The 55,075-nt window shown below is 43.8% G+C and overlaps 1 protein-coding gene across 2 annotated transcripts; it reads right to left on the bottom strand.

Moving 5' to 3' along the window:
• Positions 1–5,745: 5,745 nt before the first annotated feature.
• Positions 5,746–32,454, bottom strand: CRK (CRK proto-oncogene, adaptor protein). Of its 2 annotated transcripts, none has more exons than XM_077480539.1 (3): positions 32,054–32,451; positions 21,572–22,104; positions 5,746–8,353 (listed from the first exon to the last, which is right to left on the bottom strand). In XM_077480539.1, the coding sequence occupies exons 1-3, from the start codon at positions 32,265–32,267 to the stop codon at positions 8,216–8,218; spliced, it is 885 nt and encodes a 294-aa protein (XP_077336665.1). In that variant the 5' UTR covers positions 32,268–32,451; the 3' UTR covers positions 5,746–8,215. The 2 variants fall into 2 exon arrangements, with proteins under 2 accessions (XP_077336665.1, XP_077336666.1); XM_077480540.1 differs by having other exon boundaries at positions 8,217–8,353; positions 21,742–22,104; positions 32,054–32,454.
• Between the last annotated feature and the right edge of the window lie 22,621 nt (positions 32,455–55,075).

Genomic DNA, 55,075 nt, shown 5'->3' with positions numbered 1-55,075 from the left:
GCACAGACAGAATGCAGTCTGGGTAACTAGGCATGTTATATGCTCTTGCAATTCTAGTGCTTGTGCACTTAGCTTTAGAAAAATTCTACATACGAGAATAAACCTTCAGGCATAGTGCTATGCCCAAAGAGCATCCAAGTACTTACTGAGCATCTCAGCCCAAATTGACACCTTACTAGTTTCTGGTTTTTCATGATATCAACACCAACAATAAAACCTATATGTTTGACTTAAATGCTATATTTGACGTTTTACAACTTTGGACTTGATGAACAGTGAACAATTTCTTTCAACACAGGTGGAACTTGCTTATGTGTATACAAATAGTGACTTTAAGTCAGTACTGGCATAGGTATAGACACCAAGCTTTCTCAGGCACAGAGCGCCGTCTCATAGGGAAGGAAAGGGTGTTCTTACTCAAGCCATATTACAGAGGTCATGGTAAAACTGAAAGACCACATTTGGCAAGTAAACCCAGCGCCTAGAGTCGATTCAATTCGCATTGTGCGCTATACAAGTATTTAATTCATTCATTTCATTCAACTATTTAAAAAGTCTAAAGCAAAAAACTCCAAACAACTTTCAGCACCAGATTGGCAGTGCTGAATACACATCTTAATAGAAGTGCCTCGTAGCTTTGACAAGCAGGAATTCTGTAAGCACAAGAGTCTACTGAGCTGACCTCCACATGCATTAAATGTGTGAAAGTATTTAAGACTAGTGTTTATAGCCAAGATAAAAAATGCCCACTTGTACTTAAAATGATTCTAAATTTAGTGTTTTTATGTCACACCCATCTGCTCTGTGCAAGTTTTGCACAAAGTAGCCCCGATCCTACCCGTGTCCCCCACTGGTGCGCCTCGCTCCTCAATCCTACAGAGTGCCCCCCATAGCAAGCCCCTTGCTACGGGGGCACTTCTGTGGGCTCTGCGGTCTGCCACTATTTACAGAAAGCAGGACTCGGCTCCGCCCCTGGCAGTGACAGACAGTAACAGGAGCCAATGAGTGGGAATAGAGCAGACAGAGCCTCTGCTCTCCAGCACATTGCCATATCAAGAACAAGCTCAAATATAGCAGTTAAGGGGGGCTGGATTGCATGCAAGACATGGAATGCACTCAGGTAAAAAAATAAAAAATAAAAACCGTTCCTTTAGAACCACTTGAACTCCAAGCAAATAGCTACAAACACAGCTGGTCTCACATGTGAACCGTTTTATCAGCCATAAGAATATAAAATCCTGTTCGGTCAGCCTTGTAATCTTGGTAACAAATCTAAACAGAGCCCAGTGGGTGACCTTGCATTCCTTCACCGGTTAAGTACTACAGCTTGGTTTTAGACTCCACCTCCAATCTTCTGATTGAAAAATGGAGAAGCACCACACTGATGGGGGACACGCTGTTCTCTCCTTCAGGCAGCAAACTTCCACAGTAAAATTACCAGTAGAGTGCAATGTAGTACAACCTAACTGGTTTCCTTCTTTTTACAAATGCTACTTGCCTTGACTTTGGATAGGACCCTCTTGCTACAACACACAAGTCACTAACTCAGAATAAGAGAAAATTAGGTCTTCTCTCATTACTTTGTCTTTCCCGAGAAGCATAATTGTTCCAGGTCAGTATCAAGTATTGAAAGACAGTGGGTCTACAAAAAGTCAGGCGCCCAGTTTTATTAGAAGGGGGATCAGTAATATGAAATCTTTCAAGTGCTACTAAATGCATTCAAAGATTTCCTGATTACTCCTACTGGATCACCGCTGATGACATTACAAAAGGTAAAAATTTTGAAAAAAAATAAAATATATATGCTTTGCCCCAGTTTGAAAATGTAGTCACCCAAGTACATACCCTAGATAATATAAAAATGTGGGGATTACGACTACCCCTTGAAGCTATCCCTCTATGCTAGAAGAACAGATACTAAAAACATTGGTTTGCACAGGCTAAAAACCTGCCACACAGGAAATTAGAAACAAATGCTTTTTTTTTTTTTTTTAACGCAAACTGCCTGTTTTTGCCCTTTGAGAACTTACTGGGGTTGCAAACGCGTGTTTTTTCACCTTAATGCATAATGCACCTTAATAGGGAAAACCCAACTGTAGCATAAAAGCCCAGCCCCCCCTTACGTAACTGAACCTGATCATTCCAGCGTCAAGAACATGCCCAGCAGCTTCAGCCAGTGTCTCAGGTCCTCATTGGACAGATTGATAGCAGCAGGGGCCATTGGCTTCCACTGCTGTCAATCAAAGCTAGTGACATGGGAGCCAGTGGGCGGGTCCGAGCCCTGCTCTCGGTGTCAAAGGATGCAGCAGGACTCAGGAGCACTCGATGCAGAGAGGAGCCAGGAGCTCCTCTGGGGGACCCCAGAAGAGGTTTGAGGCCACTGTGCAAAACCCTTACAGGAGGCAAGGATACTTTTTTTTTTTTATAACAACCTTTACAACCTCTTTAATAAAAAGACCTCAATCCACCTTTTGAAAGGTGGCATTATTAGCAGTAGACCAAAGTGGAAACTGGGTGATTTCTGCTTAAATCACTACCTAAAAAACACAATTTTGCCATCAATTTTACCCCACAAAATAGCAGTTGCCGTGCATTACAAATTATGTGCAGATGTGTAGGGGGGGCACACACTATCCAGACTGAGGATTGCCTTGTCTCACTTTTTTGTCCAAAGGTAAATTTAAAATTACAACATCTGAATTGTCCAGAATACAGTGACTGGTTTAGGGCTTATCTCTACAGATTTTAATCTTATGCTATTGAGCAGTTTAACCACTTGTTTGCAATAACCTCATTAGCAGCACACTGATTTCAGTGTATTGTGAATTAGGCAGCTGTTGTATAGCCTGGAACTAGGCTTGCTATATATACACATTTGTCAATTTTTAGCTGTCCCCGTCAGAAGACTATGCTAGCCACTAGCGATAATCGCATTTAAAATCTGGCAGGCTGGTTTTACCAAATTTGATCGATCAACTTTGTACATTTGGCATGTCCACACAGTTCGAATATCAGCTGGTTCAGCAGGAACTAGCCGAGATTCAAAACCATCTAAGCAATCTACCACCCTTGGAGAGAAAAAAACAAAAAACAAAAAACAAACACCTTATGGCAATTTTGTCACCAGGTTCGATGGGAACAATTTTGATCTTTCGGTTCTTCAAAACCATTATTTTAGGTCTTGACAAAAAATAAATAAAACATAGATGCCTTTATTAAATTGCCACATGTATGGCCAGTTTTAAGTATGTTGCAAAACTTCTAGCGAAAAGAACAGATGTAAACTGTCAATGGCACTTTGAGACAAGAAAAAAAAAATGATGGTATTAAGTACATATTAAACCATCACAATACAGACAGCACATTGCAAGTTGAATATTGCTACATTTTTCTGAATGGGGAATAAAAAAGCAAAAAAAGGAAAAGCCATTAAACAAATCTAAAAATATTGCTAGAGTATATAGTGCTGTAGGACAACCTAGGCAGTATTTTGGCAACATAAGTTCTAAAAATGATGGGTTCATAAGATTCAACTTAAATCTGAACATGTACAATAGTATCACCAACTTTGTTTTACAATATACAAAATACTACAAGGACATTGCATGATCAGTAATAAAAACATTCAGTTTTGCAGGTGATTTAAAAAAATAAAAAAATAAAAAATAAAATAAAATAAATGGGGGGGGGGGGGGGGGGAAGGTGCTTCAAACTAATAACTGGAAGAGCCTATCGTTCTGTAACAACCACATACATAAAAAGTCACACAAGACTTTGGTTTATACATTTGTGGCTGACCAGAGCACCAATTTACTTTGAATCTATTTACATTAGTGTTCTAGAAAAATTAGCGTTTGTTGCAGCTCACTAGGTTCACTTAATTTGGTCTGGAATCTTTTCCAGGTTATCAACAGTCAGTGTCAAAAGGCATAAAAAAATTTGTATATTAAACCAATGCGTCTCAACTCGTGTAACTGATGGCCACCAACCAGAATTTACAGCAGAAATCAAAAAGGGAAAGAAACATGAATGGCAGTGTTAAAAAAAAACAAAAAACAAACAAAAAACAAACAAAAAACAAACAAACACACACAATGCTTTACACCATGGCTTTAGCTTGACAGCCCGTTCACACCTGAACGTTTTGTAGCCCTACGCCTGAAGCTACAAAACGCTGGAGGGGAAAAAATCCATTATTCTCAATGGAGATGGTTCACATCTCCACTCCATGTCGCCTGAAGCCCTACGCCTGAAGCTCAAACAAGTTCCGGACCCTTTTTTGTCGCGCGAATTGGGCTGATTTGGGCGTTTTCATTCCCATAGAAAGTAATGGAAACGCTCGATTCGAGCGTTTAGCGCGACAACGAGCGTTTCTACGGGCGTTTTGACGCTGTATCTGCTCAAGAAAAAATAAGCAGATGAAAAATATTTTTCCTATTGGCTGAAAAAAAAACGCCGAAGTTAAAAAACGCTCGTTGCCGCGCGTTGTAGTGTGATAAAACGCTCGTTGTCGCGCGTTGTAGTGTAACAAAACGCTCGTTGTCGCACGTTGTAGTATGACAAAACGCTCGTTGTCGCGCATTGTAGTGTGACAAAACGCTCGTTGTCGCGCGACAAAACGCCGGTAAAAACGTTCAAACAAGCTACGCTCAGGTGTGAATGCAGCCTTAACCAGAGAAACTAGCTTGACAAAGTGCAATCACAACGTGTCACCAATAGTTAGGTATGGTCTGCAGTATACGTATACAAGCAAATTCAACCTACTGAGCATGAAGCCTTTTGTTGGAGATACCAGAATATAACAATACAATGACAAATCATGAAATTATGGCACATTCACATGGGCATCTGCATCCCTGAGCAGCTAAATCATGAAAGTTATGGAAAATCTTTCACAATTTCTCTCAGTACTCTTTCAGACATTATAGAAGATGCGACAGGAAAAAAAAAAAAAAAAAAAAAAGTATGCCATCATTTTTGGGCTCTTTAAGGCCTGTGTTGATGGATGTTCCTGTCAAAATAGGGTATCTTCCTACAAGTCAACAGTAAGGCAAAAACAGCTTGAACTAAGGTAATGTACATTAGGAGGCCACCCGCACTAAACTATGAGCGGGAAAAAAAAATAAAAAATAATTCAAAGTCAGCAAATGCAGCTTCCATATTTCTTTACCAAAGGGTTGCCTTGAAACTCTTCCTGTCACTCTACAATTCCTTCTCATATGCATAGTTCATGACCATTTAGGAAGCCTTTTTCTTTCATAATATAGTAAATCTCTAAAACCAAAAAAGGCACAGGCTGGGAAAAATCTGCAGTAAATTGCAAAAAACTGGGAGCCCACTTAAAAAGGTTGTGTTTGTGAACAAGCACTAACATGAAATCTTGGTTTAATTCTAAAAGTGGGTCCGGGCACTTGAGATCAGGGGTGGGAACAATAACGTAGTGTTTAGTGGCTAGCCAAGCCAATCTGGGGGGGGGGGGGGGGGGGGGGGGAGAAATCGCAAAAAAACGGTGCCAGGTCATCTGAGAAACAAGACAACACGCGGGAACTAAACCTAGTGTTAAACATTATTTTGCACATTTATACATACACAAGTCACAAAAAAGACTTATGTATGATAAAAGTACATTTGACAAAGTCCACCTAAATATTTATTAAAACGTGAACGGGGGGTTGGGGGGAGAAAAGAAAAAAAGGGTTGTAGTAGTAGCAGTAGCGCTATATAAAAAGGCACACAAGCCACAGATTTAACACCCCCATTAACTTGCCTTTATTAATCCTTCAATAAAAATAAACACACAAATTTGCATTAATACAAAAACATTAACAAATATAGTGTGCCGTTATTCATGCCCATGAAACTACTACCTCAAAATAAACCTTCTAAAGACCATCTAGTGGAAAGCTCAATGTCTTACTAGTTGTAGGGTTCACTTATGAGAAAGTTATTTCATAAGTATTAAAAATCTGTTTGGTTTTTAGAAGTACACATTGGGGATATTTATGAAGTAGTAAATTCACTTTCACCAAACATTCACTGGTTTATAAATCAACCACTGTCATTTAAAAACACATACACCAATATTCACTACCTGTAGTGAATGTTTGGTTACCGATGTAGTTCCATTTAAAAAAAAAAAAAAAAAAACATAGGATGTTATTGTACTCATTTGATAAACACATTCACCCATACTCTCAAATAGCAATTTGAAAGTGATACGTTACCTGACATAAGTACTAAACAATCACAAAAGGGATTAAAAAAGGAACGAGCTTGTGGGATGTGCAATTTGAAATAATAATAAAAAAAATTATATATATTATACACAATTTAAACAACTTTTTAATCATTTGGAAGTGGAAGCTGCTGCAGACATGGCCCTAAATGATGCTTTCTACCTTTGTGTTACTCCCCTTTTTGTCAGGCTGCTATAGGTGTTGCAGTTCACATCTGGCACCATGTTCAATGTTAATCTCTTTCTGTAATACTGTGCCATGGTGGCTGAAAAATAGGAGGAAGCATAGCCTTTTTTTCCCCCAAAGCACGTGTCAACATAAAATTTGTCACAAAAAGCTAGTACTTGCATGACTAAGTTCTACAATGATGACCACGGTATACATGATGCTCTAACTCATGCTCATTTTTTTATTTGACCTGTTCAGCATTGAGGCACAGCCAATGAATGGACAGAATATAAACTTGTCCGGAAATAATAATGGGGTTGATGTAATAACAGTACCACCATAGGGGTATTCTTATTTTGGGATGGCAATGTAACCATGAGAATGAAATAGGTGGAGAAAAGAGGCATGACCAATACAATGATTGGACCGAGTTATTGGTTGGTACTTTTTTTTTTCTTTGACAAAAGGAAGGTGGTTCAAAATGAGAAGGCGGTAAACTGACAAGATCAGCCTTCTAAACTCAAGGGACATCCTTTTCAGTGACACTGTCAGTCCTTGCCATTGCTTAGTGTAATGCTGTTTATCAATAGCCGTCTTTCTCACGGAATACTGCATGACAGCGCAGATCACTAGAGACACCCTATTTGCTCAGTACTCTTTTCACGGTACTGTAGAAACTCGTACTTTGATTACCGGAGATCACTCATGTTTTGCTTCTTTGATGAAAAGCTGAAGACACCAATTCTCACTTGCAGCACTGCTCTCCAAAACCCTTGGAAATGGAAGTGGACAGATGTAGTGAGTGATGGAAGGAGAGTAGAGCAGCAAGGAATAACAGGGAAAGTAGGAAGGAGGATAGTAATGCAAACAAGAGCCCAAATAAAGGGCGTGTAGTAGCAGTTACAAGACTATCCAGTTAGAGTGCTGCTAAAAGACTGTAGGAAGTGTGGAGAAAAGGAGACAGCAAAAAAAAAAAAAAAAAAGGTCAAGACCCCATGGAAGAAAATAAACTAAACAGATAGAGAGAGAACTCATGAGGAGGAATCAGAATGCAAAAGCACCATGCCAAGGTTAGCGGAGTGTAGCCTCCAGGGACCATAAAGGGATGTGCCAGGAAGAAGAGAGAGAAGCGGCCAGGTGCAGAAGAGCAGGGCTGGGTAGAAGACATGAATGATTTCACTGGAACAAACTGCAGCACAGCATATAGATAAGTTGAGGCAAAAACTGAAATCCCATTGTCTTGAAAATTTAAAAAGCCTTGCAGGTTTATATTAAGGATTAAAGAAATAATACTGGAAATAGCAAAGCAGCTCTTTGATTTTCATTTACAGCTGACTTAAACACAAAATGCATAATTTAGCCAAATAAATTGGCGTACAGTGTTTACAAAAGGAAACGTTAAAAGTCAGTTTTAGAAAATGGTGATGTCCAATGTCAGATCTTGAGACTTCTGCTGGTCTGGAAAACTATACAAAATGAGAAAGAACAAAAGCCCTGTAAAAAAATGTCTCTTGTTCAAATAAAATGCCTTGCTATAAGCAACCGTGCAGTTCACTGCATTTGCATGTGGTATTGCCATGCTTTGATGTTTCATTATTGCCTACTTTCAAAAAACAAAATGCGAGCTTGTACCCTGACTCTGCCAAAACTCATAGGAACTGCTTGATCACAAGCAAGGGGATTTTGGGGCATTTGCTACTTTTTTTAAGCTACACATCTCGAAACCTGTGGAAGGCAATCTAAATGGCAGATGGAGAAAGAGGGAAACAGAGCAAGATTGTTCGCATTTTGGGAATTGGTCCAAGTCACACTCAGCTGAAGTCTTCATCGGGGTTCTGTTGATCCAGCAGACGTACATGTGTAAATGGAAAGTGACCATATTTTCCGTTACACTCGCCTTCCCACTGACCACTCACGTTAATTTTTGTTACTTTCACTAGTTCACCAACCTGTGGAAGAAAAATGGGAGAAAATGAGGCCACAAAAAAAAAAAAAAAAAAAAAAAAAAAAACATATGCAGCTGCTCTGTAGACCAAGGAAACATTAACATTTTCAAAGAACATACTTTGTACAATGGGCTAACAATTCATGGAAAAGTGGAGATGAGGACCACCATACCAGCCAGTTATTAACAGTCTCATTTTCTAACCTAACCGGTTATGATCTATTAAGTGATGTGCCTAAACCACATTTAAAACAACTTGCTCACCCTTGATCTATTAAAAATACACCACTGAAAGCAATCATAGGTTCAGAAGGGACAAACAAATTATTAAAAGCGGTTGTCCAGTCTCCTGTGTAAAAGTGAAAAGTCAACAGCTACAAAAACTTAAATCGGGATTACAGAAGAAAAAGTTATTTGTGCTTTCTTTATGCACACAGGAAGAGACAAGGCCAGTGCATTTCTTGCAAAACTAAACAGGTATTTTCTGTACTTGATGAAAAGTTTTAGCTGGAAAAGTGAAAACAAAAAACACAGCCAGCATATCTAAAGACATGTAAACTGCAATACATTCAGGTTTTGTGGTTGGTTTAGATACTCTTTAAAGCTGTTGTGCATCAGACCAAAGATCATGCTCTTTCCGTTTTTGTAATGGCCTGATCAAAGCCGGTGGGTGGAAGTCTTATAAAAAGAACTTGATATTAGGTGAACAATGTAACATTTTGAACTCTGGACTAAGGCTGGGCTCGCACTATTGCAAATTAGATGCGGGAATCCAGCATCTAAATCGCAATAGTAAGATTGTGATCGGCTCTCTATGGAGCCGGTGAATATATCTCTGATATATATCTGTGCAAATTTGCACAGGAGCCCTGTCTCTTAGTCTGTTTCAGGTCCGAATTCAGCCAAAAATTGGGGCTGAAATCAGACCTGAAACTATGAACCAGAATGCACAGGACCCCTTGCTGGGAGCCGCATCAGTATTAGGTGTGAACCAAACCTAAAGATCTGTAAAGGTCTTGTTTTCTCTGGTCCATCCAAGTTTTATCCTGTTGCCACTAAAACATACTGGCTGTTTTGGTCTGGTGCTCCTTTCTGTATTTCTAAGGTTTGAACCCATATTCTTATCAGTATCCCTCCCTGGAGATTAGCTGTTAATCACCTCAGCCCAAGGAGGATTTACTCCCTTAAAATTAAAATTTTTTGAGATACAGTACTGCGTTGTGCAATTGTGCGATGTGGTACCAAAACAAAAATGGATATCCCTTTTCCCACAAATAGAGCTTTCTTTTGGCGGTATTTGATCACCTCTGTGGTTTCTTATTTTTTTGCACTATAAACAAAAAGACCATCAATTTTGAAAAAAATAAAATAAAATTACTTTCTGCTACAATAAAAAAAAAAAAAAAAAAAAAAAGAGTATTCAGTTTTTACGCCAATATGCATTCTACACATTTTTGGTAAATTCCCAATAAGCGTAGATTTATTGGTTTGCGCAAAAGTTATAGCATCTACAAAACAGGATAGATTTAATGCAAATTTATCAAAACATTTTTTTACTAGTAATGGCAGTGATCAGTGGTTTTTAGCAGGACTGTTAATTTGCAGTAGTCTGACCGGAGACAACTGACATTTGACACTTTTTTGGGAACCAGTGACATTACAGTGAGCAGTGCTATAAATATGCACAGACATTTTACTGACACTGGCAGGGAAGGGGTTGTGTTCCCCATTTGTATTTTCTAAATGTATGGGGGACTGTGTGACTAGGGAACACAAAGAACCGTCTTCCTTAGCAGGAAGACAGACCTCGGTAACATCCCCTGACAGAACAGAGATCTACCATGTTCACTTTGGCAGATCCCCGTTCTGTCTCTGCAGGGAACAATCACGGACAGCAGGCAGAGTCCACCAGACCCGCTCATTGCTTCCCCTGCTGGTCAATTGGATTGGATTTGCAGTCAAGCCACCTTGCCGCAGTACATCTGCGACAGGTGGTCGGAAAGTGGTTAAATGACCATTTTTGTGCATTTAATCTTCCTGTAATTCTGGATACAAGATACTTAACTGACCCAAGGCTGCTGATGGGTGCCAAAATCTTGGATGTGACATCAATAGCCCCAGAGCTGCCATTCAAAACACTGTAGTATTCCCCTGCTAAAATTCACATTCCCTCCCACCACAGCCTCTCATTTTATCTGATGACAGGGCAGAGGCACTGATCATAGGTGCCAGAGAGCACTGATCTCGTTAACTGTTGTGAAGGGCGTTTTCTTCACCAGGAAAAGAAATCTTCGGTCATCCACCACAGTTGTCTTCCATGGTCTTCGGGTCTTTTGGCGTTGCTGAGCTCAACTGTGCATTCTTTAAGGATGTTCCAAACAGTTGATTTGGCCACAGCTAATGTTTTTGCCATCACTCTGCTGGGTTTGTTTTTTAGCCTAATAATGGCTTGCTTCACTGATAGTGACAGCTCTTTTGATCTCATATTCCAAATCTCATACTCCAAATGCAAATAGCACACTTGAAATGAACTCTAGACCTTTTATCTGCTCCTTGTAAATGGGATAATGAGGGAATAACACCTGCCCACGGAACAGCTGAGCAGCCAATTGTCCCATAAGTGGGAGGCACATATACAAACTGTTGTAATTCCTACACCGTTCACCTGATTTGGATGTAAATACCCTAAAATTAAAGCTGAAAGTCTGCAGTTAAAGCACATCTTGTTCATTTCATTTTAAATTCATTGTGGTGGTGTATAGAGCCATAAAGATTAGAATTGTATTGATGTCTCAATATTTATGGGCCCGACTGTATATTTAATAACTTCATGACATCTGGAAACACTGCTGGGTCCTCTTCAGCTATCCCAAGAAGCAGCGGTGAGGCACAGTAACATTACCCATACCGTCTGGAAGCAAGGTATTTATCTTTTTTACTATAGCCAATACATTTTGTAAACTTTTCTTTGCCGAAAATTGTTTGGACACAGGCAAGGAAGGAAAAGTGGTGGGGGTGGGTTGTGGCAGGAAAGCAAGCCTTCAAATTTTTCATAAGTCTATTTAACCTGGCTGGCATATGTATTAATTGTGCGCAAAAGTTTGCTTATCCCGACAGAAAACATGAAATTTTGGCATGGACGAAAATATGACCGATGATGCCAAAGAACTGTCATTTAAGGATAGTGATCATATGAAACCATTATCAGTTGTTTGGATCCTTTTTAAAATCACAATGACAAATCAACCAAAATGCCCTGATCAAAAGTTCACATACCTTTGAATGTTTGACCATGGTACAGACAGACAGGTTAACATGGCAAAAAATAAAAGATAAAAAAAAATTCCCACAAGTGTGGCTTTAAAAATTGCAATTAGTGTCTGTATGTAAAAATATTCAATGGGTTTGTTTGCTCTCACACGTATGCACCGAGCAGGCTAGATACTGAGCCATGGGGAGCAGAAAAGAACGGTTACAAGCCCTGCGTAACAAGGTAATGGAACTTTAGAAAGATGGATAGGGATATAAAAAATATATATCCAGAGCCTTGATAATCAGTCAACCACTTATTAAGAAGTGGAAAATTAAGGGATGTCTTGATCCCAAGCCAAGGTCAGGGAGATCAAGAAAAATTGCTGCCAAAACTGCCAGAAGAGTTGTTCAGGATACAAAGAAAAACCCACAGGTAACCTCAGGAGAAATGCAAACTTCTCTGGAAAAAGACTGTGTGGTTGTTTAAGGAGCACAATAGGATGACATTTTTAGCTGCATGGTCAAGCTGCCAGAAAGAAAGCTTTAGTCTGGCAATGCCACAAAAAAGCTTGGTGAGGCGTGCCAAGGTGTTGTGGGGTATACTGTAACCAGGCTTTGTGACATTGGAGCAATAAGCACCGACTCCTGATTGGTGGGTGTCTTGCCAGTTGATCACAGTATAAAGCTAGACCACCTTTAAGGGTTTCTTTGCTCAAGCAGGCACTTATTTTGTACTTCAGCAATTGCAAAGCATAAATTCACAGAAAACTACATTACCAAATCAGATTGCCGGTAATTTTTCTCCCCATTCAGCCTTTTCATCTTACCCTGTCTACCTCTTAATCCCCATACTCTAACATACGCTCCCTACCCCTCCCCCAGTTGTGTCCCCTCCCTCCTGAAAGTCTTTGCTTTTTATCCATTTACTCGCGGGCGCACACACCCCCCCTCACTTATGTCCAACCCTGCTAATTCTAAACCCACATACTAATACAATCTCTCAAGAAACACTGGTGCATGAATTTTCATATCACTCACACTCCATATTTCCTCCTACCCTTCTGCCAACTTCTGGAGATATATCCAAAAACCCTGGGCCTTGATTTAACTGTGGCCATGACACCCATAACCCCACACCCTCTGGCAGCACCTGCAATGAAAAATGTATCTCCTAATTACTCCCCTGCCCAAAACTATCCAGTGCAGCAAAAAAAAAAAAAAAAAAAAAAAAAAAAGGAAAAAGGAGGTGGCTGCTTTTACAGGTATTTGAGCTTTTATCTCTGCCTAAAAGCGTGAAGAAGCCTGCGCACATTTATTGAGTTTTTGGGCATAATTTTTCTTCAAACCCTCCCCCCTTAGCTCATTTTTCTTTTGTGCGTTTGAGCTTCTGCGTGTGTTCTTTGGGCACTTAGGCCTTTCCCTCTGCACTTGAAAGTATTCAAAATGTCAAAATCAGTGTTATTGAAAACGTTTTTTTTTTAAACTGGAGCTTATAGGATGGCAGTAATCCGGAATGTGATGGCATGATATCACTTCCAGGTTACTAGATCTGAGACCCGAACAAAGCCTGGCTGGTCACTCGGGCCTCCCGGTAGGATGGGATACCCGGGCAGAGTGATGTAGTGGTAGGGGACTTGTAATAACAGCCAAGCGGCTGCTGAGCAGCGTTGGTTGTTACAAGAAAGCTGACCGTCCGCTCTAAAGAGCAGTACTGGGGTGATGCCTGCAGCTACATGCATCACTCTGGTACAACACCTCAAAGCAATATCGGTAACAATTGGTACGTTTCTGGCCAATGCTTCAAAAAAATGAATATCGGCTGCACTGAATCGGCCGACACCCATCAGGCTTGCTCCTGTTTGCCATAAACTGCACAAAAGGTTAAGGCTCAAATGCTGTTGTCCCCTCTGAGAAAGTCTCTCCACAGGTTAGATTTCTATATAGATATGCCATAAAACGAATTGTTCAATGCTCACAATATACAGCAATACCAATTCCCTCTGAAGAAATGCTGTCATACATTTCTGTTGTAACAGCTTTAACTCTGCCTCCTCACACTGGTCCAAAAACGTTACCACTGCCTCCCTGGACACGTTCACAGCCCCCTCATTACAGACAGAAGCAGGCCCCAACCCCCACAACCATGACAAACGGACAAGTCTCAAAAAACGTAGCCGGGCTCTTGAGCATCTGTGGCTTAAGACTAAAGCTGGCCATACATTAGACAATTTTCTTGTACTATTTTCTTTTAGATTTACCAAAAACATAATATTAGGTCGAATCTAAACACTTTAAATTCATATGCATTCAGGCAGGTCCTTGACCTACATAGATAAAAGGAAAATCTAAACAAAATTAAATAAGTATATTAGTATTAAATTGTACAACGCAAGGCCAGCCTGAGTCTCCAAAAGATTTTAATATACTGTAAATCTGCCCTCCAAAAATACAATTCCTACCTCAACATCGCAAAGCAGACCTATTTTACCACTCATTAACATGCTTTCATCCCCATCAACTCTTCTCTACTTTGCCCTCCATTGCCTCCACCCACTAACTGCCCAGGAGATTACCAATCACTTCAAAAATGAGATTGATACAATCCCTGATGAGATCTGTGCTCCCTCCGCGTCCACAGGTACACTCATTACGTCACACATTCAACCCAGCTACTATAGACGAGGTTGGTAAACTTTTGTCTAATGCCCACCTAACCACCTGTACCCTCAGAACCTCTGGCTCTAGCCTATACTCTCTAAAACACATATTCAATCTTACCCTCTCTTCTGGCGTTTTCCCCAACTCTCTAAAACGTGCACTAGTCATCCATGTGTGCATCAGCCCCCTAATACTTACCAGAGTTCCATCTAGAGCCAGCAATGTTGCATGAGAGTCTTGGCTGTCTGGGACTCCCCTCATTGGCTGAGACAGCTGCGTGGCTCCACTGGCTCCTGCTGCTGTCAAAGTCAGTGAGCTAAGGAGAGAAAGGGGGCAGGGCCTGCCCTGGCTCCGTGTCTGAATGGACACAGGGAGCTGCAGCTTTGCTCGGGTGCCCCCATACCAAGCTGCTTGCTGTGGGGGCACGCAACAGGATGGAGGGGCCTGGAGCGCCAAAGTGGGACCCAAGAAGAGGAGGATCTGGGCTGCTCTGTGCAAAATCACAAAACAAGACTTTAGTATCATTTGAACCTATGTCCCATTTCCTTGTTCCCCTTCAGTCCAAATTTCGCTCTCAACACTTCACAGAAGCAAATCTCCTAAAACTCACAAAATGTATTAAATGGCTAAAACCAATGGTCACTATTCTATGCTCCTACTCCTGGACCTTTCATACAGTTGACCACTCTCTCCACCTCAAAAAACAGTCACTCCTTTGGTCTCTAGGACTACACTCTTTGTGGGTTCTCATTCTATCCATCCCACTGCATTGTCACCTGCAATTCTACCGCCTCTTCATTTTTCGTCAGGGTCCCCAAAAGGTTCTGTTCTTGGACCTCTCCTATTCTCGATCTACACCTTCTCCCTTGGCCAATCTCCCATGGCTTTCAATATATCAGCTGACGAGACTCCCAAATCTCTCTACACCCTTCAAGTTCACTCCACTTCTACTCACACAACAAATTAAATTCAAAATACTAACAAAGCCACCCACAACTTTGTCCCCAGCAACATCACTAACCTTGCTTCAAAATGCCACCCAAATTGTTCTTTTCAAATCTCCTGCTCTCTAGCTCCATCACCCCCTACCATGATTGACACCAACTTCTCCCCCCCCCCCTTCATCTTCTGGAACTCCCAACCCCAATCAGTCTGAATATCTCATGTTCTGCCCACTTGTAGTCGATCTCTGAAAACCCTTCTTTTTATAGACGTCTATTCTACCTCCACCTGACAACTGCACATTTCAACTCATCCCCCATAATTATTACCTTTTGTATCACTTGACCCTTCATTTTAGATTGTAAACTTAAGAGCAGGGCCCTCCGATTCCTGCTGTACTGAATTGTATTTTAACTGTGCTGTCTGCCCCCATGTTGTAATGCTGTATATAAATCCAGTTAAAAACCTGTGTTTGGGGGTTCCAAGTCATTTTCTAAGGAAAAAATGTTGATTTGAACAGGAGGACTGTCAGATTGGCCCAGACAGCAAGGTGTTTGGGCTGGTTCACACAACATGGAGTCTAGTGCATTTTTTTCTGCATTAAAAAAAAATGCATGGTCAGAAGGTTATATGGATTCCAATGGCAAAGCTCACACCATTCCAGTGTGTTCCAGTAAACAAAAGTAGAACATGCTGCATTTTTTCTGCAACAAACTGCACTGAAACACACCAAAAACGAATTTGAGGGAAAAACAAAACAAAACAAAAAAAAACAACCCACTACAACTCAGGAAACTTTGTGAAAAAATGCACTGGAAAGCATTGAAAACATCAGAATGCATAACGCACACACAGAAATGCACCCGCAACTCATCTCAACTGTGTTTCTGTGGTGTGAACTGGCCCTAAGCTACACTTATCTGCATACACTTAACACCAATGCTGTAAAGTACTGGCCATAAAATGCTACTGGTTCATTAAAGACATAAATGGCAATTTTTATCAATGACCCTAAAAATCAGAAGGTTTTGACAAAAAATGTTAATGCCGTCTGTAAAATTAGGCAGAAACAGGGATGTCCAACTGTAAATAGTACAGATATAGACAGAATAATGAGTCAACTTGGAATCTCATGTTCCATCTGTAGCTTTGAGTTTCCAAACCTCATGAATAAAATGACTGAAAATACCCATTGTGCATAAAATATTACAGTCAGGGACTTCCTTCTATTTCTAGCTACTCAAGCTTTATGAAAAGGTCACATACAGGTCTAGAATCCGGTATCTTAGCATACCCAATGGCTCAAACTACCAAGTCACAGGGTCTGAAAACAAAAACCTGAAAATCTGACGCATGGATAGCAAGACGTTATTGTAAAAATATGGAAATGCAGGATAAGTGGGCATCTGTGTGTGCTCTTTATTGCTGTCATCACCTTGATATGCACCCATTGCTAGACTAATTCTGGAGAAAAAAAAAAAAAAAAAAAACACACTTGGTACTTTCGGAAGTAATTGGCGAGTATCGCATTGTCCTTATAGAAAACTGCCTTAATTTTCTGGAATGTTCCTTACAAATGTAAAATGATTGTGGTATACAATTTAGTAAAATTCTGAAAATCTAAACCTGTGCTATATTAAAAAAAAAAAAAAAAAAAAGTATAACAAAAGGCAAGCTTTTTTTAAATTTTTGATAGAGTAGAGAGAGATTAGAACTCCAGTCAGGTTTCTATTGCTGTCTGTGCCCATTAGAGACATTTTTCCTATTTACTGTTATCAAAAGTAAAAGAAAATCCCAAATATTGGGTTGTCACCAGATAGAAAAATTAATAATAAAATAAATAAAAATAAACCAAACAAAACACAAGGGTTGAGACAAATCATTTAACAATTACAGGGGTGTTGCCACTTGTCAGCTTTTACTCATGCATGTAAAACCTTTATCCCAAAAGGGAAAAAGACCAAACATTAAAGTGTTTATTAACCAAAACAAAAAAAACTGCTGCTGTTCATGGTTTAAGGGAACAGGATCTCAGTGCTGTGTAATGTGGCCCCATCTATCGCCTAAAAAAAAAAAAAAACCTTACTGATCTTGCCTGGCTATACCCTACCCCCTGTATGCTGACCACAGTATATCATGGGTGCTGGTCCGTTTAGGTGCCTCCGTCATCCACAGCCCTGCTCTATCCTTCTCTCCCCCTCCCTCCATGTCTGCTCGTGTCAGTACCCACCCCCTCCTGCTGCTCTCATAACTACTATAAAATCCTCCCAGCCCCTCTAACATGTGTCCCTGTGCCATAAAAAATATGCTGATCTGTACCTATATCAGAGCGGCTCCCGGCACTCACGTGACCCTGGCTCCTTCTCCTCTCCTTTCCGGCTAACGTCACTGGGAGTGCTTGGCCCCGCTAGCTGGAGCTGACAGCCAGGCAGAAGAGAGGGCTGGAGGAGTCATGCGAGTGCCGGGAGCTGCTCCGATATAGGTATAGCTCAGCATATTTTTTATATAATACAGGGACACATGGTTATGTTACAGAGGGGATTGGAGGTTTTTATAGTAACAACCACTTTAACTGCTTAAAAAGTGTTAGCTGGACTTCGGCTTTAATTTGTAAGTTAAGTCCATCTAAATCTGCTAGGGCATCCAACAGTACCCTCTCCCCATCACAATGCTGCTTTCCAAAAGGTGGCTCTGTTGCTCCACCATCCAGAGTGGAGAAACCCTGAGGTCTCTTGCACACTGCAGCTTGAAAAAGCTCAGTACAGTTATTTTTACTGAGCTAAAATACAGCCCATTAATTGTAATGTGCCTATGCACACCGGCGGGTAAACAAGCACTTGTGAATTCTTCAGTAAAAAATAAAAATTCTCTCAGTAATTTACGCATCATGCTCATGATATTGCACAAATTACGTTTAAATTCCGCAGCATACATAGAAAAATAAATAAAGCAGTCTGAAAAAGTCAAACAGGAGCATCGTGTGTAAAAGGTCCAAGAAAGGAAGAGTTATGCTGCGTACACACGATCGGATTATCCGGCGGACTTGGTCCGGCGAATCCACCTGTGTGTAGGCTCCGGCAGACTTTTTCTTCCCAAAAGTCCGGCGGACTTGGAAAGAAGTTTTGACTCAAAATTGTCTGCAGGACTCGGCAGTCCGGCGGACAATCCACTTGCTCGTCCTCACCCCCTTTCCTGACCGCCCGGGCTGCGTGCTCAGATAAGGGTCTGCTATGGACTTTGGGGGGACCCCCACACCGTTTGTCGGCGTAGGGCTTCCCTTTAAATCCATACCAGGTAACGGGGCTCGCAAGGTGTCAATCTGGCTGATGGAGGCGCCGACATTGACTTCCTTTGCTAGTCCCGTCTACCTGGAGCCATGTTCAAAACTAACGCACTTTACTCATGTGTGGGCAAGCCCATTCATTTCAAAAGTCCGGCGGACTCCCGCCATAGTCCGGCGAATTGTCCGCCGGAAAAGTCCGGTCGTGTGTGGGCAGGTCCGCTTGTTCGGAAAGTTTGCCGGAGCTCCGCTGCAAAGTCCAGGGGGTTGTCCGCCGAACTAAGTCCACCTGATAGTCCGATCGTGTGTAAGCGGCATTATGGCCACATTATGCAAAAAATGTAAAAACATATGAATGACAGCGTGCAGGGTGCTCTGTTCTCACCGTGCTTGTGCAACAATGGTGGGTGCTCTGTTTTACTGGGACATGGTGTGACCCTGATCTCGGTAAGGAGCCGATGACGCAGCTCTTTACCAATGTGATCGGCTGTTTCCAACAGCAACTGATTTCATGTAAACAAGGAAATAACATTTATCGGCTCTCCTCACCTCACACCGACAATGTGTGAGGAGAGACGATCAGTGGCATCTCCTCACAGGGGAGACCTGTACAGATAACCACGGCACGGATCATCAGTCCAGCCCCAACAGTGCCCAGTGCCACACATCCGTGCCCCCTATGAGTGGTGCATACAAGTGCCAGGCCGCCTCATCTGCGCCCATCAGTGGAGAAAAATTACTTATTTACAAACTTCTCTGACAAACTTGAGCATAAAATGGTGATCATTCCAATATTTTATGTCACACTGTATTTGCGGTCTTTCAAACACAATTTTGGGGAAGAGACCTTCATGAAAAAAAAAAAAATTTATATATATATATATATATATATATATATATATATATATATATATATATATATATATATATATATATATATATATATATATAATTTTTATTGCTGTCACGAGGAACGTAAACATCCCTTGCGACAGCAATAGTCAGCGACAGGAACTCTTTATCTAAAGATCTGGGGTCTATAAGAGCCCAATTCCCTCCTTTGCACTTAAAAGCATTCAAAACTGCAAGTTTGACAGTTTGAATGCTGTCATTTTTTTAATTTGGCACCTTTAAGTCTTCAGTAAACCGGAAGTGATGTCATGACATCACTTCCTGGTTACTAGATCTGAGACCCAATCAAAGCAGATTCCGGCTTTGTTCGGGTCCAATCACAACCGGTGTTCTGGCAGATAGTGTCCTGCCATCATGCGCTGTACGGGGCAGAAGAAGCTTTGGAAAATCTCCGAAGCTGAACAGCGCCTGCGCCGTGGGTGGAGGTGGTAGCCCCACCATCCAAGCGGACATAGGGTTGTGAAAATTAGAGGGCCCCTCGTGGGCGAGCTTCGCTCGACCTCGCTGCGCTCGGCTCTTTTATATTCCTGCTCTATGTCCACTTGGATGGTGGGGCTAGAACCTGGACTTACGGCGCAGGCGCCGTTCATCCTCGGCTATTTTCGGAATCTGTGTTGTTTTGTACTGCGCATGATAGGACACCTGCACATGTCAGCCGACCAGCTGGCTGATGCGCCGGCTGGTCACTCAAGGCCTTCCGGTGAAATAACAGCCGAGCAGCTGCTCTAAACGGCTGAAGGCATCACCCCGGTGCAACCTCTTCAAGCCGAGGTCGCATATTTACATATGGTTGGCATGAAGGGGGTTAGCATTGGTCTCGTGGCCTGAGAAATCTCAGGTCTGTGCAATTACATGATATACAAGTGGTCAAAATTTTACTGCACTTAATGTGGTTGTAAATCCTTACATATACCAAGTGAAGGGACTATGCCCATGTGACACACATTAAACAAATCCTCCCAAATAAGTTGTACCTGTTTAAAATCGACAGTCCTCTTCTCTATAGCCAAACTGCAGAACTTATACAGCTTGCCTGAGCATCCAAAAAGCAGGTGGGTGGGGAGCTGAAGTTGCACACTGTAGATCACAGTGAGGAGAGCTCTTAGACCTGGGGGGAGGGAAAGACATCACTCCCCCTTCACAAAGCAGAGGAACAAAGCTGAGGCCGTTAATCACAGGATGTGTGCTGGAGCTCCCACCAGTCACCTTTTTACCTCTTGCTTGCTAGGAAAACCTGTCAGAAGTGACGCATGCAGACAGAGGAAGGAGGTATAAGAAAGAAATTACACTTAGCCCGATGCTTGTGAACAGCAGTTGCGATAACAGCCGGACACGAGCAGTCACTGGAATGAGAGGCAGAACAGGGACGTGTGTGTGTAAACACACAAATCCCTATTCTGAGAGGCGATGCAGATCGTGAGTTCCTAATAGCTAGGAACAACAATCTGTCTTCTCCTATAGTCAGTCCCCTAGCCCTACAGTTAAAACACAGTCAGGGAACAGTTAACCTCTTGATCGCCGCCTAGTGTTAAATCCTTCCCTGCCAGTGAAATTTACACAGTAGTCCATGCATTTTTATAGCACTGATCGCTGTATAAATGGTCAATCGTCACAAAAATGTGTCAAAAGCATCCGCCATAATGTCGCAGTCACGAGAAAAAAATTAAATATAAAAGTGCCATGAATCTATTCCCTATTTTGCAGACGCTATAACTTTTGTGCAAATCAATCAATATACGCTTATTGCAATTTTTTTTTTTAAACAATATGAAGACTATAAATAGGCCTAAACTGAGAAAAAAAAAAGTGGTGAAATATGAGAATTAGGGGTTAAAAAAAAAAAAAAAAAAAATTATACACAACTATTCTTGTACACAGTACAAGTATTCTCAAGGTATAGGCATCCAATTTACATTTAAACTTGACAGTTCTGTTAAACTAAAAACCAGGATTCTTTTTCAGAAAATCTCTGTGGAAGGCAAAAATAGTAAGAACTGAATATCAATTTCAAATGGCAAAACCAACAACTCTCATAACATGCTTTTCCTCAACGCCCATACTTCAGTCTGCAGAAAAATAATCTATACTACTTTTAATTTAGCCTAAACAATGATTGAAATTGAAAGGAAAATCAATTTGAAAAAACTATTTTCCTTCATGGCTGCCACCATTATATACCTCCAAAGCCAAGGCTGTCTTGTCGTAGGCATTGGGGACTCGCTTCTGGATAACCCTGGCAAAAATGGGCCCATTCTGGAGGTTAGGCAGCGGAGTGTTGACACTGGGCTGAGCATAGGGCCCTGGCTCCGGCCCACCCAGTGGCTGCGGATGCGAATTTTCCTGGTTACCTCCAATCAGAGCAGACCCGGAAGTTGGGGGAGGCTTGTACTTTTCCACATAAGGCACTGGTATCATGCCCCGTCTTCCTTCGTTGTCCTCTGCATTCCACCACTGCTCCTCAGGCTTTTCCCTGATTCTCAAGACGTCTCCTTTCTTAAATGGTAGATCTTCTTCATCATTGCCATTAAAGTCAAAAAGAGCCCGTACATATTCTACTTCTTCCTGCTTCTGGATCACTCCAGACTGCTTAGACTTAGAAACAGGTTCTATTAAAGTGGTAGTGTCCAGATAATGTATCTTATAAAATTCCAGCAGAGCAGGTAATGAGTCAAACTCTTGATCCCCTATCCGAAACCTGGTCTGGCCCATACCTGTATGGAGGAAAAAAAAAAAAAAGTTAGAAAAGCATGAGCAAGCAACCAAACTGTGTGTACTATAAAATATATATTTCCTTACTGTGGTTTAAAGAAAGCTGGCTAGACAGATTCTTGTAGTTTTAAGTAATTACATTTAAAGTACCAAACTTTTAGTACAGTGGTCTTTTAAAGTGTTACCAAACTCACAATAGTAAAAACAGTCTTTATATGCAGTAAAGCACAATTGTTATACTCACTGTGGAGCCTAAAGTGTTAGTCCTTCACATTGCATAAAAATGCTGTTTGATCCTGTCTTCTCTGATACTCCCCTTTTTCCACAGTCAACAATTCATCTCCTGATAGTAGAGTCTTGGGGGCACTCTACACATGCTCAGTTTGGCGTGTATTGCTAAAAATGTTTTACTTTTTTTGGAGGGTGCATGTGATCAGCACAGAGCCGATCAGTACTGTCCAGACAGAGGGTCAGGAGTCAAGCAGCCTCATAGGACAATCAGAGGAGAATGAAAACTCCTCATAAGCTTTATTTTACTAGTGCTCGGCCAGACACTGATGGAAGTCACAAGACTGCTATATAATGCTGATGAGAAAAAAAAGGTATATCAGTTTATATTTTCTAAAATGATTGCATTTCCATGTTCTGTGTACTGTGGGAGACCCAATATAGTTAATGTAGGGTCCTGGGTTTAGTAACACTTTATTGTCCCACACCTGAGTGCAGCCCACCTAGCAAAATACTTGCCACTATCCCCATCCCAGTGGCCTTTATTATGATGCTTGCCATTGCACAGCCTCAGCAACAAAACTACTTTCATCAGGTGTGCTTACTGTGCATGAGCTGCTCCTATGGTGACTTCTAACCATTCAGCAGAGCATGGCTCATACCTAGTAAAAATGGAGCTGCCGTATGCATGAGAATTGAGAGGACAACCTTGCAGGGACATTTCCATTACAAGGGCTTTACAGGAGGTGTGGGTGGTATTTACGCAATAATCGCACAGGTGGTGCCTATGGACACACATGAGCAGGGCATGGGAGCTAAACAGGGTGGATAAAAATCAATGAAAAAAAAAATACTTAAATCAGGATTATTTGTGATCATATTTGTTTTCATAAAATTATTTTGGAGTAAAAAAACTATCTAAAGAATTTTTTTTAAGATGAATAATAATAATAATTTATTCAGCATGAAAATTAGCTTATTTATGTAGCACGAGGCTGTATAGTCTGCAATATTTACATTTTTGGTAAACTCATTTGAGGAATCCAAGCCAAGATAACATGCACTACATTCACACAATTTCACAGTAACCATAAAAAAATCCCAAAGATCAGGAATATTCCTTTATCTCGTTGTTTTGCAAATATAAGTACACTACAAACTATGATTGAACTGGTTCTGATATCACCGTTTTACTAACCCGGCAGCTTATTCTAAATAGCAACCCTTAATTTTGTTTGCAAATTCTAACTACCAGCAAGAATAAGTCCCTACATTTCAAATCCATCATGGCAGCACCTGTTAGTTGGCATCCACTCACCTGCTGCCACCACGTCGCTCACCTTGTTGCGTCACTGCCGCAACCACAGGTGTCCCAATAAAGTGAATGGGACTGTCAGTGAGTAAACCGCAGGTCAGAGAACGAGCCACTGCAGGACAGAAATGACAGTTGCTCTTTAAAAATGATGATTTAAATCAAGTGGATTTAAATCAAGACTTTACTAGCGATTTAAATCAAATCCACCCTGTCTGCCACTTTAACAAAGCAGTCAAAATGGGCCTCAATTGTTCAATATCTGAAACCCTCAAAGGCCTGAGGGCATCTTTTTTTTACCAGTTTAGATGACTACTTAGCATTATAAGTTCAGTCATGAAAACAACCTGCCACTAAATACTCAAAATCTATTATTCACACATGATCATGCAAACATGTACAATTTAGGCCTCATGCACACGAGACGCAGTTAAACGCGCGTTCAGATGCAGTTGGACAGTTTTTTCAACTGCACCTGAACTCATTCAATGTTATCCTATGTGTCCATGCACACAGTCTCGTTTTTTTGCGTTTATATGCAGTTGCGTTTAATCACGTTTTTCCAGAAGCAAAAAAATGCGTTCAGAGACAAAAATTTCTGCGTTTCAGACGCAAAACGGGGCTAAACGCGGCTAAACGCGGCTAAACGCGGCTGAACGCGGCAACCGCGTTTAGCCGCGTTTGCGTTTATATGCGTTTTTAAAGGTGACCTTTTTTTTTACATTAAAAATCTCAAAAATGATTGCAAATGATGAAAAACCATTAGAAAAATATTTTAAACAATTGCAATTGCAAGTGGACAATCCACAACTTGTGGCAAGTGACGTGGCAAGTGGACAATCCACAACTTGTGGCAAGTGACATGGCAGGTGGCAAGTGATGTGGCAAGTGGACAATCCACAACTTGTGGCAAGTGACGTGGCAGGTGAAGTGGCAAGTGACGTGGAAAGTGGACAATAGACAACTTGTGGCAGGTGACGTGGCAAGTGACCTGGCAGGTGACGCGGCAAGTGACTTGGCAGGTGACGTGGCAAGTGGAAAATCAACAACTTGTGGCAGGTGACTGGCATGTGACGTGGCAAGTGGACAATCCATAACTTGTGGCAGGTGACGTGGCAAGTGACGTGGCAAGTGGACAATCCACTTGTGGCAGGTGACGTGGCAGGGGACGTGGCAAGGGACGTGGCAAGTGGACGATCCACAACTTGTGGCAGGTGATGTGGCTGGTGACGTGGCAAGTGGACAATCCACATCTTGTGTCAGGTGACGTGGCAGGTGACGTGGAAAGTGGTGTGGCAAGTGGACAATCCACAACTTGTGGCAGGTGATGTGGCTGGTGACGTGGTAAGTGGACAATCCACAACTTGTGGCAGATGGCATGGCAGGTGACGTGGAAAGTGGACAATCCACATCTTGTGGCAAGTGACGTGGCAAGTGGACAATCCACAACTTGTGGCAGGTTATGTGGCAAGTGATGTGGCAGGTGATGTGGCAGGTGATGTGACAAGTGGACAATCCACATCTTGTGGCAAGTGACGTGGCAGGTGATGTGGCAAGTGGACAATCCACAACTTGTGGCAGGTGACGTGGCAGGTGATGTGGCAAGTGACGTGGCAGCTGACGTGGCAAGTGGACAATCCAAAACTTGTGGCAGGTGACGTGGCAAGTGACGTGGCAGGTGACGTGGCAAGTGATGTGGCAAGTGGACAATCCACAGCTTGTGGCAAGTGACGTGGCAAGTGGACAATCCACAACTTGTGGCAGGTGATGTGGCAGGTGACGTGGCAAGTGAACAATCCACAACTTGTGGCAGGTGACGTGGCAAGTGACGTGACAGGTGAAGTGGCAAGTGACGCGGCAAGTAGACAATCCACAACTTGTGGCAGGTGATGTGGCAAGTGACGTGGCAGGTGATGTGGCAAGTCACGTGGCAAGTGGACAATCCACAACTTGTGGCAGGTGATGTGGCTGGTGACGTGTCAAGTGGACAATCCACAGCTTGTGGCAGGTGGCATGGCAGATGACGTGGAAAGTGGACAATCCACATCTCGTGGCAAGTGACGTGGCAGCTGACGTGGCAAGTGACATGGCAAGTGGACAATCCAAAACTTGTGGCAGGTGACGTGGCAAGTGACGTGGCAGGTGACGTGGCAAGTGACGTGGCAAGTGGACAATCCACAACTTGTGGCAGGTGACGTGGCAGGTGACGTGGCAAGTGAACAATCCACAACTTGTGGCAGGTGATGTGGCAAGTGACGTGGCAGGTGATGTGGCAAGTGACGCGGCAAGTAGACAATCCACAACTTGTGGCAGGTGATGTGGCTGGTGACGTGGCAAGTGGACAATCCACAGCTTGTGGCAGGTGGCATGGCAGATGACGTGGAAAGTGGACAATCCACATCTCGTGGCAGGTGATGTGGCAAGTGACGTGGCAAGTGGACAATCCACAATTTGTGGCAGGTGACGTGGCAGGTGATGTGGCAAGTGGACAATCCCCAACTTGTGGCAAGTGACGTGGCAAGTGGACAATCCACAACTTGTGGCAGGTGCCGTGGCAAGTGACACGGCAAATGCAAGTGTACAACTGCTCTCTATGCTGCTGCTGCTCACTCTGATCAAAATAGCAGAAATAGTTAAAAAAAATGCTTTGAGAGCTTGGGGAGGGTCTACATGATGTTATCTTTATAAACGCGTCTAAACGCAAACGCGTCTAAACGCGTCTAAACGCGTCTAAACGCGACATGCAAACGCGGCAAAACGCGCGTTTCTAAACGCGCGTTTCAGCTTTTTTTTGACAGAGGTTTCATCTGCGTCTCGTGTGCATGAGGCCTTAAAAACAATGCCACCAACATTCTGCATTTCTCCACAACCATGTGAGCATACATAATACAATGTATTGGTATACGGTTTCCAACATTTAAAACTTCTAGGGTCAACACTGCTGAACTGCCAACTTACAAGGAATACAGTCTCAAAAGTCCACAAATTGGCATGACAGAAGACCATGCAACTTTTCCTTCCAAGGAAGTTGTAAGTCTACAAAATACGCATGACAAAACCACAAAATGTCTACAATGATGTTTCCAGGCATGGAAAAAATTGCAACACAAATGCGAGGATTCCTAGTTTTTTTTTTTTTTTTTATTATTTTTGCTTGCCCTCCCTATATTCTAGTGCTGTGCCCAGAATCCTCCCTGGTCCAGTATCGGCAGTTCTCTTGGCAGGACACATCATTCTGTCTATGGAGTTCAGCTAGTCACTGAAACGCTTCCATGGGGGTATGGCAGTAGGCTAGTCACACAGTACTCCAAGACTGAGAAGCCACCTGCATGTACTTGCTCATGACGTGATTACCTGCGAATGACATGCATCCAGTGCCAATCATATGCAAGAAATTGTTTCATGAGTGATTACATGTGAGTGGGCGCGATTAGCTGTGGAAACTGTCAGACTACCGCTGCTTTCAATGGGGCTGCAGCAGAAAAAGCACCGTGGCACTGGAAGGGAGATCACCTCTCTCCCCCCACTCTCGACAATAACCTGGGACACGTCACAGGGCCCAGGATGATTGCCTGGCCAGTCCCGGCGCAGCTTACGCATGCGCAGAGAGTGCCCGGCTGTGACACAATTACAATGCCGGCGCTGCAGAGAGGAGGGCGAGACGAGCAGACCTTCATTTCCCCTCATCGCTGGACCCTGGGACAGTGTCCAATTATTAACCACTTGCTTACAGGGCACTTAAACACCTTCCTGCCCAGACCAATTTTCAGCTTTCGGTGCTCTCACAATTTGAATGACAATTACTCAGTCATGCAACACTGTACCCAAATGAATTTTTTGTCCTTTTTTTCCCACAAATAGAGCTTTCTTTTGGTGGTATTTGATCACCTCTGGGGTTTTTATTTTTTGCGCTATAAATGAAAAAAGACCGAAAATTTTGAAAAAAAACGCATATTTCTTTGTTTCTGTGACAGAATTATGCAAATTATTAATTTTTCTTCATAAATTTTGGTCACAATTTATACTGCTACATGTCTTTGGTAAAAATAACCCAAATTAGTGGATATTATTTGGTCTTTGTGAAAGTTAGAGAGTCTACAAGCTGTGGTGCGAATCGCACAAAATTGATCACATCTGATGTACTGGTGGCCTATCTCGCTTCTTGTGACCCGAACAAGTCAGGAAAGTACAAATACCCCCCAAATGACCCCTTTTTGGAAAGTAGACATTCCAAGGTATTTAGTAAGAGGTATAGTGAGCTTTTTGATGTTGTCATTTTTTTCCCACAATTCTTTGCAAAATTAAGATTTTTCATTTTTTTTTTTTCTCCACAAAATTGTCATTGTAATAGGTTATTTCTCTCACGTGGCATGTGTATACCACAAATGACACCCCCCAAAAAATTTTGCTACTCCTCCTGAGTATTACAATACCACATGTGTGGGACTTTTTCACAGCCTGGCCACATAGAGAGGCCCAACATGCAGGTAGCGCCATCATGTGTTCTAGGAACATAAGTTACACATCTAACTTGTTGACTATTTATTACACTTTTGAAGCACCAGGACAATGACACGTGACACTGATGACAGATGGCACTGATACGTGGCAATGATGACAGGTGGCACTGATGACAGATGGCACTAATATGTGGCACTGATGACAGATGGCACTAATATGTGGCACTGATGACGCGTGGCACTTATACGTGGCACTGATGACACGTGGCACTAATACGTGGCACTGATGACACGTGGCACTGAAACGTGGCACCGATGACAGATGGCACTAATACGTGGCACTAATATGTGCCACCGATGACAGATGGCACTAATACATGGCACCGATGACGCGTGACACTGATGACAGATGGCACTGATAAGTGGCATTGATGACACGTGACACTGACAACAGATGGCACGTGACACTGACAGGTGGCACTGATGACAAATGGCACTGATACGTGGCACTGATGACAGATGGCACTATGTGGCACTGATGACACGTGGCACTGACGGCAGGTGGCACTGACGGCAGGTGGCACTGGGGGCAGGTGGCACTGGGGGCAGGTGGCACTGGGGGCAGGTAGCACTGGGGTGGATGGCACTGGGGGCAGGTAGCACTGGGGTGGATGGCACTGGGGGCAGGTAGCACTGGGGTGGATGGCACTAGGGGCAGGTAGCACTGGGGTGGATGGCACTAGGGGCAGGTAGCACTGGGGTGGATGGCACTGGGGGCAGGTAGCACTGGGGTGGATGGCACTGGGGGCAGGTAACACTGGGGTGGATGGCACTGGGGCAGATAGCACTGCTGGGGGCGGATGGCACTGCTGGGGGCGGATGGCACTGCTGGGGGCGGATGGCACTTTTTATTTCATTTTTTTAATTTTTTTTTTTCCAGAATCAGAACGGCTGCCGCTGCAGCCGTTCATCTCTCCCCTCTCGCACTGTCTGTGCGAGGAAGGAGAGCGGCGCTGCGAGATGATCTCATATGTTTACATATGAGATCATCTCCCATTGGACACGCCGATCACGCTGTAAACGGCCGCTGTGATTGGCCGTTTACAGCGATCTGTGTTTGCCTGTCCCCGGGGGACACGGCGAACACAGAACTTCCACGATGCGCGCCCGCGGCGGCGCGCATTGCGGAAGTAAACATCAGGCCGTCCAGGGACGACCGCCCGAACGAACGCGCCTGCTCTACGGCCGTAATTCGGCTATAGGGCGGGCGCGAGGAGGTTAAAAAAGTCAGCAGCTGCAGTATTTGCAGCTGTTGACATAATTATTTTTTTTTATTTTTTTTTAGCAGAACTCCGCATTAAGTTAGCAGCTACAAATACTGTTGCTGACTTTTAATATTAGGACACTTACCTGTCCACGAATCCAATGGTGTCTTCATCCGAGCGGATTTTTCAATCAGCTCTCGGGTGCTGCCGACATCTCGGCTAAGGGAAACTGGCAGTAAAGCCCTCACAGCCAGTTCCCTACCACACATGTGTAAAGCTTTGTGAATGGCCCGGCTGCATGGGAAGGAGGGGGCCGAACTTCTGGCTGATGTCACCACGGTGAAGTCAGCCAGAAGTTGGAGATAAGTACCTGTCAAAACCAGGTAACCGCCGCTCCTCCTCCTCCAAAAAGGTGCTGAATGTTGCAGTGGAGGGGGAGGTCAACAATCAGAGCTCCCTTTTGGGTGGAGCTCCACTTTTCCTTTCCTCTTAAAATGGTTCATCTGTTCAGTTTAAACATTTTATGTTTTCCATTTCCTATTGCAAATCATTGCATTCTGTTTTTATGTTGATTTTACACAGCATCCAAACTATTCTGGAATGGGGGTTGTACAAAAAAAACACAAAAAAAAAAAAAAAAAACTAACTTGTCACCAGATAACCAATTTCGACAAGAGGCTTCCCATAACACACGTGCATTTAAAGCAGTATTAAACACATATGAAAATGTGTTACATTTCAGCTTACAAATTCTTAATTATGGTGGCTGCTTCCTTTTTTTAGAATTTTTTCCCATTATTTTCATTTGGTGATCCAAGCCAGTAAATTTTATTTTTCAGCCTTTAACAGACCCAAGATGTCCAGACAAAGTAGCAGTTAGAGAATTGAGACAAAACATTAAACACTGAAAGGGGTGCTTAGCCTTTATTGATCAGCCTTTATTCATAAGGTGTCTGTCTCCATTGCTCCTCCATGAAGAGCAGATACACCCCAAAGACAGAAAAATGTTACTGGCCAGATCAGCAGGTGAAAAAAAAAAAAAAAAACTAAAAGAGAAAAACGAATTAAACCAGAATTAACTTGACCACTTCAGCCCTGGATGAATTTACCCCCTTCCTGACCAGGCCATTTTTTCTGACACAGCACTTCGTTGCTTTGACAATTGTGTGGCTGTGCAACGCTATACCCAAACAAAATTTACATCTTTTTTTACCCACAAATAGAGCTTTCTTTTGGTGTTATTTGATCACCTCTGCATTTTATTTTGCTCTATTAAAAAAAAAATAAAAATGATAATTACTCGCAATATTTTTTACTTTTTGCTAGAAGTATCCCAATTTATTTATTTTTTCCTCCGTTTAGGCAGATATGTATTCTACTTTTGTTTACCAAAAATCGCAATAAGCGTATATTGAGTGGTTAGCGCAAAAGTTATAGCGTCTACAAAATAGGGGATAGATTTTAGGCATTTTTAATTATTCACGATCAGCGGCCTATGATATTGCTGCGGACAAATCAGACACTTTGGGACCATTGACAATTAAACAGCAATCAGAGCTAAAAAGAGCCACTGTTTACTGTATAAATGTCACTGGCAGAAAAGGGGTTAAGTGTGTTCCCTAGGTGTGTTCTAACTGGGGGGGGGGGGGGGTATGGGACTGACTGGGAGAGAAGACAGATAGATGTTCCTACTTAGTAGGAGCACACAATCCATTTCTCCTCCCCTGACAAGACAGGAATTTGTGCATTTACACAAACCCTTGTTCTTGCTCTCATGCCCGCAATCGCGGGGGGGCGACACGCATCGCGGCTGCCGGCCATGCATATCAGGCTTGCCGCCATGCAGCTGCATCTTAAAGCAGCCGCAGTGTGATAATGATCTGTTGATCCCTTTGCAGAGAGAAGAAACAGATCATCCCCTCCATACAGAGCCCTGTGTTGATTGCCACTACAGGGCTCTCGGCTGTAATAAGACACAGCCAATCAACAGGTCCCAACCACGAATCATTTGCTAGGACCTGTTGACAAACTGCGCCTACAAGCACAGCTAGTGTCACGTGCCCTAAAATCGTCCTGCACTGAGGGCGGGTGGTCTTGAAGCGGTTAAAGAAGCCCAGGTACAAACAAACATAAAGTAACCCCATCACTACAAGTCAGGCCACTCCATTAACAGTGATAGCAGCTCCAGTTTCCTTTAGGTTCCCCCCCTTCCACACGGTGATTTGGCCAGTAAAACCCCTCCTGGTATTAGGATGCCAACACTCAAAACAGAGAAATTTTTGAACAGCAGCATGGGGTGAGGGGAGTGTTAGATGTACTAGCAGATTTAGATACACTAACCTATTGAACATGAACTCTAGCTAACACTTTATAAGCTGTAAATACTGATCACTGTAAGCAGCCCTGTCAGTGGTACCTGAGTGCTAACTGCTACAGGACAGTTTTATTCTGTTGAAAAACGTAATAATATTAGCCAGATCATTAGTTGGAACAAAAAAAAATGCCACCAGCAAATCTAGAAAGTGGTAAGCTGCAATATAATAAACGGTTGCTTTTGGGTTTAATAGCACTTTAAATCTGGTGCTGGGCCTCTCGTCACTACAGTCCTACCCCCCCCCCCCCCAACAATCATAACCAGGACCTGGATAACCCCAATCCTGACTCCGGTCCCCTCCCCCTCACTCACCGCTCTGCCGGTTGTTGCTGACGCTGTTGATGATGTAATGAGAGACTTTGGAGTTCTCGCTGACGGAAAGCACGTAGTCCCCGGGGATGGTGGTGGAGTCCCGCACCAGAAAGACCCCGTGCCGCTGGCCCTGCAGCAGGTTCACCGCCTCCTGCCGGTTCTGCCTCCCCCAGTACCAGCTCGCTCGGTCCTCGGAGTCGAAGTTGCCGGCCATGGCCCTTTCCTCCCCCCTTAGTCGCCGCTCCCCGGTATCCCTTCAACCCGGCTCTAGGCGCCCACCGACGCCGCCCGTCGTCACTCAAGCAGCACACGGGCCACTTCCAACCGATCCCGACCTCACCAAACCCGAAATGGCGGCACAGGAAAGATCTGACCTCACCTTCCGGAAGTGCGTCATCAGAGCGGCGTCCGCGGCGCGTGTGAAAACGTGCGCCGCCTCCTCTGTAGAGGTCAGGAGTGTCCGGGGCGGGGCAAGAATAGAGACTAATGGCTTCTTCAACACTGAATCCTGGGAAGTAGAAGAACGAATGCAGGCCGCCTGTTGGAATCTTTGGCTTTCTCCAGTGTGCCCGTCTGAATCCAGTCCACCTTATTAGTGCAGGCTTAACTTCTCTGACTGATGGGTTGTTTTATTATGTATTGAACTCTGTGTGCTTTGGCACTACAAAATAGGCAGAAGACAAATAAAATGAATAGAATATAAGTCCAGAATTGAAGGCTGGTGGTGTTGTGATCTGTGAAATCCATGTGATTGGACGCTCCAATCAAAAGCTCTCTCTACAGCCTGTTACAGTGGAACCAAACCCACTAATTCTTTATAGCCAAGGAAGCTGCCATGTTAGCCTCTGTTTGATCTGCAGCTGCCATGGGGCTGGGCATGATCCGTTATGACACCAGCCATTTGATGGCTTGACAGTACGGTTGAAGGCACAATGTGACAGTTATCATTCAGGGCACGAGTTGAGTAAGGCTGAGTTCACAATATTTCGAATTGGATGTGAATTTCTCCACATCCAATTTGCATAACAGGAGATTTTTGACCGACTCTCTATGGAGCCGATTCACATATCCCAGTAGCGGAGCAAATTGCACAGGAGTCCAGTGCGTCTTTTGATCAAAATTCAAGTCTGAGTTGTCCCTGAAATGGAGAACAGGGACACACCATACCCCCTCTGTCAGCTGCATCCGTATGCAATGTTAACCCAGCTTGTTTGGGAAGCTAACGTTTTGTCACAAACGGCAGACAGGCTTTTTACTGCAGAGGAGACTGGCAATGTCTCTTCTATAAAATACTACTTACCTGCTCACAGTGTTCTCCAGCATGTGAACTGAGCCGTACATGCACAGCTCAGCTTACATTGCTGTCAGGATGATTGACTCATGTGCAAGAGTGACGCAATCCCGCTCCAGCCAATGAAGATGGCTAAAGACCACGGCCCAGCAAAAGATGCTGGTGAGGGATGGTGACCATTGACAGAAAAGGTACATTTATCTCCCTTTAGTTCAAGGTTAAAATGAATCATGTTCTATTTTAAAGCATAACTAAAGTAAAAAAAAAACAAAAAAACACTTCCCTTTACTCCAATATTCTGATGCCAGTGAGGTCCTTCACAGACATCTCCCCAACTTCTTCCAGGTGCTGATCTTTGGGCGTCTTGATTGGCCAGTGAGTAATGACATCACATGCATGGAGTCATTCATCCCAACATGCTGTGCCAAAAATGCAAATGGAGCAGCGCATGTGCAGGGATACTGGCATACATGCAGTATGCCAGGATGTAAACAAAGCTGTGCATGTACAGCCCAGTGTGCATTCTAGAGAGGATTGCAAGCAGGCATTTAAAGTGGAAGTAAACCCACTTTTTTAACTTTTACCTACAGGAAAGCCTATAATAAGGCTTACCTGTAGGTAAAAAAAATATCTCCTAAACCTGTACGGTTTAGGAGATATTCCCCTCGGTATGCGCCGCTGACTGCAGCGGCGCATGCGCACAAGGGGGTTCTCTCCGTGAAAATCCGGCAGCGCTCGCCCGGCCGGATTTAAATCTCCCGCGCGCATGCGCGGGAGTGACGATATCGCGGCTCCGGCCACTCACAGCGCCGGAGCCGCGATACCCGGAAGAGACGCCGAGGGAGCATGTCGGCTTCCTCGGCGTGGATCGGGCGAGATGTCGGGGCCTCGTTCTAAGGTAAGTATTTCATAATGAGCTAGTATGCGGTGCATACTAGCTCATTATGCCTTTTGCTTTGCAGGTTTAAAAAAAAAAAAAAAAAAAATGCGGGTTTACTACCGCTTTAAGCAGATTTTATTGCAGAAGAGACATGTAAAAAAAGAAAAAACATGGTAAGAGGTTTTGCTTTTTCTAACCCTTAGAAAGTAGGCTTCCCCGACTCGTTAAACAATTTCAGAGGTAACAAATCCAGGAGTTACAGAACAGCACATCCAGGAGGAGTAAGAACAGGAAAAAAACGTGTATAGGATAGTCTGTGCATTCAAAGAGCTCAGCAGCAAAGCCCCAGGAACGTTAACAGACTCTAGGTGTTTCCTAAAGTATAAATGATCCAGGGCTCCCAAGACTTTTCAAACTGAGGTCATTTATCATTTAAGATGGGCAAGAGTTTCTGGTTGACCATTATCCAGGAGAGTTTGGTCTTAATCATGTCCTTCCATGACTTCACTATCACACGGGCTGCTAGAATCCATGAAGAAATCAGCCTTCTGTCATGTCGTGGAACTTCCAGCATGGATCAGCCAAATAAAGCCTGCTTTTTTTTAAAGAATTGAACCTGTCAGGGAATATACAAAATCGTAGACACTGGTCCAAAAGCTGCAGGCTTGTGGCCATTCCCATCAATTGTAGAGGAACAAGCCTTCCTGGTAAGAACACTGAAACAGTGCGATGAGGCTCCAGGAACAAAAGAAGCCAACCTTGGTAGGACTATGTATCATAGGAAAAACTTTATAGTTAGCTTCCATAAGAGAAATATTAATATATGATTTGGAAGCATATCCCAATTTATGCCAATCCTCAAAATCTGATTCCACATTCAGGTCCTGGTCCCACTTCAGCATGTATTGTTGTTTAGAGGATTGTGACATTAGCACCAAATATTGTATATTGCAGAAATGAAACCAGAATGTTTATCACACGATCTACATAAAGATTCAAAGGTAGTCCGACTGAAAATATCTTTGCGACGTTGCAAAGCTTTTATAAAACCATGTATAATAATATACATTCGTACCCAGGAGATGCTGCTTCTCATGTAAAAACACCTTTTTTTTCAACTTTAGTTCTATTTTAGGTGAAGGAGACTTAGTGACACATACCATAGTCTTTATTTTATAGCCAATTGAGAAAATGGAGTGTGACAAAAAGCAGATAGTGATATCTACCGTGCTCTATAAATACCCACAGAAAGCTGGCTTTACACCAGTAAAATCTTGTTAAAAAATTCTAATTTTCTGAACATTTGTTAATTTTTCTAATGATTAGTGAGGTCAAATGGATGTTTGTTTGTTTTCAACCGCACCGAAGAGAAATTTTGAGGGAGCAGGATGAAAAACTATTCCCGAACAAATTAAATTCTAACTTTGAATGTGGTTTTTCATAGAGAAGATTATTCATGTTATAAATCAGGTAGCAGGTCTGGATTAAATTTGAAGAGCTTTCATGCTAAATTAGTTGTCGCAAAGATGGCAAAAATCATTGGTCAGTGTTCTGATGAATGATTTTTCTTTGAATGTTGAAATGAAAATCTAACTGCGTTTGGCCAGTTTTAGTCTTCTTCATCCTCTAAATGGCAGTCCCCAATTTCCTTGTTATGATTGTATTGATTAGGTTTGATAGCAAAAGAAAAACTTGGCATATTCGAGATATATATATATATATATATATATATATATATACATATATATATACATATATATATATATATACATATACATATATACACATATACATATATACATATACATATACATATATACATATACATAAACACACACACACACACACACACACACACACACCTTGGTATCTAAATCTACCTCCATTCATGCAAAATAAAGCAGGAAAAGAATTACCCTCACACCCTTATGATATGAGATTTGTATATTGTTTTCATTGTGTTTCCTATCAGTGTAGCTTTGGACCTACATTCAAAGGAAACCTGTCACAAATAATGAGGCCACCATTGCTGACCTCCTACTGATAATGGCAGTTGCCTGATGGTTATTACTTCATCTCTCACCCAGTCTGCTTCTTAAACTCACCACTCTAACATGTACTCCCTACTTCTTACAGTTGTATCAACTACCCTCAAACTTTCTCTTCTTCACAACTTATATATCACCCTCACTCCTGTCTTCACCTTATTACTGCACTCATCAACTCCTGCTAATTCTGAACCCACATACTAATAAAATCTCCAGGACACTGGGACATGTCCCTCCATATCTGTCATATTCCCATATTACCTCTCACACTTCTACTTCTCATAACAGCTGTTGATATTTCCCAAAATCCTGGACCACAATCCTTTATTTTTGACCAACACACCCAGGCCCCCCACCCCCCCCCTTCCTCCTCTAACGATGGCCACAAACTACACAATCTGGTTTCTATTCCTCTTCCTAGAACCAGCCTACCCTTTTCCTGTGCCCTCTGGAATGTCTGCTCTGTCTGTAACAAACTCATCTCTGTCCATGACCTTTTTATCACAAACTCCTATAATCTACTTGCAATTACAGAGACCTGGCTTAGAGAATCTGACTTTCCCTCTTCCATGAAATCCTCCTATCCCCTCAAAGAACTTTTCAGGTCCTTCACTCACTCCCCCCCTCCATCCCTCTCCTCATTTTAAACTAACTGTATTCTATTCTCTCCAGTTTCTTTGAGAATTCCTGTTGCCAACTGGACCGGTGTCAAGCTTCCTTGATGACTTCTCTGTCTGGCTACTCTACTTTCTCTCTTCTGAAATTCCCACAATCATTCTTGGAGACTTCAGCATCCCCATTAATCTTAATACCCCTGCTAATTCTAAACTTCTGAGTCTAACCTCCTCTTTTGACCTAAATAAATGGACATATGCTTCAACTCACAGTGATGGCAACTGCCTTGATCTTGTATTCTCCTACCTTTGTACTCCTAGCAACCTCTCCAACATTCCTTTTCTGCTCTCTGATCACTACCTTATCAGCTTCACTCTCTTTGTCCTCCTCCACCTCGCCTTCCAACTATCTAATGCCGCGTACACACGATCAAACAAACAATCTGGTGGAAAAGTCCGCCAGACCATCCGCCCGTGTGTAGGCTCCGGCGGACTTTTTTTTACCCAAACGTCCGGCGGACTAAGATTGGAGTTTTGCACATCAATCTGTCCGCCGGACTCGCATTTCGGCGGACAGTACGGCCGTGTGTGTGCCAGTCCGCCATACTTTGGAAATTAACAGACTTTTCCCGCCCGGAGAAAAGTCCGCTCATTTTGAGCGTGGCTCCAGGTAGCCGGGACCAGCGAAGGAAGCCTATCTATCTTATCGGAATCCATGAGCACCTTTTAATATGGGGGCCCTCCACCCTATGTGAATGAGTATGGGGTACAATGTACCCCTACCCATTCACCTGTGAAAAAAAATGTAAAAAAAAAACACACACAAGGGTTAAAATTGTTTATTGCACAGCTCCAGGGGTCTTCTCGCCGGACTCCTCCGCAATCTTCTGCTAGCTCTTTTACTAGTGGAGGAGCCTGGCTTTCTTCTTCGCCGCCGCCCTCTTCTTCCGACTTCAGGGGTCTTGTCCCCCTCTTCAGTTCTTCTTGCCGGGCCACTGCGCCTTCTTCTAGCTCTTTTACAAGCGGTGGCCCAGTCTTCTGTCCTTCTCTTCTGGAGATGTTGCCTCGTCGCTGTCTCCGGTCACTTTGACAGAACATGCGGCGACTTATATAGGGACATCACCGGATGATGTCCCCGCCCATTATGATGTCACAGTCCCAGAGGGACAGAAGAGGGCGACAAAAGACCGGGCCACCACTTGTAAAAGAGCTAGAAGGCGGCGCGGTGGCCCGGCAAAAAGAACCGAAGAGGGGGACAAGACCCCCAAAGTCGGAAGAAGAGGGCGGCAGTGAAGAAGAAAGCCAGGCTTCTCCGCTAGTAAAAGAGCTAGCAGAAGATAGCAGAGGAGTCCGGCAAGAAAACCCCCGAAGACTGAATAAGACCCCTGGAGCTGTGCAATAAACGATTTTAACCCTTGTGTGTTGTGTTTTTTTTAAACTTTTTTTACACAGGTGAATGGGTAGGGGTACATTGTACCCCATACTCATTCACATAATACGGGGGCCCCCGGATCCCGGCCCCCCCACCCTAAAGGGGGCTCACAGATTCCGATAAGCCCCCCGCCCGCAGACCCCGACAACACTGGCCCTCATCAACATGGGGACAAGGCACCCCCTCATGTTGAGGGCACAAGGCCTAGTACGGCTCGGGGGGGGGGGGGGCTCGCACGTCCCCACCCCCTTTCCTGGCCGGCCGGGTAGGGTGCTCGGATAAGGGTCTGATATGGACCTGGGGGGGGGACCCCCGCGACATGTTTTCGGCATAGGGAATTCCCCTTTAAGTCCATAGGTGACGGGGCCAGCGACGCCTCCGCTGGTTCCGGCTACCTGGAGACGCGTTTAAAATGAGCAGACTTTCCTCCGTGTGTGGGCGAGTCCGTTCATTTCAAAAGTACGACAGATAGTCTGGCGGACTTAATCCGGCGGACTTAATCCGGCGGACTTAATCCGGCGGACCTAGTCCGCCGAAAAAGGGCCGTGTGTGGGCAGGTAGCTCATTCGGAAAGTTCGGCGGTTTGTCCGCCGGACTAAGTCCGCCGGATAGTCTGATACATGTGTACGCGGCATAACAGTTACCAGTAGAAACCTTCACCATCTTAACCATTCTTTCTGCAACAGATAATCCATATGACAAAATATCAGCCCTGTCCTGCCCCAACAGTTCACAGTCATCCACCCTGGACAAATTGGCCCCCCTCACTACACACAGAATCAGGCCCTGACCCCTAAAACCCTGGCAAACAGACAATACCAAAAGCCTCCAAAAACGTAGCCGTGCTCTTGAGCATCAGTGTCGCAAGTCCCAGCAAGACTTCCACCAGTATAAATCTGCCCTCCAAAAATACAATTCTGGTCTCCACACTGCCAAACAGACCTATTTTATCACTCTCATTAACACCCACTCACGCAGAACTCTTTTCTACCTTTAATTCTCTTAGTCCTTCCTTACTTCCACCCACTAACTTACTCACTACCCAGGAGATTGCAAATCACTTCAAAAATAAGATTGATACAATTCGTGAGAAGATCTCCACTGTGCAAATATCTTCCCTCACCTAACACGGTTTGTCCAACTGCACAATCAATACTCATTTAACCCAGCTCCTATAGAGGAAGTCACAAAAAAAATTTCTAACGCTCACCTAACCACTTGCCCCCTGTTCCCGCACAAATTGTATGGCCATTCCCTCTCTCCAGGAATATTCCCCAACTCTCTAAAAAATGCCCTAGTCATCCTCATAGCTAAAAAATGCCTCACTGGACCCCACCAATCTTAACAACCTAACACAAAACTCATCTCCTATTCCTCTTACTGTTAGGGGTCCCACAAGGTTCTGTCTGTGGACTACTTCTATTCTCGATTTACACCTCCTCCCTGGGTCAGCTGATAGATTTGGGAGTCCTTAACGAAGAAATTATATTGAAAGCCATGGAAAGCTATCTCTCTACTCCTTAGCTCACCCTTTAAGTTTCCTCACGTATCATCGACTTACTAACAGACATATCTGACTGGATGTTACACCACTTCCTCAAACTCACTCTATCCAAAACCGAGCTCACAATATTTACTCCCCCACGTTCTTCTTTCCTCGACTTCTCTTGTCAAGATCAATGGCACAACTATCAGTCTGTCCCCACAGGCCAGGGTGCTAAGGGTAACCCTGGACTCCAAACTGTCCTTTCAGACCCACATCCAATCCCTGTCCAAATCATGCCAACTCAACCTCCGCAACATCTGCAGATTATGCTAATGACACTACAAAGCTTGTAATTCACTACCTGGTCACCTATTTTCTCAACTACTGAAACTCCCTCCTTATTGGGATTACCTTTACATAGACTGAAGGGGGGATAGCCTATCATGAATGCTGCTGCCAGATTCATCCACCTTACCAACCGCTCAGTGTCTGCCATCCCTCTCTGCCACCCAATGAATAAAATTAGAAACAGTAACAACAACTTACAAAGCCATCTGCAACTTGGCCCCCAGCTACATCATTAACCTAGTCTCAAAATATCAACCAAACTGCTCTCTTTGGTCTTCCCAAGAGCTCCTACTTTCTAGCTACCTTGACACCTCCTCCCATGCTCATCTTCAGGACTTCTCCCAATCTTTGGAACTCCCTACCCCAATCTGTCCATCTTCTATTCTATCCATCTTTAGACGATCCCTGAAAATCCTTTAACCACTTCAGCCCCAGAAGATTTTGCCCCTTAATGACCAGGCCATTTTTTTGCGATACAACACTGCATTATTTAAACAGACAATTATACGGTTGTGCGACGTTGTACCCAAATAAAAAAAAAAAAAAAAAAAAAGAAAAGATGTCCTGTTCGAATGAAGCTACCATGTTTCGCAACAACCTCATGCAAAGGCAAATTGAAGGATTTGCTTTTGGCCTGACCATCCGTACCAGCTCTTGTATGGAGCTGATCTTTGCTGGAGGCACGAACACCCCTTTCTGGGCTGTATCTATGATCAGGCCTAAGTAATCCAGACTTCTCACTGGTTTTAAGGAAGACTTCTCTAGGTTGAGGATCCAACGAAGACTTTCTAGGTAACTGGTTGTAATGCGTACGCTTTGCCTTAAGTGAGTCACTGACTGGTCTATTAACAATAGATCGTCTAGGTACGCCAACAATGTTATACCCTGTGCCCTCAACCTGACTAGAGGTTGGGCCAGTATTTTTGTGAATAACCGTAGTGCTGTGGCTAGCCCAAAGGCTAAGGCCACAACCTGAAAGTGCCATTTTTCCACTTCAAATCGCAGAAACCCTTGGTGAGCGGGAAATATAGGGACATGCAGATATGCGTCCCTGATCTCAATGGATGCCAGAAGTTCTACGCCTTGTAGGATGGAGACCACTGACCTGATCGACTCCATTCGAAATTAGCGCATTTTTAGGAACCAATTTAGATTTTTTAGAACCAGAATGGGCCTGACATCTCCATTCGGTTTTGGTACCGTAAAGAGGTTTGAATATAAATCTAAACCTTGTTCTTCTGTGGGGATCTGCATGATTACCCCTTGAGTCAATAATCAGTCTAATGCTTGAAATAGGGATTTTCTTTTCCCTGGATCCTTGGGAACGTTTGATCTCAGAAAGTGAGATGGTGGCAACTCCTGAAACTCTAGTTTGTATCCTAGAGACACTGTGGAGAGAGCCCATCTGTCCTGAGTTTCCCTCTGCTGGACTTCTGCAAAATGCAGAAGTCTTCCTCCCACCTTGGTGAGGGGAGACGCCTCTTCATCAAGAGGTCTTAGTATTCTGCTTTGTATTCTTGCGGCTCCAGGTCTTCCTTTGAGCTTGGGCTTGACCCTGCGATTTTCCTCTGGAATCTGACGGTGGAAGCCATTGCCACTGCCTAGAGGCGGATGCGCTTGGTGCAGGAGAGAAAGTCAGTTTAAATGAAAGATGTTTATACTTTCTTTTGACTGGCAAAAGAGTACCATTTCCACTGGAAATTGTCTGGATGTATTTATCCAAATCATCTCCAAATAGTCACTCCCCATGAAATGGGAAACTAGACAGTAGGTTTTTGCAGGGTGATTCAGCAGACCAAACCTTTAGCCAAAGGGTCCTATGCAAGTGTACTAGCACAAGTGCAAGGTGAGATGCCTGGTGAATAGAATCCTATAGCATCTATGGCAAAACATAATGCTTTTGGTAAATCGGCCAACTCACTGGCCTGTTGTGCAGGGAGCTCGTTAAGGGCCTCAGTGAACTGGTCTTTCAGGACTGACAGATGCCTATAGCTGCAATTTCAGGCTGAGCAACAGTACCTACTAAAGAAAAAGAGGATTTTAACAGGAATTCCAACTTTTTATCTGTTGGATCCTTTAGCATTTGTGCATTGTCCACTGGACAAGTTAAACTTTTGTTCACACTGGAAAAATTGCAACATCTACTGCTGGAACTTTCCATTTTTTGTTGAATTTTTCCTCCATAGGATATAGAACTGAGAATCTCTTTGGAGGGAGAAAATGCTTATCCGGATGATCCCATTCGGTATAAATAAGCTTCTCTAGTAATGTGCGGCCTGGAAATGCATGCACTGGTTGTGAAGGTTTCAAGGAACCCAAAGAAGAAACCGGGCTTTCAGCTGACTCCGTTAGGGGTAGCATGAAAGTGGAGCGAATCATGTCCGTAAGGATTTGTACCTCAGATTGTGAAGCTGAAACTTCAACTATTGTTTCCTCCGCAGAGGAGTAATCGGTTTGTTTTTCCCGATCGTTTGAGGGTAATACCTCATCCTGTCCCTACTGTTCCCCTGGTAAGGGGTTTGGAGTGGAAGAGAGGGATCTAGCACACTTCTTATCCCCTTTAATGGAGGATGTGATTAAAGCCACTAATCTTCCTTCTAAGCCCGGCAGGGCAGAGGAAAATGCATCTTCAGTCACGTATACAGGGGCTGAAGTGTGAGAAGCAGTTGCACCATCAATTGCTTCCAATGACTCACCCTGGCTTGCCATGTCATGTATCTCCAGAGAGGATGACAATGTGGAGGCATGTCTGGAGCCCCCAGCGCCTAGGGGTGGTTTTGGTGCCTTAGTAGTAAGCCTTGAAGCCATAGTGCAAAGCACAAAAAGCAAAAGGTACTCTAAGAACTGTTCTATTTATTTGAACAATACTAGGAAAAACAGTGCTAGCATAGAATGATCTAATGCCAAACAATACGTTTTTTCCTGTACTGCAAATGCCTGTGTAAGCCCCTCACGTGCACCAGCGCTTCTGTGTCCTGTGGCAGCCTTGCTTCAGCTGCTCTGATAGACACTGTTTCCCAGAGTATCAGCTTTAAGCTTTTTCAGGTGTGAGCCTGATTGTCTATGCGCCACGCCATTTCTGTGCTTTAGCAAAGAGTCACCTCAGAGGGGAGGAGGGGGAAAGGAGATTTACACAACCTTTTTATCAGCTTTTCAGATTTATGCTGGTTTAAACATAACATGTGTCCCTATCCACTCAGTTTCCCCATTTAGGGGGAGAGGAGACTCCCCCTCCAGCTGCTGAGACACACGCTGTATTAGCACAGATTTAAACAGGGTCTATACACTATTACACTCCCTCTAAAGGAGTTTTTAAGTCATTTTACAATATAATTGAAAGAAAAGTCATTAGGTGGTTCCTATGCTTTCCTCTTACCTTTTCCTCGCTGTAAACGGACAGATCCAAACTTCACCTATCACGGTGGGCAGCGTGGTTAAACCTTGACTGGGGCCCTTTTAATAGGGGTTCCACTCCTTTGGACCATGTATAGCAAACCTCGGGACAGCTTTAGGTAATGTAGCAAGACCAAAAAGAGTCCTGGTTCCTAGGGTCCAGCACTCAAAGAGGCGTTACAGGCAAAACCTTGTTCTTCTATGCGAGGCCTGGGTACCATCCTGGAGCCGCAGCGTCGGGATGGATCCGGTTGTGGAGGCTTTTTCAATCCCACTTGGATCCCTCCTGGAGCTCCACAGAGCACATCTTCACTCATGCCAACACCATTAGACACTGGTGAAAAAAACTGAGGTACTCCTGGAAGGAGGAGGGGCTATATAGAGGAGTCAACTTCCTGTATTGGGTGTGCCAGTGTCAACACACGAAGGTAGCTATAACCCACTAAGTAAATACTTAAGGCTCTGTGTCCTATGATGTACGATAAAGAAAGGAAAATTACACTATTTTATAAAATTTTCAATTTTCTTGGTGCCAACATAGCAGCACATATGTGGTAGTATGCTGCTGTGGATTGGCACCAGGAAAGGAAAGTTACAGTAAGTATGATACATTTTTATAACAAAGTAGCATCAACTACATGCAGTAGGTGGCGCTGTGTTTGGCGGCAGTATGGACAGCTTCCTGTCTGCTGCTGGAACTAAATCAAGTTGACCTGAATGCTTCTCTGCCATTCCAAAGGAATCCTTTTATTTTTATCAGTGAATGCAAGGCATCCTCTGGATTGGCTGAGTTGGAAATAGTGACATCATTCGATAGCCTTTGTATCTCAGCCATTCAGAGGAAGCCTTGTATTTTACATAGTTACATAATAGATGAGGTTGAAAAATTACACAAATCCATCAAGTCCAACCTATGTGTGTGATTTTGTGTCAGTATTACATTGTATAACCCTGTATGTTTTGGTCATTCAGGTGCTTATCTAATAGATTTTTTTAAACCATCGATGCTCCCCGCTGAAACCACTGCCTGTGGAAGGGAGTTCCACGTCCTTGCTGCACTTACAGTAAAGAACCATCTACATGGTTTAAGGTTAAACCTCTTTTCTTCTAATTTTAATGAGTGGCCACATGTCTTCTTAAACTCCCTTCCACTACTCCCCTGCACACAAGTCCTATAGTAGGATAGACTTAATTTTTTCTCACAAACACTACTGGACCTGAATCCCACTAGCAAGATCGGTCTGAAATTGTGGTCAGTCCATGCTTCAATGCACATAACTCTTGGTAGATTGCCACAACGCGCACTTAACGCGCCACCTGGGGATTAAACGACAATCTTCTCATTGACACTGTATGCATTTCGGCAGTGTCCAAAGCCATCAGGGACTTTGTCCAACTCCACACTAGAGATGAGACCTCTGCCACGAATGAATGGGAGACCCTGAAATGTGTGTTACGGGGTATTTTTTATATAACATGGTTCTAGATTGAAACAAGCTCTCACGGAAGACATAACTCGCCTCTTCACTCTAATTGCCTCTCTTGAATCCACGCACATTAGACCCTAAGACGTTAGTCAAACTGTCAAATGCACTTCGAGAACTATTACACCTCTTCACAGAGCAATCACTGACCGCCCACAATAAAGGACCCCATATTCACTACTCCCAGGTAAATAAATGTGGGAAGCACCTATCCCGGGTCATACACCCTAGACAACATAGACAAAAGATATCTCCCAACCAATCAAAAAAAGCACAAGAACTCTGAGATTGTCTCCAAATTCAAAGATTACTACTCCTCTCGTTAGAACCTTCCCCCACTCCTGACAGAGCACACCACCCATTCCCGGGCACTTCAGACTTGCAACAATATATTCAGGACACGGCCCTGCCCAGGATCTTCCCTTCTGAAGTAGACCGTCTCGAACAACCCATCATGTCTTCAGACTTTTTGACCTCGATTAAAGGACTTAAGATCGGCAAAAGTCCAGGCCCGCACGCATATACCCCCCCAGTTCATTCGCTGCTCACCAGCTGGCCCCAATTATGGCACGAGCACTTGAGGAGTTGGATGAGAATCATCCCCTATCACCACAACTTCTCCAGGCCCAGATAGTGGTATTGCCCAAACCCGGAAAAGATCATTCACAATGCAGCAACTATGGGCCCATATCTCTATTGAACGTAGATCTTAAACTCTATTCAAAAATCATAGTGACTCGCTTAGCCCCCCTACTACCTTCCCTAGTTCATAGTGACCAAGTAGGTTTCATCCCAGGTCAGGAAGCTAGGGATAACACCACGAAAACCCTAAATCTTATCTTGTACGTTAAACACCACAATATTCCCAGGTGCGTTCTAGCTTATGATGCCAAGAAAGCATTTGATAAAGTAAGCTGGCCCTTCATACGAGCATCCTTACATCAGATAGGCCTAGGCCCGAAACTATTGAACAAGATAATGTCATTATATACCAACCCATCAGCGAAAGTAGCAGCCAATGGGGAGTCGTCTGAGGCTTGAGATCAGGAATGGTACAAGACATGGGTTGCCCATTGTCCCCATTACTGTTCACGCTTACGGTCAAACATTTGGCCCAAGCCATTCGTAGCAACGACACTATCTATGGGATCCCCACCCCCTCAGCTCACTGCAAGATATCACTATATGCATACTAGCATTCCCGCCTTACTCCAAGAGCTTGACCGCTTCGGAGCACACAGCCACTTCAAACTGAATATTACCAAAACAGAAGCTCTAAGTATTTCCCGCACCCCGACAACCGCATCCCTAGTCCAAAGAAGTTTTCCATTCCACTGGCAATCATGCTTGATTAAATGCCTAGGGACAGAGATCCCCCGGGACCCGCACAACATATACGCCTTGAATTACAGTCCTTTAATGACTAAAATTTGGAGCTCACTAGAATCATGGCATCACCTCAAACTCTCGTGGTTTGGACGAATGAATATCTTTAAGATGGATATTCTCCCTAAATTACTATTTCTATTTCAAACCCTCCCCATCCTTCTCACCAATGCCTTTTTTCATATGCTTCTCTCCCTAGTGGTCAAGTTCATCCGGTAACACCACCCCTCCAGACTTAAACATAAAATACTGTGTCCCTAACCCCTAATCAAACCATCCATGACCACTGAGCAAGACATGGCACAAGTAGATCTTTGGGCTCTCCTATGGGGATACAATGTTAAATTCCGCACAACAAACTGAATATCTCCTCTGACACTGGCGGCACCATCCACATAGTACAGCAAGCACTCCTAACCTACAATACTTGAGGACAATGCGGTGCTTATATGAGAGCACAGTGGTCCACCACTAGACAGTTCGTCAACCCTACCACAGGACAATTGTGACCGCAACCAGACATACAAACCCCCGCCCTGATTGACTGGCCTTCCATGATGTCCCTAACACAACATACCAAGACACTTCACCTCTCAGGACAGGTCCACAGACCACTCACAACATTTGAGGATATGTGTAGTCTCTCTCAGACCCCCAAACACCCTCTCTCTCTCTCTGCTTGGACCTTGAAGAAGGAGACCTACCCCGAAAGCTTGTTCTGAAAAATTGTATGTTAGTGCAAATAAAAGTATCACGGACAGTACTCATTTTTCTCTGATAAAGACATACAGTCCTATACTTACAACTCACTCCCTAACTTCACGCAAAATTGGTCCAGGGATCTAGGTGCGGAGATATCCTGTAACAATGGTATACCCTCATTCACACTCACACACAAATTGTCAATTTCTGGGTTCTCACAAGAAAGAAACTACAACCGGTTATCTTGGTGGTACAGGGATCCAGTCACGGTGAATAAGATGTACCCCAATACACAGAATGCTTGCTGGCGCTGTCACAGAGGAAAAGGCTCTTACATTCACGTGTGGAGGGAGTGCGACCGAGTTTGCCCTTTCTGGGACAAGGTTTTTGCTATATAATGATCTATACAATGGGACCTATGGCTTCGCCACTCATCCTCGGACCTCCTCAACAGAATTTCTGCCTGGGGAATAGGTCCGATATTCCACCGGGAATCACCAATGAAGGTGGTTTTGATACCCCTCTAAGGCTTAATGTATGGGAAATCAAGAAGTTCTTAGACCTATACTGCTGAGTCCCCCCCCCCCCCCCGTTTTCCCCTCTTTTTCTGGTCCCTGCTCCCATACCCCCTCTCATCCGACAGTCAGCTTATTTGTTATATATTATACACAGTGTCCTAAGTAAAGTGGGCCCTGTATTGTAAGGTATTATGTTGCTAAGAACTGATTTAAGCATTCATGCATATGTTTTTTATAATGTTTTGTATGATGTTTTCTACATTCTGTATCCTCACTCTTTATTCATGTTATGGTTTCCTTTTAAAATCAATAAAAACTATATTCAACCTTATTAATCTCCCTTCCACGTTAAAGTTTTGTCCCTATTGTGGGGTCACCAGTATGGTATTTATAAATTTAAATCATATCCCCCCTCAAGCGTCTCTTCTCCAGAGAAAATAAGTTCAGTGCTCGTAACCTTTCCTCATAACTAAGATCCTTTAGTCCCTTTATTCGTTTTGTTGCCCTTCTCTAGGCTCACTCCATTTCCTGCACATCCTTCCTGAGGACTGGTGCTCAGAAATGGACAGCATACTCCAGGTGAAGCCAGACCAGAGTCTTGTATAGTGGGAGAATTATAGCTTTATTCATTGTATATATTTTATCTATGTGCAGCCCTAATGATGGGCTTTTGTTTAACAGGGATGGCAACACACAGATTCAAACTTGACTGGTCCCTGATGAACTGGCCAAATTTAGATTTGTGTTATGCCACGTACACACGATCAAACAATCCGGTGGAAAAGTCTGGCGGACCGCCCGTTTGTGGGCTCCGGCGGACTATTTTTTACCCAAAAGTCCAGCAGACTTAGAAAGTAGTTTTGCACCAAAATTTGTCCACCAGACTCGCAGTGTGTGTGCTAGTCCGCCGTACTTTTGAAATGAATGGACTTTTCCCGCACGGAGAAAAGTCTGTTAATTTTGAGCGCGGCTCCAGGTAGCCGGGACTAGCGAAGGAAGCGCCGCTGGCCCCGTAACCTGGTATGGACTTAAAGGGGAAGCCCTACGCCGAAAAAAATAGTGTGGGGGTCCTCCCCTAGGTCCATATCAGACCCTTATCCATGCACGCTATCTAGCCGGTCAGGAAAAGGGGTGGGGACGAGCGAGCGAGCGCCCGCCCCTGAGCCGCATCAGACCGCGCGCCCTCAACATGGGGGGTGCTTTGGGGAAGGGGGGGCCACGTGGCCCCCCCACCCCAAAGCACCTTGTTCCCATGTTGATGAGGACAAGGGCCTCTTCCCGACAACCCTGGCCGTTGGTTGTCGGGGTCTGTGGGCGGGGGGCTTATCAGAATCAGGGAGCCCCCTTTAATAAGGGGGCCCCCGGATCCCGGCCCCCCCACCCTATGTGAATGAGTATGAGGTACAATGTACCCCTACCCATTCACCTGTGAAAAAAATTTAAATAAAACACAACACACAAGGGTTAAAAATAGTTTATTGCACAGCTCCGGGGGTCTTCTTAGTCTTGGGGGGTCTTCTCGCCGGACTCCTCCGCTATCTTCTGCTAGCTCATTTACTAGCAGAGGAGCCCGGCTTTCTTCTTCGTCGCCGCCCTCTTCTTCCGACTTGTCCACCTCTTCGGTTCTTCTTGCTGGGCCTCTGCGCCTTCTTCTAGCTCTTTTACAAGCGGTTGCCCCTTTCTTCTATCGCCGCCGTCTTCTGTTTTTCTCTTCTTGAGCTGTTGACTCGTCACTGTCTCTGGCCACAATGACAGGGATGCGGCGTGCGGTGACTTATATAGGGACATCGCCGGGTGATGTTCCCGCCCATTATGTCGTCACAGTCCCAGAGGATGCTGGGACTGTGACATCATAATGGGCTGGGACATCACTCGGCGATGTCCCTATATAAGTCGACGCACGCCGCGTCCCTGTCATTGTGGCCAGAGACAGCGACAAGTCAACAGCTCAAGAAGAGAAGAACAGAAGAACAGAAGGCGAGGAAGACAGCCGCGATAGAAGACCGGGCCACCGTTTGTAAAAGAGCTAGAAGAAGGCGCGGAGGCACGACAAGAAGAACGGAAGAGGGGGACAAGACCCCCAAAGTCGGAAGAAGAGGGCAGCGATGAAGAAGAAAGCCAGGCTCCTCCGCTAGTAAAAGAGCTAGCAGAAGATAGGAGGAGTCCGGCGAGAAGCCCCCTGAAGACGGAAGAAGACCCCTGGAGCTGTGCAATAAACAATTTTTAACCCTTGTGTTGTGTTTTATTTACATTTTTTTCACAGGTGAATGGGTAGGGGTACATTGCACCCCATATTCATTCACATAGGGTGGGGGGCCAGGATCCGGGGGCCCCCTTATTAAAGGGGGCTCCCGGATTCCGATAAGCCCCCCCGCCCGCAGCGCCCGACAACCAACGGCCAGGGTTGTCGGGAAGAGGCCTTTGTCCTCATCAACATGGGGACAAGGTACTTTGGGGTGGGGGGGCCGCGCAGCCCCCCCTTCCCCAAAGCACCCCCCCATGTTGAGGGCACTTGGCCTGGTATGGCTCGGGGGGGGGGGGGGGGGGCGCTCGCTCGTCCCCACCCCCTTTCCTGACTGGCCGGGTAGTGTGCTCGGATAAGGGTTTGATATGGACCTGGGGGGAACCCCATGCCGTTTTTTCGGCGTGGGGCTTCCCCTTTAAGTCCATACCAGGTGACGGGACCAGCGGTGTGTCAATCTCCCTGCCAAAGGTGGCGACATTGACTCCCTATGCTAGTCCCGGCTACCTGAAATTTTCCCACACAATGCCCTGATCGGACATACTCCTATCATGTGTAGCCTACTCCCATGGACAAAGTGCCACGCATGCTCAGATCAAATCCTAGACCAAGCTATTGGCTACTAGCCTGAACGTAGTCCCGTCGTAACGAAATAACGTCATCACGTTATCTACAATCGGATTTTCTGACAACTTTGTCTGACTGTGTGTATGCAACAGTTTCGGACAAAATCCAACGGATTTGGCTGTCAGAATGTCCGACCGTGTGTATAAGGGCTTATGCTTTAAAAACGGAACGAAATGTAAAAAAAAAACACAAAAACGCAATGTCTCTTCTGCAATAAAGTACCCTTATCTGCTATTCAAAATTCTCTGCAGAATGTACACTGAGCTGCAAATGCGCAGCTCAATGTACATTCTGGCACACTGCCAGTGTGGGAGTAATCACTCTTATGCATGCAGGCATGAGAGCAAAGTCATTCTGTCCCAGCCAATCAAAACGGCCAAAGATGAGCACCTGGAAGAACCAAGGAGAAGATGCTGGTACCAGCAAGAGATCTTATGGGCATCAGACCATTGGAACTAAGGGAAGCATTTGAGGCTCTGTGATTTGACTCAGCTGACTATTTTCCTATCCAACTTATATGCGGTGCTATCTTTAATGTTTCTTGGAAACATGGTGCTGAATGACTAACAGGCTTATTGTGGATCTATTGTTTCTCCTTGACTCAAGTCGCATGCTTATACCACAGCATGCTGCATTTTTTACTATCTCTATGATTGACAGTGCTACACCCAGAAAGTAAACAAGTCTTGTTCACCAACTAGCAGGGATACTTTCTAGCCAGAATTGCATTTATTTGTCTGATGACCAATGCTTTTTTCAACATTGTAAAGACTTAATGCAGCAGCTCTATAGGGAGTCTGGAGGTCCATGGTTAAGCACAATACGGGTACCGACTTGTGCTACCAAGGTTTCCCGGAACCCACATCGCCTAAACACATGTAAGCATTATATATTAAGTCACATTTAACTTGAGATGATTGACACGAGTGGATGACTGGTATATGGCTGAGCTCATGGGCATGCGTTTTTAAGTGACGATGTTGTCAGTTTTTACCATGTGCACTTTCCTATTGTTTATGCTTTGCTGTCAATGATAAATATTTTTTTCTACTAATTGTTCTAATAAAGTTATATCAGGTTAAACTGCAGTTTGAGCCTTTTCCTTCACTGAAGGTAAGGACACCTTGGGTCATACTCCCACTCCCCCTTTGTTTTTACATACTCTTTGAAACCAGAGCAGACTGGCCCCTACTGGAAGGTACTGGGTGAGCAAACTGTCAAAACGACTCTCGCAGTTGGGTCCAAGCTTTTCACCCACGCTACCATGGCTTACCACTGACACCAAATTCCATTGCAGGCCTGCATACCTCTCCGGCTAATATGTAAATCTATTGAGGTCAAAGTCAGCTCCTTGTCTACAATAACCCTAAATGATACTGAAGCTTCTAGAGCCAACCTCAACAGGGCAGCATCCACAACACAACTGATACTAAAGGATATCGTTTGGACAAACAGCTGGGAAAAGAAAATGTGTTATTTATGTGGGATCCATTTTCCCATTGATGCATCTCTGAGTTCTCCTATGAAAGAAAAAGAGTTTTGTTCCCCCCCGATATGCTTGAAATATTTCTTCTTTTTGGGGTGACCCTCCAGCTCGTTCTCTCTTACCAAGGCGCATCTAACCGCCCTCACAAAATCATTCACCTCGGTGAAATCAAACTTTCTCCCGGATCAGAGCCAGAGGCGTAAGCTTCAGGAGGTATTGGTAGCTGCAACACGGGTTGCACTCTGGGAAGCAGAGGCCATCCTTTTCACTGAGGGTTTCTCTGATTATCAAAAGATTCCAAGGTGTCTTGAAACATTTGTTTCAATAATGACACTATTTTTGATTTGTCTGCCTCCCTCTCCCTCATAGCCTCCAGAAAGCAAGTTTTGCAGGCTGTTTTGCAAGGAAGGGCCACATATGGACAGGCCCAGCATCCCCATGGTTGTGACTGAGTAATGATCAGATTCATCATGCTCCTGAGGTGGCTGAAGTTTAAAAGAGACGTGATACATTGTGACTGGAATGATGCCCTTCCTTGATCTGGATCCACTACTTGAAGAGGAGGCACAGTCACCGGTAGAATGGTGAGATCTGGAAGGACTACAATAAATCTGCCATTAGCCAGACAGCTCACGAAGGGGGAGAGAATTGAGAGGAAAAAAAAAAAAAAAGTAATATATTGATTGATTATATATAATCAATCACCATACCTTCGCCATACAAAAAAGGTAAGAATTACAATGCATATAAACCAACAATCAATTGAAAACAATTGTAACAAGAGAGATAACCCAACGCGTTTCAAATCTATCGTAATAGTTCTCTTCTTCAGGGAAAGTGGTTACATCAAGACGATAATGCGTCTAGAAATTAGAAAAACATGAATGTAAAAAAAAGTTAGAGCATTGAAATAACAACGATTAAATAATTCACCATGATTGACTTTAGGGAATAATTAAACATACACTGACCCTGCACATTGTATGAAGATTTTCCATAAATTGTTGCATGCAAATTAAAAACAAATTGAGGAAAGCTGCGGCCTTGAGGGCAACCACTTGAGCTCAGAAAGGCAGACACACTTGAGATGGAAAGGCCAGACTACTCAAAAAGATAATAAAATCACAGAGGGCACTCTAGGCTGGCACCCCAGAGAGCCCGGATATTATACCACGTGGATGGCCCAGAGTACTAAAAATAAAATAAGTACAACTTGAGGATATAAAAATAAAATAAAAAATATCAAGGGCATAGCCAGAAAGAATACCCCCAAAGTCAGAATGGTTAAACTCACGGTATGGGCGGAATTATACCTACCCGACCAAGCCGACTACAAGGCATGTGAGGGAAGAGGGCCTGATTGCTGTGAAGCAAAGCAAGTCTACAGAGACCAAACAGTAGACTGTTCCCACTCGGGACAAGGGACTGAAAATGAGGAAAAGATATATCAAATAAAATAATGAGTACTAGACTATTTAAAGGCTGATCAATAAAAAGAGGGGACATGAATACGTACCTCATCTGCAATGTATATATGTGTATGTATGCCCAAATACAGACCAAGCCAATATAGTTGCAAGATGGTACATTACCTTACTACACAGCAGTGTCTACATAGGTCCACAAACCTCACGGTATGCCACATACAAGGGACTCTTGTGATGTGTCTGCTTATATTTGTCAGCCATCCACTAGCAGCCTGGGCATCAAAGTAGGGGGGCGGAGCCATGAAACAAGCACACCCCGACTGCAGTGGGGAACGGCAGAGTCTCAGCCATGTGGCCCCTGATGGAGAGAGGAATGGTCGGCATCATAAGACGCTTGTGTCACATGGTGACATCACGCTGCTGCAGCGTAACCGCGTGGACGTGACGTACTAGCTACTCTGCCCGTCAGAGTCTCGCGGCGTAAGTGGTGACCATGGAAACCAGGCACACAGATGCCAGAAACAGGAAGGCCCCCCTGGGGCGAGCGAATTGACAATGAGAGCTGGGAATAAAGTGTGAATGACGATCCGGGCACCAAATGGCAAACATCCCAGGCACACAAGTCAGATAGAGCAATCAATAAAATCTCTAAAATATGGAACAAAATTGCATTATACATAATAGAAATTGCATACATAATATTCAAAAAATCCCAGGAATGTGAAAAAATACATTAATCACTGGAGGGAGGAAAAGAAAAGGAGGAAAAAAGAGAAAGGGAATCTCATCAAGATTTCACTATGGGCATGATTAATACCATTTTACTGGACAAGCCACCACATTGATTGACTCATGAAATAACTGTTGAGCATATTATTATTGGGCAGCCAGTTCCCAGATTCCCCCGAGGTAAAACCCTCTAAGAACGATCTGAATGAAATGGCGCCATTTAAACCGGGTGGATGAGTTGCATTCAAACGGAAAATCCATCTTTGTTCCAGTTGCAACAGGGACTTGTTCCAGTCTCCTCCCCGCAAACCTGGATGTATGCGGTCAAGGATCAGGAAGGATATTTTGGGTGTTACCCCATCATGTATATCAGTTACATGTCTCTCAAGGGGGAGACTTGGATTACAGTTTTTCATTGAGATAATGTGACAGTAGGCTCTATGCCAGAATTTCTGGATTGTTTTCCCCATGTAAAAACAGGCACACTCACATAGGAGAATATATACAACCCCTGTCGTTTGACAGTTAGTAAAATACCTGGGTTTATATCGTTCACCATTAGGTAATCTTATATCTTTTGAAGTGTTGATAAATCTGCAATAATTGCAGATAAAGATAAATGGGTAAATGTTCCTGTGCGTTTGCACGGATCTTTACACCCATCATTCTTAAATTCACTTGAGATCAACTGGTCTCGCAGAGATTTGGCTCGTTTAAAGGTGAAGTATCTGTCACAAAAGGCCTATGGTAGGGTCCATAGTTAGAACATGCCAATACTTTTTCACAATGCCCCTAACGGTTGCCTGCTGGTTGTAGATTTTTGTTACACTAGAGATAGGGTTCTTTTCGTTTTTATTTATCTTTGAGGACGGATCATATAGGAGATCATTGCGTATCCTCAAAATGGCCCTCCTGTAGGTTTTCTTGAG

Source organism: Lithobates pipiens, unplaced genomic scaffold (assembly GCF_037356315.1).
Source record: "Lithobates pipiens isolate NorthernLeopardFrog02 unplaced genomic scaffold, aLitPip1_a1.2 Scaffold_16, whole genome shotgun sequence".
Taxonomy (NCBI): Eukaryota; Metazoa; Chordata; class Amphibia; order Anura; family Ranidae; genus Lithobates; species Lithobates pipiens.
This window is presented reverse-complemented; position numbering and strand designations above follow the sequence as displayed.

What these genes read in the sequence shown, in the direction of transcription:
- CRK (XM_077480539.1), bottom strand. Translation starts at nt 32,267, where the DNA reads ATGGCCGGCAACTTCGACTCCGAGGACCGAGCGAGCTGGTACTGGGGG. An exon ending in CAGCAACAACCGGCAGAGCG is followed by an intron (nt 22,105 to 32,053) that starts GTGAGTGAGGGG and finishes TCCTCCATACAG; the next exon opens with GTATGGGCCAGACCAGGTTT. An exon ending in AGACAGCCTTGGCTTTGGAG is followed by an intron (nt 8,354 to 21,571) that starts GTATATAATGGT and finishes TTTCTTCCACAG; the next exon opens with GTTGGTGAACTAGTGAAAGT.